Source organism: Haliotis asinina, chromosome 14, assembly GCF_037392515.1.
Source record: "Haliotis asinina isolate JCU_RB_2024 chromosome 14, JCU_Hal_asi_v2, whole genome shotgun sequence".
NCBI lineage: Eukaryota > Metazoa > Mollusca > Gastropoda > Lepetellida > Haliotidae > Haliotis > Haliotis asinina.
In genome coordinates this window covers 822,763-894,851 of record NC_090293.1, presented here as the reverse complement: position 1 = coordinate 894,851, position 72,089 = coordinate 822,763, and the positions used below count along the sequence as shown (strand labels likewise).

The window sequence follows — 72,089 nt, the reverse complement described above, 5'->3', positions numbered from 1 at the left end:
TAATGCATGCCCAGCACGTGCTACACGTGCATACAGAAGTTAACTCCTGTAAATGTACTGGAGAAGTCGCAATCACTAATGCAATAGAGATTGACACTTACTGACAGAAATGCCTCCGAGGCAGTATCTCGGTGAAGCAACAAAATGGAGAATTGTGGGGGGGGTGGGGGTGGGGGGGCGGCATCATTATGTGAAGTTGCCCGGCAGATGGGTAAATCAAAAAGTGTAATTTCACGCCTGTGGGATAAGTACCGTCAAACGGGTGGGGTTGCAACGAAACCTGGGCGTGGTAGACCAAAGTCAACGACACCACGACAGGATCGTCTCATTACGTTAACTGCTCTACGCGATAGGTGTAAATCGGCCCCTGCAATCAATAGAGAATTCTGCACACTCGCTGGAAGACGCATTTCAACCTCAACCGTTAAAAACCGACTCTATCAAGCTCGTCTAAAAGCAAGACGGCCTTTTAAGGGTGTCACCCTTTCAGCTCACCATAAGCGCCAAAGATTGGCATGGGCATGGGCAAGGCAGCATCAGGGACGGGCTATGCGCCACTGGCGTTACACCATGTTCTCTGATGAGTCAAGGTTTTGCCTACGATTCACAGATGGCAGAAAACGTTGTTGGCGTCGGAGCGGGGAGCGATATGCCAGAGCAGCAATTCTTGACCATGATCGATATAGAGGTGGTACTGTCATGGTGTGGGGTGGGATTACACATGACAGACGATCAGATTTGGTCATCATTAACGGAGCCATGACTGGTCAGCGATACGTTGACCAAATATTGCGTCCTGTTGTGGCTCCATTGGCTAGAGTTATTGGCCGAAATTTTGTATTCCAACATGATAATGCCAGACCACATCGGGCTCGAATTGTCCCCGCTTATCTCCGACAAGAAGGTGTCCAGACATTGGACTGGCTCTCTAAGTCCCCAGACCTGTCCCCAATTGAACATCTCCGGGACGTTCTTGGTCGAAGGGTGTACGCCAGGGACCCAGGACCCGCCAACCTGGCCCAGCTTGGTTCAGCTCTCCAAGAGGAATGGCGGGCAATACCACGGGCAACCATCCGGAAATTGATTAACAGCATGCCATCAAGGTGCCGTGAATGTGTTGCCCAACATGGTGGACACACCAGATATTGAACTTGACTAAATTGATTTAGTGGATATTTAAAGCAGTTTCAAATTCGCTATTATTTCATTAGTTCCCTTATTTCTTGTCGGTAGTATATTTTACTTGCATTTACTGTCGTGTTGCTAGTTTCGCACACAGTAGGCATTTGACAAAATGTGCATATTTATGGCGAAAAAACCCTTAGTTTTACCCCTAAGTTAGAGTTACGTTTTAAAGCTTTTTTATAATTTTTATTGTTTTTCATACATTTTACAGTCTTTTAAGAAAAACAAAACATAACAATTTGACATCCAGGTTAACAGACTATTGACACAAGGAAACATTGGCAGAGACAATAAATAACATGTTGTGCACATCAAATAAACAGTCCGTGACATGACGACCAAAACACATAGAGGGTGTTGATATTACACTCCAATAGGGAAGAACACTTACTTACCATGTAGTAGTGCATTAGTTCATTCTGGAAAAACTTGAAAATGTGGCACTTTCTTTTTAAATCTGCTTCCAAAAATGATGTTTTTGAAGATAATGATAATAATGTTTATTTTTATCAGGAAAACCAAGAAGTACATGTCTTTTTTGTTATTTTAATATTGATATGTGCTTTACATTTAAGCCAGATTTCAGGTTTTCGCCAGATATGTGTGATTTTGATACAAGACACTTGTAACTTTCGTGTTGACAAAAGCTGCATTTGGAATTGTCTACATATCCGAATTTAGATAGCAGTGCATTTGTCGGCAAGATGTGGTGTACTATTCTATATTGGCACCACTGTAATTTAGTGTCATTGGTATACCTGAAAGGCATCTTATTATAGTTTTCCCAGTCATGCGACAGCCCTTCATTAGTTAAAATATTTTGCTCCCATTTGGGGCAATGTACAATTTTGTAGTAGCGTCTGTCAAAATTATTCTGTAAAAGCGTTGTGTCCCCTTTACATCTTTAGAGAGGTGTTTAATATTTGCTGGCAGAGTTGGATATGGTACCTTGAACAAGTTTTCACAAGGTATATTAAATGATTTCAAATAGAGCTTCATTGATCTAATCAGACCCATATATGTAACAAAGTCAGTTTTCAGGTTAAAAAGTCTTACAAAGTTTTCGAAAGGGTGTATTTTGTTGTTAGAGTCAAGAAGGTGGTTAATACATCGCACTCCTTTGTCAAACCATTGTCTATACAACACTGGTTTATCTCCAACATAAATGTTGTACCATAGACTTTCTGAAAGTATATCATTTATGTCATTGTTAGAATGGTTTTGAGATATGAAGTACCACTATGCAGGTAAAACATCTCTACAATATCTATTGTCGATAAGTGAGAGGCAGTCCTCTTTGAAATATTGACAATTATAATGAAAAACATTGCATGCACTAAGCTTTGGGAGATTATACATGAAGAGATGATACCAATTTGACTCACGTCTGAGAAATCTTCTAACAATAGATCATTTTTGTGCTCGTATTAATGTTTTTATAGTTAGCATATTAAAACTTCAATCTTGTTTGTCGCAGATAAACTTAATCGTTTACAAGACATTTAATTTTGAAAATAACACCTTCTTATTAGTGAGATTCGTGTCAATATTTTCTCTGTACAGTTGATGACATGCGCAAGAGAGAAGTGAGATTTGTTTAGCACTGCTTTGAACAGTATACCAGTTAATATCACAGCGCGTCAGAGAATCGGAGAGAGACGTGCTGGCGCTAATTGTTGGTTTGATGCTGATAAACTAAGATGCGTAATGAAGGAACAATTTACATTCTAATCTACGATCATAAGGTTCGGACACACCAAAGGGAAGCAACTCTACTTTCCCTCTAGCACGACTTGGTCACCCAAGTCTGTCAGTCTAAGTAAACTTAGTCTCATTGTACTTCGTTACACTCCACCACTGAGTCTAACAAAATCTAGTAGAAGGTCGCGCCAGGTAACCTTTGAGCGACCAATGACCGTCCAATCAAACGCGAGACGGTTAAATAGATTTAACCAATCAGACAACGCCTATTATTTAGGGATCGGAGGGATTTTCAAAATATTCAGTTCACTGACACAGATCTCTTCACAATCACAAATCCGCATATAACACAATTATTTGACCTGCAGTATATACGCTTTGGAGTTTCTGTTGACTTGGTTACCATTAGCTAATATTTCTTGCAAGATGACATCCTTGAATATTGCCCAAAATACCATTTTCAGCGACTGTTTACTCACCGTTGTCATGGTTGTAACGTACGCCGTGTGCATCACACGGAAGCGAGCATACGCTAAATAGCGTTCGGAATCGTTTGGGTACGAACCTTTACGAGATAAAAAGTTCAAAAGGTATGTGCGAATGTCCACATTTTGCGATTTGGTCATCTGTGTTCCGATTGGTCAATCTCAAAGGTTATCTGACGCGACCTCCCATAAGGTTTTGTTAGACTCAGTAGTGGAGTGTTAGTGGAGTAGCAGAGGATAAGTTTACTTAGATTGCCAAGTCTGCTATACAGACCTTGGAACAAATGTGTTCAAGAAAGCCCTTGTAAGTCTAGAAAATGTGACAAATCTAGATTTCCACACCTTCGGGGTCTCTGAAAATGAAGAAAATCACAAGGCTCCTTTCCATTATAGTTATTTTTTTTACGATGAACATTTTTTTTCTGTGAATCATGTTCATTTCAGCAGGGAGCCTATATAGAAGGGGAGAGAAGCTCCTCGGAAAGCCGCTGAACGGTATGTCTCGGGTTGTTACGCAACCAGTGTAGCCAGTATGGTGGCAGCGTAGTATATAAGATTGAGCCCGGTTTATTTTCAACAGCTGATTAAGTTCGCTGAGTGTTGTAACAACTGAAATCCTGCATGTAGAACATAGGTTAACTATTTTGTCACTTCAGTTTAAGTCAAATAATTGGTATTAGTGTGTAATTGAGAACATCTTTCACACACACCTGTAATTCATACCAGGGGAATATACTATCTTGTGAAATGTGTTTGCAAGCAATAGTGATAGTTTCATAATCTAGAAAAGAATGTTAGGTGTGTTTGAGGTGTGTGAAAAATATGACATATCGCCGATCTGCTCTGATCCGCCATTACTTCCTCAACAATATCTTTCACATGTACCTTTAATTCATATGATGGGAATATACCATCAGGCGAAAAGTGTTTGCAAGTAATAGTGATAGTTTCATAATCTAGAAAAGAATGTTAGGTGTATTTGAGGTGTGTGAAAAATGTGACATATCGCCTATCTGTTCTGATCCTCCATTGAAATGCTGCACGCCGTTGTTTGAGTGTTTCTAGTTATTACTTCAAAAACATCTTTCACATACAACTTTAATTCCTATGAGGGGAATATACTATCAGGTGAAATGCGTTTGCAAGTAATAGTGATAGTTTCATTATCTCAAACAAAATGTTAGGATGTATTTGAGGTGTGTGAAAATTATGATATATCGCCAATCTGATCTGATTCGCAATTGATGCTTGATTTCTTTCTTGTTGATCTTATTATTTGACCAAACTGGAAAGGTCTTTTAGAACGCTTTGTGACAGTTTTGCACTTTATTTTTGAGGGCAGTGTGACAGTGTCGGTTACAATTTTGTTAATGTCCATTCCATTCCCCACAAGCCAGAAGATATCTGAATTAATTATTAATGTAAACAAAAATGTCTCAAAGTAGATTTTTTAAAAGGACAGCTGATGTTAACACGTCTAGCACCAACAAAATATCCGGGTCCTGCTAAAGTCATAATATAATTGGTAATTTGTTTCTAGAAAGGTTGTGTCGATTTTAAACACAATTCATTTGAAATACGTACATTGTTCGTATAAGTTTTCCTGTATGCAATTTGCATCAACCAAGATGGCTTCCACGTAGTAGATGTGGTTACATGCAAGCCACTATCACTTAGTGGGGAAAATGACAAGTGCTCTTATAATACAGAAAGAAGAGACACAGGTCATTAGGTAGGAAACGACATGAGACTGGATTAAAACTGATGTCAGTGGTGTGACAGCAATACGTAATCCCACTAGACACAAAAGGGTTCTGTTTTCTTGAGAGGTTTAGTTTTCGTGCGTCATTTATTTGGCCGTCTTTGGTAAACTATCCTGATAATGTTCCTAAAGGAAACTACATAAACAGTCAGTACTTTTGAAGTAGAAACTTTGCAGCAGACAGAGTGGAAACACCTCTGCCCGTATCCCCTCTAAACGTCATTCCTGATAAAAGTCATATATCACCGGAATATATGTTTCTCATCTATACACAAACTCAAACTCAAACTCAAAGAAATACTTCCTCGTCATTTTAATTTAGGGGGCATATACGGGCGGAAGTGTTACCCACTCGGTCACAGTGTCAGACACTGAAACCCAAACTTTTATCAGTCAGGAGGGATGATATCAGATATTTGTAACTTTATCAACTCGTGGTGATCACTGATATATTTGTGGTGCCTTTTGGTATTTACAAGTTTTTGTGATTTATTATTTTCTGGGTGTCCATGGGAATGTTTCAGACATAGTCTGAAAAGTGAGAGGTGTGTTTCGTTTCCGGAGCAGAACTCAAAAACAGTTCAAAATTTTTATGCAAAACATGGTAGATATATCAGTCAGAAGCGGAAGTGGTGCCTTCTGCTATGTACAGGTTTTTGTGATTTTTTATATTTTTGGTTTCCATGGAAATGTTTTAGACACAGTCTCAAAAGTGAGAGGCATGTTTTGTTTCTGGAGCAGAACTCCAAAACCGTTCAGTATTTTTCTGCAAAACTTGGTAGATATATCAGTCAGAAGCGGAAGTGGTGCCTTTTGCTCTCTACAGGTTTTTATGATTTATTATTATTTTGGTTTCCATGGAAATGTTTCAGACATACAGTAATATTCGTTTATAACGAACTCAAAGGGACTGTTGTTTTCAGTTCGTTGTAAGCGAAGTTCATTCTAAGCAATTTGGGAATGTTCGTGAATATTTGGAAATTACCAAGAATCGTCACCAGACAAGATCATGTTCACACAGAAAATCAAATTCCAGATCGCAATTTATGCCTTTACAATGTTAACAAGATTAAATAAATGATAAAAATCCACAGGTAAGTTTATTTTATTATCCCCTTGATCCCATGTGAGGAAGCCTGTTTGTTTTCACAAGCTATTTGGTGACATGTGAGATGACACATGAGTGGATTCGTATCAGCTGTTTGTTGGAAACACGTCAATCAACGCGTGAAATAGCACAGACGAACCTGTCAATTGGTTTGTTGTAACAGATAATTCGTACTATCAGTGTTCGGTGTATACTGTAGTTAATTCATAACAATATATAGGAAAGCAGTGGGGACTTCTGAATTTGTTTGTTGTAACCGGCAATTCATTGTAAGCGTGTACGTTGTAAGTGGAACATTTTGGTGTTAGTCTTATGGCGGGGTGGGCTATGTTTCCGGAGCAGAACTCAAGAAAATTCAGTATTTTTCTGCAAAACTTGATAGAACCTGAAGTGGTGCCTCTTGCTATGTACAGGTTTTTGTAATTTATTATTTTCTCGGTTTCCATGGAAACGTTTCGGACTTAGTCTCAAAATGGAGGGGTGGGCTTTGTTTCCAGAGCAGAACTCAAAAACGTTCAATATTTTTCTGCCAAACTTGGTAGATATATCAATCAGAAGCTGAAGTGGTGCCTTTTGCTATTTACAGGTTTTTGTGATTTATTATTTTCACGTTTTCCATGGAAACGTTTTGGACATAGTCTGAAAAGTGAGACGTGTGTTTCATTTCAGAGCAGAACTCAAAAACTTCTTAATATCTGTCCGTAAAATTTGGCAAATATGTGTGGCAGACTCCAAAGTGGTGCCTTTTGCTCTCTACAGGTTTTTGTGATTTATTATTCTCTCGGTTTCCATGGAAATGTTTCGGGCTTAGTCTCAGAATGGAGGGATGGGCTTCGTTCCCAGAGCACAACTCGAAAACCATTTCATATCTTTCAACAGATTTTGGCAGATATATGAGACAGATCTTGAAATTGTGACTTTGCTGGTTACAGATATATGGCATTTATAATTTCCATGAATTCCATGGAAACAGTTCAAACTTAGTCCCAAAAAACAATGAGTAACTCTCAGATTATTTGTCGTTTCAAACGTGGGGGCTGGGGGGGATATGTCATCTTCTGATGACTCTTGTTTATTATGTTCTTAAATGTTGCAGGCGCCTTCTTCAGAAGTTTGGTTTCTGGGATAATAAGAGAAGATTGAAGCTGCTCTCTGCAGAGTATGTTGCTATCCCCATCACTGTGGATGCTCTCAGTTGGGCGGACTTAGGACTTCAGGACAGATGCCCTCCATGTCAGGTGATAACTTAGAGCAAAAGTATTTACAGGCAGTCGTCACTGAGTAATAGGTTACATGTATGGCTGCATATTATAATTGTATGCATCCAATATTATGAGGTCAACCAAATACAATGTAGGTATTTTTGCAGAGGTTTCAGTAAATGTTAGTCTTTGTTGATGCTCAAGCATGGTGTATCTAACTTGGCTAGAAGAAATTTGACAAGAATCAGACTTGATACAATGGCAGAGTGGTTTTTTTAACTGTTAAATGTGAAAACTAATGTATTAATGACTGTCTCTCTCAAACGTATTACCAGTAAATTACATGACTGTTTGAACAAGGAGAGATCCTCATTTTCAAGTGTTGTGTTTAACAGTTTTTTAATAAGAACAATTATTTCTCCATGTTACTTAAGATAAAACAGGTGGATCTGGCTCCATCAAAGATATCAGGCCTGGAACCGCCAGCTGTCAAACTCAAGAGGCATGTTGGACAATTATTGGCTGACTCAGGCAGAGTTGTCTCCCCTGAACTTCTTGAAGATTTGCCATTGCACTGGGAAAAACATGGGGATCTCATTTTGTTTTCCAGCTCAGCCTTCACCAGTGATGTTTGGTCCCAGCTAGGTAAGCTTGGCAAGACGTAGGATGAAGTTTGCTTTCTGCCATCACTTCCTGGAGAAGAAAAGTAATACAAAGACCTTTAGTGTCCAACCTATAAAATAACTATGTAAGAGTAATGTTAGGACTGTCAAAGTAGCAGATGTTTGAACGTGCATCACTCTGAGTGTGACATACCATGACGTAACTGATGTTGTTGCCGCTTATTCACTATTGATGGTTGTATCATGAATGTGTCAATTGCACAAACACCTGTTAATCAGGTACAGTTTCCATGTTTACTTTTCCAGGCGCTCCATTTTGGAGGGTTGTGTGTCAGTGTCTTGGTGGGTCACGCCTAGCGAGGAAGTCAAGCATCTCAGCAGATGGCTTCCGTAGCCCCCAGGTGGCGCTGTTGTATGGAGATGATAGTTGGGTGAAGCATGTGGACAACGGCATCAGGCAAGGGACACAACCCAGACCTTTATATCTGTAAAACGGCCACTATGATACTGTTAGATGCAGTAATTCTCTCAACTTTAGGCCTATGAATAACATTACTACTGCTTCCTAAATTTGCATACTGCTACCACAAATCGAAGAGTGGATATTGTTGTCATATTAACCCAAAAATTCCATCCGATTCCATAGTACCACCTTTTGTCAGTCACTTCCTTCAATAAACTGATGAGACATGTGAAGGTCCCGGGGTAGAATAGAAATTTAGCAACCCATGCTTACCATAAAAGGCGACTATGCTTGTTGTAAGAGACGACTAACGGGATCGGGTGGTCAGACTTGCTGACTTGGTTGACACATGTCATCGGTTCTCTATTGCGCAGACCGATGCTCATGTTTTTGATCACTGGATTGTCTGGTCCAAACTCGATTATTTACAGACCGCCGCCATATGGCTGGAATATTGCTAAGTGCGGCGTAAAACTAAACTCACTCACTCACTATAAACTGATGACCCATCTTGAAAAATTCCCTCTGCCTCACTTTTACAAGATTTGTGTTTTAGTTATGGCTTATGACATTAAATACATGAAGCTTTATCAGTACTAATTGCAACAAGTATGTTGGTGATGTCTGGGAGTTCTTCCACAGGTACAGTTATGATGTGAAGTGCTGCATGTTTAGCATCGGAAACATCACAGAGAAACTTCGTGTTGCTCAGATGGATTGCAAGGGGGAGACTGTGGTGGATCTGTACGCAGGTCAGACTGGCTGTGGCCTTTCTGTCACCAATAGAACATACTAAAACTTGCTTTATTAACATGGAATTGAATGACATGAAGCTGTATGCAGACATGTCTTTACGGGTCTATACATATTATGTCACTTGGCTACAAAGTTGACAACAGTTGTTAGGAATACTGTGCCCAGATTGATGGAAGGTGGAAGAATAACATTGTGACTCTTTCCATATTTGTGAGTAGACTACCTAAATGTATGTCATGTAGTCAGGTGATCATTCACACATTGTGTTTTCTTTATAGTTCCTTGTTCAGTTCTGTGACTGGTAAGAAAAGTACTGCCATGTTGTTGTGTATTTGCAGGAATAGGCTACTTCACCCTTCCATACCTGGTGCATGCCAGGGCTGACCGAGTCATTGCCTGTGAATGGAACCCTGCATCTGTGGAGGCACTACGTCGTAATCTGCAGCTAAATGGTGTACAGGACAGGTGCACTGTCTACATGGGGGATAACAGAGAGGTGAATGCAGTTGTGTTGTCTACATGGGGGACAACAGACAGGTGCACTATCTACAAGTGGGATAATGGGCAAATGAAACCTGGGGTACTGTCTACATAGGGGATGACATTTTGGTGAGAACTGGGGTGCTGTCTATATTGGGGATAACAAGCAGGGAAGTGCAGGTTCACTGTCTACATGGGGGATAACAGGCAGCTGAGTGCAGGTGCTTTGTCAACATAGGGGATAACATGCAGGTGTGCAGGTGTACTGCCTGCATGAGATAACAGGCAGGTGAGTGCAGGTGCACTGTCTACATGGAGGATAACAGGCAGGTGAGAATGGGGGTATTGTCTATGTGAGGGATAGCAGGCAGGTGAGTGCAGGTGTACTGTTTATATAGGGGATAACAGAGGTGGCTGCAGGTGCACTGTCTGCATAGGGGATAACAGGCAGGTGAGTGCAGGTGTTTTGTCAACATGGGGGATAACATGCAGGTGTACTGTCTACATGGGGATAACAGGCAGTTGAGAACTAGGGTACTGTCTACATAGGGATTACATGCAGGTGAGTGCAGGTGTACTGTCTACATGGGGGATAACAGGAAGGTGAATTTAGGTGTACTGTCTACATAGGGGATAATAAGCATGGATCTCACTGGTTTTGCAGGTGTGTCCTGTTTGATGGATGTTGTTGGTTTTGCAGGTGTGTCCTGTGGATGTGGCAGACAGAGTCAACCTAGGATTGATCCCATCGTCAGATGCAGGCTGGCCCGTGGCCTGTGCAGCTCTGAAGTCTGACAGTGGTGGGATTCTACATATCCATGGAAATGTGACATCAAAGCACCCTGCATGCTTTACAGACACAGATGACCTTGAACATATAGTTGCCGAAGGTTGTGAATCTCAACAGACTCTCTCTGTTCAGCAGAATGCAGCTCTGATGACTGAACTGAACACAACGTGTTCTTGTTATCTGAAGTCTTTTAGAAGATCCTGTGGTAAAGCTGTGGAATCAGAGGGGGTAGTAATCTCACCTGAGACTGATGGCTGTTATTGTGGACTTTCAATATCAAACCCTAAACATGCTGACTCACACTCGGGAGTGATAACAGAAACAGACAGAAGAAACGTTTCCTGCAATAAGAAATTAAGACCTGAGTGGCAGAGCTGGTCCGAAAGAGTGAGACTTAAGATACAGGGCCTCTTTGAGCGTGGCAATAACGCCTGGACCATCACCATTCTTCATATTGAACACGTCAAGTCCTATGCCCCTCATATGGATCATCTAGTCCTCGACCTTGACTGTCGACCTTGTACGTGACGCCACTATACTGCGAGATGGATGTCAGGTTGTTTTTCAGAATATTGTTTTGTGTTTACTATTGGTTTCAACATAAACTGGTATTGATCTATGGAGTACTTGTTTTTTGTTGAAATGTGTCTGTTTTAATTTTTTCATAGTTGATTTAAGAAATTAAAAGAAAACGTATGGCATTGCAGGAATATTCGGTGACCATGGAATCCAAGCATATGCTATCGGATAACTGCTAATAAAACAAGAGTCATCAGAAGATGACATATCCCCTCCCCCCAGCCACCACATATCTGAAAGGACAAATCATTTCACAGTTACTTGATGTTTTCTTATACTAAGTTTGAATCATTTTCATGGAAATCATGAAAAATGTAAGTGCCATATATCTGTAAACAGCTAAAGGCAATGCTTCAAGATCTGTCTCATATATCTGCCAAAAACTGTTGAAAGATATGAAATGGTTGTGCTCCGGAAATGAGCATCCCTCGATTTTGAGAGTAAGTCCGAATTGTTTCCATGGAAACTGGGAAAAATAAAAATTCCAAAACTCTGTAAGTAGCAAAAGGCACCACTTTGTAGTCTCCCTCAAATATGTACCAAGTTTTGCTGTAAGATATTAATTAGTTTTCGAGTTTCGAACTCTGGAAACAAAGCCCATCCCTCCATTTTGAGATTAAGTCAGAATCGTTTCCATGGAAACTGGGAAAATGATAAATCACCAAAATCTGTAAATGGCAAAACGCACCACTTTGGGGTCTGCCTTACATATATGCCAAATTTTACAGAAAGATACTAAGAATTTTTTAAGTTGTGCTGCGGAAACAAAGCCCATCCCTCCATTTTGAGACAAAGTCCTAAACGTTTCCATGGGAATAAAAAAATATATATAAATGCCAAAAATCTGTAAATAGTAAAAGGCACAACAATGTGTTCAGATTGTTATATCTATCAGTTTTGATCTGAAAATATTAAGCGGTTTTTGAGTTATACTCCGGAAAAGAAATGATTATGGGTGGACAGACGGACGGAGAGACAGAGGAGGCATCAACTATATCCCTCTGCATTACATACCGATGGGATAATAAGTGAATCAGTCAATCAATCCTGGTTCTTTAGTGACTACTGTTTTGATATGTGAGTGAAGGCAGCTTGCCAGCAATATTCCAGTGCAGGGTCTGTAACTGATGGCATGCACACCCTGACTACCCCTATCTGACAAGATGACACCCATCCCCTGAATACCCAAATCTGATATGATACTCACACCCTGACAGACCCCATCTGACAAGATGACACCCACACACTGACCGCCCCTATCTGACAGGATGACATCCACACCCTGACCACCCTCATCAGACAAGATGACAGCCCACTGACTGACCTCATCAGACAGGATGGCACCCCACTAACTGACCCCATCAGACAAGAGGATACCCCACTGACTGACCCTATCAGACAAGATGACACCCGACTGACTGACCCCATCAGACAGGATGACACCCCACTGACTGACCTCATCAGACAGGATGACACCCCACTGACTGACCCTATCAGACAAGATGACACCCCACTGACTGACCTCATCAGACAGGATGACACCCCACTGACTGACCCTATCAGACAAGATGACACCCCACTGACTGACCCCATCATACAGGATGACAACCCACTGACTGACCTCATCAGACAAGATGATACCCCACTGACTGACCTCAGCAGACAGGATGACACCCCACTGACTGACCCTATCAGACAAGATGACACCCCACTGACTGACCTCATCAGACAGGATGACACCCCACTGACTGACCCTATCAGACAAGATGACACCCCACTGACTGACCCCATCATACAGGATGACAACCCACTGACTGACCTCATCAGACAAGATGATACCCCACTGACTGACCTCAGCAGACAGGATGACACCCCACTGACTGACCCCAGCAGACAGGATGACACCCCACTGACTGACCTCATCAGACAGGATGACACCCCACTGACTGACCTCATCAGACAGGATGACACCACACTAACTGATCATCTCCATCTAACAGCATGTAACACCAGATTGCCTTGCTTGCAAGAGGACACCACATTACGTATAAAGATAGGCTCTCAAAGATTGTCTCCCTTTGATTACCATGGCACCATTACAGTTCTTTGTCTTAATACATTTTTTCATCCTTCCACTTCGGGGGGTTATCAATAGAAACGATATAGGTGGAGTACTTTTCTGTGATTGTTTAAACAGTACTTAGAAAAGGTAAGTTGAACTAATGTGTTCATGTGGGGTGTTGTATAATAGTCTGTTTTATCGGCAGTTGGACCACTGCTAACGTCAGCTGTTCAAGGGAGTGGATGGGTGGGTGAGTTTTACGCCTCACAGTTGTTCAGCTATATGGCGGCGGTCTGTAAATAATCGAGTCTGGACCAGACAATGCAGTGATCAACAGCACGAGCATCGATCTGCACGATTGTGAATCGATGACGTGTCAACCAAGTCAGCGGAGGAATTCGTCTTGGAATGATTCCTCTAAACGTCAGTACAGCGTGAAATCACACGACGTGTGTGTGTGTGTGTGTTCGCGCGTTTTCATTTCATTTCGATTGAGTCGGGTTTTTCCCAGGGCCGACTGATTACCACACTGCAGATTGAGTGTGTGTGTCAACACCGTGTACCCTCTAACCCTAGTTGTTGGAGGAAAGGTTTGCACATGCCAGTGTGTACACATAACATGGTTGAGCAGACACGCGTGGTAGTTATAATATGCTTTGGGTATTTATCATCACAATAAGTGACGGTGCAAGTGTTTGCAGTGACATGTAAACCGGAGTTAGAACTAAGAGTGTACGGAGATATGTTTGATTACTTAGTCAACTTGATAGTGCTATGAAAAACGATGAACCATGAAGAATATTGGTTCATATTGGTCCTTTGTTGGATGAACCACACACATTGTTTACGGAATACTCTCAAATCCCCCCAAACCGAACTTCTGTGGGAATAGCCTTGTACTGGTCGTCAAGGGCAACGTAATCGATGATCTTTCTCTGCTGATGGCTTGGATCATTGCTCACAGTTACTAGATCGTTTAGTCCAGTCTGTTACTACCGGCCGCCATCAGAATATTGCTGAATGCGTCATTAACCAATCCCCACACGCCTACACAACAAACCGGAAAAACACACCGGGACCTCAGACTTTACATTGGTTAGTGAGGTTTTGGCTAAAGTAGCCTCCTATACCGAAACTAACGTCTCATTAACCTATTCAGACAATTATTTAATTTTTCAGCCGATCCGAATTTTCTCGTGTGAAAGCACACACCACAAACAACTCTGGTTAAACTGAATTCCGCATCCTTGTTTCAAAAGAAAATGATATTTACAAAGGAATTATATTTTAAAACATTAATAACGCCGTCTTTCTATGCTTTATGTCGAGTTTCAGGCAGCATACCAAACTAAGAAATCACAGACGGCCCCTGTTTGATGAGGTCGTAAAACGATGCACAATGCCTTTGGCTCTCATGTTAAACTTGTTATGTGTTGGTGCGCTTATTCAGCGTTGTTCTGTAACGAACAATGAGGTTGAAGTAATATCAGTGGCGCACCAGACCGCGGAGCTTTTCTTGCGGCAGAGCCTCGTTTTGAGATTCCCAGGTTTCCGTTTGTCAGAGGTCGCTGTACGACAGAGCACGCTGTAGGGCGTGTTTCCAAGTATTAGAATGAGCGTAGTGATGCAATGTACAAGTGCTTAGACTTATCAAAATATCCTGATTAATCATTTTATGCATCCAGTTAAATGACAGTCTAAAAATTCTGGACTGATTACTCGCACTACGTTGCGCAATAGGACCGAACCCAGTAAACAGGACACGAGACAGTTCTGTAAAGAGTTACATGCAAAGTAGAGCAAATGGGGTTGCGCAGTATAGAGTATATGTCCAGTTTTCTTATATGCGAGCGAAGCGAGCAAAGGTTGGCAACGAAATTAAATATCGCCATCATCAAAGGTATGCACCCATTTCTTCACTGGGTTGTGCTCTCATATATTCACAGATTAATTTTACATATCCCAAATAGAATTACTGATATCTGAAAATGTTATAGAGATATCAAGAACATATTTCGTGATATCTCTAGATGCTTTAAAGACATCTGTAAAATAATTACGAACATAGTGTACATAACTGTATTAGAAATTGATTCAAGATACCTTTAATTCATTTCAAGATATATTGAATTCAATTAGAGATATCTTCAATTCAAGATATCTTTAAAAGAATTAAGATATCTGTAATTCCTCAATACATGTTCTTAGTTTGAGATATCTTTAATTCATTTCAATTCATTTCTCTAATTCAATTGAAAATATCAGCTAACTGAAAACGTCAACGACACGTCATTGTATTTCCTGCAATTAAACTCATGAAATCATTTTTTTTTTGTTCTTTCACGAACAGATGGTAAGATGGTCAAATTGCTTTTATTTCATTGCTGAGATCTGTGTGATGTACTCAAGACAGTGGCACAATCAGTTCCATTAGGCTACACCGCCGTTCCAAAACATGGGTATACAGAATGTCACAATATGGACGTCGAGAATGGAGATTTACAGTCCGCAACCGATTCGAATGGTTTGTGAAGACAGTCGACCTCAAAGCATCTCAGCCCTGGTTCGTGTAGCCGGCAGAAATCTGTCATGTAGGTGACGTTGGCCGATTTGACGGTGTTTTGCTCGTGACGTCATACATGGACGACCCTACCTTGGGCGGTAGGAAGTTGTGCAAGGTTGTTGTAGACGACCTCGCAAGTCATACACAGTACGACGGCTATGTCCCATTGCTCTTGCGACGTCAATAACTGATCTTCCCACTTGCAACATGCCAGCGGCACGTTCACGTTGCACATTTAACAATCGTGGCAAAATATATTTTTAAAAATTACATTTTGTGAAGTTTCTTTTTTGACTCAGTATATATTCGATTCGTTTAATACCCATATGTGTAGAGATAACTGGTACAGTGACATCGGTATTGGTAAAGGGACAGGTTTGCAGGCATGGTGTCAGTGGAATAGAGATAAAGGTAAAGGAGTATGTACAACTACTGTTTACTGGTTAATTCATTTCTTAATAAGCACGCCTAATATAATATTTCCCAAAACTACACAACACTTTAACACTAATAATGTCAAGTAGTTGAATAAGTTTAAATACTGACAACAGTCTTTAGCTGCGAACATTTATAATATTTTGGCTTAAGATACATTATTCTCTTGTTGTGGTATAATGGATATGCTAATATGAGGTGTAGTTCATCTTCAATATCATCTTTACACATTTGACATTTTCGATTTACAAGATTTATGTTTTCATTCCTGTCAGTGTCTATTGCTAATTACGGGAACTTTGTCAAATTTAGATAGCTACTTCCTATGATGATATGGGATTAATTTACATTAAAAATATTTTTCGATATTGCACATTTCGGTTTCGGTGAGTTGGACAGCTGACTACAGATTAACTAAATAGCCTGATGTTTGTTATTATTTGTTAACTGTTAGATAATCTAGTGGTAATTCCTTCCGTAACCATATTTCACGTAATCCGATATTTAACAAAATACCTTTCACCTGATATGCCCAGTTTTCTCCCCCGAGCCTCCACTTCCTCACACAAATACTCATAACAACCCACTAAACTACTGTTTTTAGACACAAAAACATACTCCAATATTTAATCATGCTATATTGCCTTTTAAATACTATAACAGCGATAAATGTTTCACCTGCAAATTATCAGCCGTTGGTGTGAAGAGTGAAAATAGAACAATGTTACCTGATGTTACTTTTTGAACAACGTTATATGTGATTGATCATAAAACGTCAGATTTCAGATCTTGTTGGGTACAGAGGTTTCAGGATCATGTATGTTATCTATATATGTTTTGCGTACTCATCCCAGTATCACGTTTTTTAATCATTCGTGGTTCATGTAACACAAACGGTCTGTGTGTGGTGTCTCGACTTGGTCACGTGATCATAGCGTGAGGAGTTCCCGCATAGTTTGCGCACGGTACGAGCTCGACGCGCATTGGGCACGCCTACTTCACGCACCGATGACACACCAATCAGCGACGACTGCGCACTCGGCAGTGCATACATAAAAGCGTGCCTGTCGCCAGTCCGCGACTTGCCATACTGCGAAGGCGACCTACATCAACAGTCAATAGAAGAATCTAGTCCCGACATTTGTCAATAGTGACGGATCTACTACTACTACTACTACTACTACTACTACTACTACTACTACTACTACTACTACTACTACTACTACTACTACTACAACAAGATGCCTACCATGAAAAAGAAGACAATGAGAGGACGGGCAAGACAGGCAATGACTAGAACGTATGAAGAACAGCCCAGGCAAGAGGCAGAGATCGAGATACATGAGATAGAGGTTGGAGAGAGAGATATTTCTCACCCCTCCACGTCCTCAAGTGGGGCTGTTCCAGCCCCTCAAGACGAGCCCCAAGCACAACATAAAAAACGGATCCGAGTTAGCAAAAAAGAAATACCCGACTACAAATGGACGGACGAGGGAACATGGAAATTGGCTAGGTATGTTAAGCAGCACCCCCAGTTGTACGACAAGAAGCAGAAGGATTGGCTCAATCTCACTGCAAAGACCCAGTTATGGACAACAGCTGGGGAGCAACTGGTGCCCTCAGCCACGGGTATACATTTTGTTCATTATATTTTTCCTTGGTATATTTTTTCTAGATGAATTTCCGAAAATCTGAAATAATTAATATTATTTAATGTGATGTCTGTTCTCATCATGTCACTGCATTATTAAGACAATTACTTGACTAAAATTATTATAATTCTTTAGAATACTTAACATTTTGTTCTTCTTTCATTGGTGCAGGCGCCCAGTGCAAGAAGCACTACGAAAACATGCGCACAAGGGTGGGGAAGATCCTCAAGAGGGAGTCTAAAAGTGGATCAGGGCCAGCAGACAGGAGCATGAGGGACGAAGAAATAATGACCACATGGTCTTTCCTCACCCAACACATTGTTCGTGGGAACACCCACCCCACTGAGGAGGTCAGTAAAATTATATAACACAATTATCTTCATTAAAAATGTTATAAGCAAAAACTAAAATCTCCATTCACCTGAGTTAAATTCTCTTCAGTATGAAATTGTTTAAGTGTAATATACATTTGTATTCATTTAATGTATACTTGCATGTAATATTTACTATTCTTTTTTCTTCAGTTCACCGTTCCAAGGTCGGGCATGGAAACCTTCCTCGGGTCACGGGGGATCCCCCGTAAAACTGCCCAGGCGGTGAGTACAGAACCCCCCTATAACAACCTGCCAACAACATCACGTACACATCAGAGACCATATCGGTAACTGTGTGACATGCTGTCAGCATATGACGTAAGTGTGTGATATGTCGGCAGATTACGTAACTGTGTGTCATGCTGTCGTCAGATGACGTAACTATGTGATATGTCGTCAGATGACGTAACTGTGTGACATGCTGTCAGCAGGTGACGTAAGTGACTGTCGACAGATGACGTAACTGTGTGACATGCTGTGGGCAGATGACGTAACCTTCTGACATACCTTAAGCATTTGACGTAACTCTGTCGTATTTTAGGCACATGACCGCACTTTTTCACAGGGTGTCCTCATTTGGAAATAGTCTTAATGTTCGCATCCTCGATATCTCGAGGCTGGTAGCTGGTTGGGTATTGGGCGCGGTAGCCAGTGCTTCTTTAAGTGTTTAATCGTTGCGGACTTGTTTGTACAAAAAGCTCTTCTACCACTTGACGGGAATAATATATAGTCTGGTTCATAATTATTGAGAATTTTTCTTCTTACTTTGAGCTATCCTAACACCTCAACTGATTCACTGATACTTAAAACTAAGTAATGATATAAGGGAGGTAACTCATCTTGGCCTACCGACTATAGTACAATTAGAGTTACCTCCCCTGAATTTGTAGCAGACGTCATTTTCCTCAGCACTGTCAACAATGTCTGCTGAAGATAAAAGAAGGTTGATTTTTGAGTTGTGTAATCAAGGAATTGATGATGTAAATACATTGGCAGAGAGAACAGGAACTCCTCTTTCTACTGTGTATAGAATTAGGAAGAATTTTAAAGACGGAAAGGATTTTGGGCACCAGAAAGGAGCAGGGAGACCCAGAAAATTGGACTTCTCCGATCGCGTCCGGCTGGGAATTTTAGCGTCTAAAAAGCAAAGGGCAAGCATCTCCAACATCAGGTATGAAATGATAGAAAGGGGATCAACAGTTGTATCAAAGTCTACAGTTAGAAGAAATTTGATTGATCTTGGATGGGAGAAAAAGACTGGAATTCCTTCTCCTCTCATGAAACAAGAACATAAAGACAGGCGTGCTGAGTGGTGTTTGGCACATGAAAACGTTGACTGGGAAAATGTGATTTTTACTGATGAAAGCTCAATATGGGTATATCTCAATAATGTGAAAATATGGACAAAGTCTGCGTCAGCACCACTGTATCGACGACCTAAATACAGCCCAAAGTTTCATGTATGGGGAGGGATATCCTTATTAGGAACGACCCCGCTGTGTGTGTTTGAGGGAAATCTGACAAGTCAACGCTACACTAACATATTAGATAATTTTCTGCTTCCAAGTGCACATGTGTTTTATGGAAATGACTGGATTTTGCAGCAAGATAATGATCCTAAACACACCGCAAAACATGCCAAGCAGTGGTTTCAGGAGAAAAATGTGACTGCATTACCATTTCCTGCATATAGTCCTGACTTAAATCCCATTGAGAACATTTGGGGGATGATGAAGGAATGTGTGAATCAAAAGGGGTTGACAAAAATTGAAGACAAGAAGAGAGAAGTGGTCCGATACTGGGACAGCATAACTCACGAGACACTAACCTCTCTGATAGGAAGTATGCCTACCCGTCTTAGACTGTGCCGTGAAGCTCAAGGAGACTTGATAAAATATTAAATTGTTACCTACACAACATGAAAAGGTCAGTTCACTTTTACAATACATTCAATTTTATCTGATTTGTTCTCGTTTAATAATATGAAATGCTTTAGCTATTCTCAATAATTTTGAACCATACTGTATAATATTCTATCAGTCCGTGGTGACCGCATGCTAGCTATATTTAGATTTATCTCACTTGGACAATACGTAAGTTATACTCCGTTGAGTCGTGCATCTAGTAAAAGCTGTGATGTTTATAAATTGTTCTCCACTGCAAGCCTCGGGGCAGTTTACAATGCACCATTGTACACCCAGTTCAAAGGACAGACCCATAGGAATTATGGCACTTGAAGGCCACCGTAGATTGCATGCGGTACAAATAACGGGTCATGTGCACGACGGTTGCCTGAACTGCCTACAGTGATTGCGTGAGTCGAATTGGAGATCATGTTTTCTGGTGTTGGGTGTTGATGTCAAGCTCCCCCTCAACCTCACAGATCGGGACACAATGGTGACAAAACGATGTTGCTGGGGCGATTGTCACAGTGATAGTCGGTACAAGCACAGGCCTCACATGCACGGCATTACATTCGCCCCATTTCCAAAACCAACCCGCAACCCCAACAAATGCGGCAGATGGGTGTTTGCATGCGGCCGTCCCGACAGGCTCTGTGTCACCTCGATCAGGACATGGCATTTTGTATGCTCAAAGGTACGTAGTAAATATACAACTCGAGCCAGACCCTGTCCTCTGGAGCCTCGTTACCATAACAACACGTTATCTGGTGGTGTGACAAACTAGATATCTATATTTAGTAACACGACCGGGGTCGCTTCATTTTCATCCTGTCTTTCAAAATGAGAATAAAGCGATGCCAGTGGGGTGATTGTCATAATGACAGTCGATATTACCACAAAAGTCATATGGTGGGTGTGGACTTTGTGCCTTTCCCAAAGCCCAAGACGAATCTCGAGAAATGTCTGCGGTGGATCATATTCTGTGGCCGGCCCAGCGAGCGTTTGAACATCGATAGAGTCAACAGGGATAAGTACGTCTGCACGAAGGTGAGAATGTATTGATGAACGGGATTGTAGGGAAACAGGGGTTGGTGTGCGCCCAGGAAAGCGAGTCTCGTTGGATGCCGAGTCGGGCGCTATAGCGGGGAGTGGGTCATGACACTGTTCCCTCAGTGTGTGTCGGACCGCTAGATCACTGCTTGTTAGTATGTATTTGGTTATTGACATTTGTGATTTAATTAATACTCGTACATGACTCTGACAGAAGTGACTCCAGATACAATCTTTCTAGTTTGTGACAGCTTATCAATATATCTCTTACATCAACACCAATACAGCCGGCTGCAACATTGAAGGGTAGAGAAAGGTGATACGACGCTGAAGGTTCCTTCATTATAACGCGAATATATCGACCTGTTGCTTCCAGCCTTCACGAGTGAAGGTCTCACGCCCAGACGAGAAGGGAAACTGGGTCACGTTGGGGAAAAGCAGCATTTGATCCAGCTCATGACCCTATTATCCCTGCTGGAGGGTTTATTGTGAATGTTTTGCATTTAGCTCGTCGTGAACTGCGGTTCGATCATACCAAGATCGTTGTTGATGACCATGGACTGAAACAAGAAGCACGGTCGAGACATCTACCTGGTTTATCTGTGCTGGTTCACAAATGTGAGAACCTCAGCTACCGGCCACCAATGCCCTGTACACCTCGTTCACGCGCGCGTCGGCAGACAACAGATACTGTTTCAAGGATATGAAAGTCTCTAACATTCTTTTCTTCACGTGTCTACTTTAAAGAAGACATAAACCGCGATCAGAATTTCACTGAAGAGGAATTAAACTGATTACATAAAGTCCCTCGCTCGGTTCGAGGCAGTCCGATGTGTTGTATGCCCGAAGGGGAGATAATCTAAAGACACGACAATATTCCCTTCATACCATTCATTACGCAAAGGAGACAATTTAATGGAAACATATTATCGCCTATGCTTCTTCCTCTAACAATAGTTCCATCAGATTCCGCAACTACCTATTTCCTGAACCCCATACTATTGTTGACCCACTACCATGACGGGGCCCACATGCGACGTGTGTGGGAAGGTGTTCCAGACGACGTCGCGTCTTCGGCGTCACCGAGGCACGCATGGACCGGCACAGTTCCGATGTGAGATCTGTAAGGCGGGCTTTCACCAACACAGTAACCTACAACGTCACAGAGTGCGTCTGCACGGACTGAAGAAAGAGTTACTGGTCGACAGTAAAGGGACACAACCCATGCTAAAACAAAATCAGGTGAGTTGATGATTTGGAACAAGGTTTCCAGTAGTTTCAAACTAGTTAGAGCATTAAATATTTAAATCAGATGTATGGTCAATAACGCTGTATGGACGTTATGCGTTTGCTGACCTCAACATGTGAAGTCCTCAAACGGACCAGAGAAACTCCTAGATGGATAACCCACATGACAGTGAATTATCAGACTTCATCCTACAACCAACTGACGAGGAAACCGACAGGCTATCTAGACTTGGTTGATTTAGGGTTGTGAACATTGTAGGGAGGGTAAGACAGTACGTACATAACGTGGTTGTATGTGAGACAGGTTAATTATTGATATGGAGCCCGAATTATGTGAAGATATGTTAGACATTTCACAATTTCACACCATCTTGGAAGCCAGAATACTTCACTTGCCGTTCTTTCATTTTATTAAATTATTTATTCAATATAAACGTTCTTCATTCTAACCCCATCCGGAGTGATGGGGTAATCTTGTGATGAAGGCTGAAGAACCGGGTGCAATCTCCCCACTTGTGTACAATGAGTGACGTCCATTGTTGGTGCTCCCCAGTAGTGATGTTGGTGGAATATTGCCAAAAGCAGCGTATAAACTAAACCCATCTCTCTCTCTCTCTCTCTCTCTCTCTCTCTCTCTCTCTCTCTCTCTCACACACACACACACACACACACACACACACATTAACTGATAAGGAGACCCAGGGAGACCAGAAATTCGGAACCTGAGGAAATCTAGACTTGCTTCATTTAGGGCTTTAGCGCTGCAGAAAAGGCTTGGCATTATGCAAAATAATGTGGTCCAGGGACTGTGAGACAGACTACACGACCTCATAACTCCAGGGTGTCATTTTGAATACGCGTACATTATTGATGTCGTGGTACAACTTTATCCGGTTTAAAATGAATTCTAAACTAACTCGCTGACTCGGCACGATCACCCCTCCCACGAATGAAGTCTGTCACGATCTGACATTGCCTTCACAGCGAGTACTAAGAAGGCAATCTTTGGACATGCGCTGAGTCTGTCAACATCAACTTGACCCTCATACCTGTACTTCAGGCATTCAGGTCGAGCCTTTTCCCTGTAAAATTGAAACAACGTACACACTAATAGCGTTATAACGAGGGGCGATCTGGCACAGGCCATGCAGATCTGGCACAATGTCAAGGGCGATTCAGCACAGGATGCCTCGCTTTTGTGCTGTCAGTTGAGTAGTGTTATCAGCACAAGAAATTTAAGCAGGCACCCTACTTGGTTAAAAGTAGGGTTTGAGGCAAACCATTTCTTTGGTATAAAATACCGTATTTGGAGAATATGCAGTTTGAGAAAAGCGTAACGACGCGAGGGGCGGACTGTATAACCCACAGCGGCTATAAGTACAGTTATCACTACAAAAGTATTGCGGGAAACATCACGTGGAGATGCACGACCAGGGGCTGTTCCGCCATGGTTATCACCAACAGTGAGTGTGTGTTCGAGACTGACAACAACAAGGGCCACAACCACCACCCCTCCAGCGGGAGACGGAGACGGTCTAGCAAGGCAAGTCTGCATACATCCAGGGTACATAAAGGGGTAGCACACTCGGGTATATAGGTGGTAACTGGGGGGGGGGTAGACATTTGTGACAGGTAATACGACTGGGGAATGAATGCTGCGTTAGGGGTTATGGTGGATGTAGCGGTGCAAATCCACAGGGGGTTGGTATACAGCTGTATGGGATATAGCGGTGCTAATACAACTAGGAAAAGACATGGCCATTGTTCTTGGAAGTGTTTTGTTATCATAACTGATTAACTGATCTAGGGCAATTATTTCTAGTTGAACAATGAAATTGTACTTATTGATAATCTTCACCATGCCAAATACATTACACGCGTATTAAATAAATATGCACTCATGGTGTAAGCTGTTTAATCGCCCTCAGTACGGTAAGTATTTCAATAACTTATACGTGTCCATGGTTTGGTCAAGATAGTTATTGGTTATTATGGTGGATGTAGCGATGGACATCCTTGGGGAGAGGGTGGGGGGCAAGTTTTGGCGATAAGGGGTGGATATAGCATTGCATACCCGTAGTGTTTGAGGCTGTAAGACGAGGAATCAGATACGTTGACCTCAAAATGTGACAGATAATCAGAGCGTTAGTTGAGGAGGCCCGACAGAGCGACATCCAGCATGTTTAACTTGAAAATCGTTATCGCGTGTGTGGAAACGCCTGGTGGAGAGACCCATGAGTCACGTGGTGTTTTTGAACTCCCTTAGAGTAGGGCGGTCTCATGGGGAGTGCACACGACGTTATCGAACTGCCCAAGTGTCTCGAAGGCGTGAATCAAGTCAGAATTGGAGTAGCGAACATATTTCTGACTAGAAAACCTTGGAGACGAACTTTGATCGTGATTGTGTGAAAGATGGGCAAGACGAAGCGATGCGTGTGGGGAGACTGTAACAGCGACACCAGGTATCGACACAAGGATCACATGACGGACGTGACCTTTCATCCCTTTCCCAAACCAAAGAGGAGGCCTCACGACAGTATGAGGTGGATTGTCGCGTGCGGCAGGTCGTTTGAACGTCTCAACATTGACAAAATTAAAAAGTATCACTTTGTCTGCTCTAAGGTAAGTTAAATTGAAAGAGACAGGGAAATAAACATTTTCTGAAAAGAAAAGAATCTATGTGAGTGGGTGCAAATGAGTGCGTGAGGTGTACCTCCAGAGCAGGGATTAGTATGTTTCAGCAACGAGTTACAGTACAATGATGCCGAAAGACAATAGAGCAATGAAATTGGGATTGACCTGAAACAAGCAGACTGTGGTACGTAAAAGGGGCATAACTTGACAACATGTTGAATGATGTGTCACTACATTCACGCATATTGTTGTAGGATCGTGTTTGATCCAATGTGCACAGTTAGTTACTCACATGCAAGACACCGCCCCCTCCAGTTGCGCTATTGGCTTCCACTGTTTTTCAAGTTCGTGAGTTTGTTTTACGCCGCAATCTGCTATAGACCAGTTAAATGGCGGCTCTGTTTCGTAAGTATGTGGCAGATGGAATTCGGTCATACCTGCCGCAACCCGCACCTGATCAACGAGATCAACGTTTCTGTTTGTGTGGGCGTCCCCTGGGTGGGTTTTGTCAGTGTTACAAGAGTGACCAACATGTTTATACAAGCATGTTGCCGAGGTGATTGTGACACCATCCTACATCACTGTGTCAACTTATACCCAAACATTCCGGACACAAGGTGCACGTGCACCCTAGATTGTGTTGCAACATTTATCCCACAGTGCCCACCCCAACAACGTGGATTGTGTCTACGTCTTCCCCACGACGTGGATTATGTCAGCATCGATATGTATTTTGTGTCAAGCCTCTGACGTTCAGTTACTTAGACCCTGCCATGAAATATATAAACATAAACCCCACTGTCACTAGTGTCTTGATGTGTGGCCTTGACAGTTATTTTGTTCCATTAGGATTTACTAACATCGATGCACCTGGACTCCCCATATCTTCAAAGTGACGAGAATCAGTCCTCAGCAGTGTTTTCCTTGTCATAAGGCCTGTGAACTACATCATGTAACGCCCTCCCAGTCACAAGAGCCTCACAGTTTAACCGTGCGCGAGATAGTCACGTGACAAGGTGCTGCTCGCACCTGCTGTTTCCGGATGTTGTGGGGATCATTAACCATGGACCACCCTTTGCACATATGCTAAATCAAATCGCTGTCTTGTGTTTGGTTTACCAAAGCGACTTAAGGCAGGATTGTCTTCAACATGGTGAAAAACAAAGCTTGTGTGTGGGGCGACTGTCACTGCGACTCCCGGTATCTCCACCGGGAACAACATCCAGTCTCTTTCCATCCCTTTCCAAAACCCAAAACCAGACTTCAGGATTGTCTTCGGTGGATTGCCGCTTGTGGTCGTACTGCAGACAGACTAAACGTGTTCAAAATAAAGCCGTACCACTTTGTTTGTTCCAAGGTAAGATTGAACACATCGAACACTTAGTGTAGTTTTGTTGCTAAACGAAAGCCAATTGATACATGTCAAGTGATATTTATTATGCCCACTGCCACGCCTGAACAGTCTTTTCACAAGTCGTCTGCTCTGACGTCTGCTTTGAAGTGACCTGCTACACGGGCAACCCGACGCACCACCACGGGCGTTGACCTAGTTATCCGCACGAAGGCCTGCAGTTCGTATCGAGTGCCTCAGTGGTTGTTAGTGCCGATATCCTTACAGTGATCACCCCCAGACGAACTTGGGATATGCAATGCAAGTGTTTTGTGCATCTGTTTTAATCAATAGACCGGTATTATTGTAGTGACGAGTATCACAGTGTTGGAAGAGTGAACGGGCTCGTCACCGCCAAGTCCGCGATCGCTTGTTGTACACCCAACTGCCTCGTTGTAATGCTGGTTGTGCACCGCCGGCAGGGTAGGTTCACCCAACCGTTGTGAGAGCAAGCGACACATGGGTAGTGGATCACCATGGTGATGACCGCACTGAGGAACAAGTTGCAAGACAAGACGAAATAACGGCGTTCTTCTGACTGACAGTCGGCAGCCAGGAATTAATTGTGGCTGTGTTAGTCTGGTGACCATGGAAGAACCCGACTTCGGAATACAGGCGGAATCCTGATCTGGTCAGCAGAGGATACCGATCAGGTCAGCAGCCTCTCCACTGACCACCCTGACGGTGACGTTAGGTGTGGTTGTTGTTTAACGTGGTCACAGACAGAAACTAGCCATAACGTGGTGACCTGTTAACCTAGACGATGGTGTTCTGCATGGCGTTCGGATGTTCCAATAAAAACGATGCTTATGAGAGAGGAGTCAGTTTCCACCGACTCCCCCTAAACCAAAAGGCATTGTTAGAGCAGTGGTTGTTGTCCATGAGGCTGGAAAACCCGCACGTGACCCAACATGCACGTGTGTGCTCGGATCACTTTAGCCCGGACTGTTACTTGCCGGACAGGAAGCTCGACCTGGGGATGGGGGGCAAGCGGAAACGCATGCTTAAGCCAAATGCTGTACCCACGCTGTTCGACTTTCATAAGGTCTCCAAAATAAACAGCAGAAGTACGAAACGGATTCGGACTGAGGTGAGTTAAAAGTTAACTGATATCACGTGCTCTTCCAAATGTATGGAATGACCTGACTCGTGGAGAAGTTCTGCAAACACGAGTGGTTCACATTTGGTTGTGGGTGGTACAACAGTAGATGTATATGGTATGTGGATACTCCTGATGTCAGTCAACACGTGATTAACGCACATTATCGTGTCACAGTATATGGTATGTCGATGATTCTGATCTCAATTTCTGTGACGTCTCAACCTCATCCAGAATCTAGTGTTTAACCACCAGCATATGACAGGAAGATTGCTTTGTGTGGCGTTAAACAACGCTCCTTTGTGTTACGCCACTTTCCAACGGTTAGCTGGTCACTGAATCTAGGTTTGTTTTGTCCTAATTCTGATTCTCGGTTTGTCTGCACCAAGGCCATCCTCGTAGTTCCAGCCTAGAGCTCGTGCATCTCGGCCATCTGACTCTGTAGGTGTCGGTTTGTCTGCACCAAGCCCATCGTCGTAGTTCCAGCCTAGAGCACAGGCATCTCGGCCATCTGACTCTGTAGGTGTCGGTTTGTCTGCACCAAGCCCATCGTCGTAGTTCCAGCCTAGAGCTCGTGCATCTCGGCCATCTGACTCTGTAGGTGTCGGTTTGTCTGCACCAAGCCTATCCTCGTAGTTGCAGCCTAGAGCTCGTGCATCTCGGCCATCTGACTCTGTAGGTGTCGGTTTGCCTGCACCATGCCCATCGTCGTAGTTCCAGCCTAGAGCACAGGCATCTCGGCCATGTGACTCTATAGGTGTCGGTTTGTCTGCACCAAGCCCATTGTCGTAGTTCTAGCCTAGAGCTCGTGCATCTCGGCCATCTGACTCTGTAGGTGTCGGTTTGTCTGCACCACACCCATCCTCGTAGTTCCAGTCTAGAGCTCGTGCATCTCGGCCATCTGACTCTGTAGGTGTCGGTTTGTCTGCACCAAGCCCATCCTCGTAGTTCCAACCTAGAGCTCGTGCATCTCGGCCATCTGACTCTGTAGGTGTAGGCTTGTCTGCACCAAGCCCATTGTCGTAGTTCCAGCCTAGAGCTCGTGCATCTCGGCCATCTGATTGTAGAAGTTAACACCCGTTGCTACAGGTCCCGGAGACAGTACGTGACACTGGGATTTTACACACTAGCGCCTGTAGTAGCTAGAGGTGGTGTACTGATAACCCAGTGCAGGGTCGTCATGTCAAAGGATCGAGTTCGATTCCATTCAAGCATAATATTGGAAGTACATTCTTTTTTTTCCAGGATGTTTGTAACACTTCATTGCAAGAGCTGTGTTGGTGTAAGCTATGCACGAAAAGCCCATCAATGCGTACATGTATACATGAACATCAAAGTTAATGTGTAAGTTGTACATCCGTCCAGCGCCCTAAAGGGCAGATAGTGTTGTCACGTGGCCGATTACTCCTCGACCTCTACAATGCATAGGGAGAATGTATATATTTACTTCCTTTTGTTATTTATGGGTACACGCCTGGGCTTAGAATACCTGTTGCCGAATGTCGCCGTATGGTTTTGTATAGAAGATCCAGTCAGTGGACACAGATAAGACGAAGCACTTTGTTTGTGGGCACTGTAGTAGTGACACGGGCTACATGTTCAGGGAGGACACGGAAGTGACCTTTCACCTTTTCCCAAAATCAGGATGGAGGATTGCGCATACAGAATGATGGTTTTTGGCCGACCGCAAAACAAACTCAGTTGAGACAAATAAAGGGATAGCATTAAGTTTTGTTCGAAGTTAAGGGCAAGTACCTTTATGGAAGGGAATGGTGGATATTTCCTATTATCAGAGGTTTGTTGAAGATTTACACTAAAATCTCTGCTGCTTTAAGAGCACACAGTACATATATGGGTGTTCAATATTCACCAATCGAGATTGTTCCGGTCATTGAATTGTTTCAGATTCAGTCAAATAATTTAACAAAGCTCAATGCTAACACTGACCTGATTTTTTTAAAACGGTATAGCAAACTCCATGTTGATTCATCAACAATAAAAAAATTCAATCTGGACTCTAACAATAACAGTAGCGCACCCCTGTGGGGCCTCACTGCCCGCTGACTGACACGTCAAGAGCCCGGATGCAAGGCGAGGTCAGACAAGCAGACATTATACGCCTCCTTCTTCAGCAGTTGTTCATAAGTCGAGTTACTCAGCAAGGACGCGATGGTTAAACGATGCATGTGGGGCGCCTGTAAAAGTGACACGCGGTATCACTTCAAGGAGTCGATGGCAGGAGTGACGTTCCATCCTTTCCCCAAACCCAAGACAAGACGTGACGCGTGTCTGAGGTGGTTGGCAGCTTGCGGGAAGCCAATCGAGAAACTCAATGTATTCTCGGTGCGGAAATATCACTTTGTATGCTCCAAGGTAGAGTATAGTACACACACAACATATTCGCCTTTTTTGATACATCGTTGATAGGGCCACCAATGATTAATTTTACACTTCATGTGTCAGATATGTTGTTGGTATACCGGGCCGGTGACGGTATATCGGGAACACAGGGAGTTGTGGGTTAATGTGACTCGCTCAAGACTGCTGCAAGTATTGTGTGTGCTGAACGCCTGGCTTAGACGCCGAAGTAACTCGGTCTACCCACCGTCGCCCTGGTAACAGCCGGGGCTTCCATCTGAACGCGCGGCGCCTTGAAGGCTGTGGGCTGAACGCCAGGCAAGCATTATCAAGTGCTAGGCGTAGTGCCTGCGACTTTTCCAATGGAGGTTAGTTAGCCAGGCAGAGATTCACTACTCAGGACACCATTGCTAAAATATCGATGTGTATGTGCCAGTTTAACTAAGACCACCCTTACTGGTATGATGGAAGCGGGTTTTCTCCTACGCTCGGCTGATGACAGCTCCCAGTGCTCCGTATGTGGCAAGGAGTTCACAACTAGGGCTTCGCTCCTGCGCCACATGCAGACTATACACCAGACACGGCAAATTTTCCCATGTCGCATTTGTCATTTGAGCTTCAAGCGGAAGTATGACCTTGCCCGCCACACCCGGGTTCACGACAAGGTCCGCCAGTTTCTCTGCGACTGCTGCGGGCGCGCGTTCTCTCGAAAAGACAACCTGAATTTGCATCGACGGATGAAACATGACACAGGACCAGCGAAACGAGTTCAAGGTCAAGCTCGTCAAAGTCAGGTCGTGAGGGAAAAAAGTGAAGGTCAAACAGCAAAACGAGGTAGCACTCGAGCATTTCAAGGTCACGTTTTCGGTTATGAAGGGGAAGGTCAAGCGGGACCACTCTCGGCGACACATCAGCGGGTAATACAGACGAGGAAGAGATACATTACAATGTACATTTACTGGCGAAGCACGGACGTGTGCTTGAGGGTTAAATATAGCCTGTAGGCCAAAAGTTTATATTGGTCACCTGACTTAGTAATTGCCAGAAGGGCATCAAAGGTTTTTAGTTATATTTTGTAAAGATTTTCTACGTTTCCAACTGTCTGCCGATTGGAAAATAAAGCCGATCGGTTTGTCTGTTGCAGCAGATCTTACAGTAACGTACTGTCCTGTATTTCAGCATTTCGTCGGTGGCCGTGGCCCCACGCCTGAACACCCCGACCCAGTGCCCTTCAACCCTCACAATGCAGCAAGACCCGACTCCAGTCGATTCCAAGCTAACATAGCAGGCTTCGGACCTTCCGGTAAGACACGCAAGCTGTTTTCACTGGACTGCAGATAATCATGTCAACCTGATATAATGGAATTTTTGGACAGTATTTCCTCAACGTTTTAAGGAAGCACGTTGAAATGCATATATGTTCTATTTGCCATTATCGTGTTGCTATATCACAGGTGTTCAGCATTTGTAAAGTATTCCACTGCTACTAATTTATAGTACACGTCATAAGTTTGGACTCACTACCTTAAATGTAGCCACTTACTTCAGTCAACTATTCTAAACTAGATTTTGCTAAATAATCCCTACTATTTAAAAGTATTATTTATACCTGAACTGATGTATTGTAAAACACATTAATCACGTTGAAAGGTCATTGTCATACCGCCGCCATATAGCTGGAATATTGCGGAGTACGGCGTAAAACTAAACACTTTCACTCACTTAAGTCATGCATACAGTGAATGATAAAAGTCAGTGATAGATGCCGAATTCTTATCAAAACTTTACACGAAAAGGCAGCAGTTCACCAGCACGATATGTGTACATGCTTACCAACGACTTGCATGATGCATGATCATCGTGCTTTTTATCTGCTTATAAGGTTTGCCGTTGTCTCCCCAAGTTAGTGGAGGAATTTATCTTCCCCGTAACCATATATACACAATAACATACAGTGAGTGTTATTAGTAAGTGAACCAAAACTTTTGAGTGGTAATTTGGTAGTATAGTAATTCCTGACATGTGCCGACATATTAGTAATAGCTCGAGTCCTATTATCAATGCGGATGACGGAATGTTATTTCTGGTTGCCCTTCCCTTACATCCTCTCACTCTCTCTCCCCCACCACTCTTTCTCTTTCTCTCTCTCTCTCTCTCTCTCTCTCCCCTCACTCATTGAATGTCGGAGTCAATCATAGACGTGTAACCCATGAGTATGAGTTGATCTGGTTCTGACAAACCATGGCATAAAATCCACGACTCCCACCGCTTTCTGGAATGCTTAAAGCGACGCTACACTACTCAGTAAATTGTGGCGCAAAAAGAATTAGTGTGCAAATCAAACAGTTAATGCAACGTTTATTCGATTCACACCCGAAGGGAACTTGACGCCACCACACTCAGAAAATATGTCCTCAACAGTGCACCGTAAATTAGCGCTTGAGTGACCTACTTTGCAATAGCGAGACGGGAAAGCGCCAGGCTTGGGTTTGGGTGTTACAACGAAGACTTCATGTACATTGACTGCGGCCTGCTTTTCAACTTGTTTGTGTGTAAAATCTCTATTAGGCATTACGTCGCTGGCATTTGGTGATGGGTTATGCTTTGACATGGGCGGGATTGTCGAAAGGCTTCTTCCAGGCGCTGGCATTTCATCGAGTCTTGTGAGTGTTAACCGCCATCTTGGATGTGATTGAAGGAAGTGAACGCCGATTCACGGACCTCAGCAGGATACCTGTTTACACATACATGCCTTTTCACGAACTGATTCATCTTCATCTTCATCTACGATCTTAGCCTCGGAATCTCTCGCAATTCTAATAAACAACGTGTCAAGAATTTTACAATTTGTCATTTTCACTCAGGCCAAGAATTAGAGAACGGCGCTAATTAAAATGCAGAAAGCGCGTCCGGGCACCCTCTCTGCTCCCAACAAACGATGCATTTTAGACGTCAGTCAGAAGAGGGAAATTGTAGAGTTTGCAACAAAAAATCCAAAGGCCTCCCAGTCGCAGATTGCTAGAGCCTTCTCCAACAGGTGGGGGACTCCAATTGTACGGAGAACTGTTGGGGGCATTCTCAGTCAGCGCGAGAAGTGGGAGGATGCGTTCGTGCCGCCTGGTGTGAAGAAGATTAGGAATGCCCGCCACGGTGACATGGAGGCTGCGCTGTTTCAACGATACACGGAAGCCTTAACAACAGGTGCCCCTATGTCCGACGCCATTTTACGTGAAAAAGCTCAAACTTTGGGTCGTGAATTGGGGATATCAGATTTTGCTTATTCCAAGGGTTGGCTGCTTCGGTTCAAAATGAGATATGGAATTGTTCAGTGGCCGTCTGTGAGTGAAGGGCCTCTTCAAATGCCTGTAGGTGGCGCTTCGGAAGCGATGGAATCACAGGAGCAGAATGCAGGGACTTCTAAAGGTTTGTTATTGCATAACAAAGACATCTCTACATGTGTCTTGTATCTCTCGGCGTTGTGCATGTTCTGTTTCAGTGTTCCAATCAGTGTCTTTAATAATCATACTTCACTACACATCACGGATGGTGAGGTGGCTAAGTAGGTTGTTCGCCATGCCGGAACCAGGGTTCAATTCCCCCGTGGGTACACTGTATTAAGCCCCTTCCCGATGCGACCTGTGTTGATATTCCTAGATCCAGGGATACAGTACAACATGAGTCACCCTGCTAGAACTTGGCTGAAATAGGGTGGCGTCCTCGGTCAATGTTCATCACTGGTACAGACACCCATTCACATTTTCAAAGGGAAGAATGCCCTGTATGTATATTGTTAAGTCCTTATTTCCCATGACAGTTAACCGCTTAGACAGAAAATACCTATACAAATGAATCGCGTTTCTACTCTTTCGTATTTCTTCTCAAGTTACTTTTTAAATTGGTTCAAATGCGTTTGGGTTGAAGACAGATCAACTAAAAGATGAAAATCCAGTGTCTTTGTTACTATGCAAGTGCACCTAGTGCATGTATAGAGCGCAGCATTGGAGGTTCCTGGTGGAGTCTTATTAGTAATATTTTGTAGGATAATGTATACTGTATTTAAACACACGCACAATAGTGTAAGTGCAAACGCTTTTATCAAAAAATAATAGCGATTCATGGCTTCCATACATTCTTCTACATATCACGTGACCTATTTAGCTCGCGTAGGCGCGCTACAGTGGATGTAGCTCATACGAAGATGGAGACGAAAGTTCGTTCTCACTTCATCCGGACTTCCAAGAATTGCCGTGGGCTTGTGTTAGGGGGTTACGAGTATAGACGGTACAGAGAGAGGGGAACGCGCGAGTACTGGCGTTGTAAGCGAGTCGGATGCATGGGGAAAGCTATCACTGTGTTGGACACGGTGACCTGTGTGACGGGGCGACACGACCATCAACCAACATTCCCCGCAGTCTTTGGTGAGTTTAGTTTGTTATTCGCAGCAGAATGAGAACGATGGAAGCCATTCCTGTGCCTGTTCTACACGTTTGCAAACTAGACAGTTGCACTATGGCGGTGTAGCATTATCGATCTGTTTTGGCGTGTAGCGAATGACTGGTTGAGCGAGCTACAAATTATAATTGTGGGACCCTGAGGCTCTTGAACGGACAGTAGTATCTGCGTTAAAATATTTTTTAAATATCTATCTTCAAGTTTCTGAAATAATTGAACTATGTCGTTCATATAAAAAAAATAACAGGAAAGGAATACTTTATTTCGTACGTCCGAGTCAAACGGGGGAATGTTGATATTACGAACCTTGAACAAAACAGTGTGTCTCGACTGTAATGTAAGCAGATTTGCTCCTCAACCGATCAAATGACATCCCCATTTTGAGTATTGGATATATAATTACCCCTCCAACAGAAATAACCAATGTGTAACATAAATGTGTCCAGAATGGCAATACATTTGTCACCATACCATACTTTCACGGCAATATAGCGCATTCATGAGTAGAGGTGTTGCATGCATGCGTGTGTACGTTCTGTGACAAAGGAAGAAGGCGACGACCTATATTACTTGCCGTCCACGACACGCCATAATTGGTGTCGTTGCTGAGATACAGGAGTAGATTACCCGCATCTCAAACCGGGATAGTTGGGCGCAGGGCCGGGTGGACAGGCCATGAGACTTGTGCAGTGTATTTATGACAACCGCTGGTTTCTCGTTTCCAAACATGGTTGTTTGAAATCATAGATATTAACATTTTGTTTAACATCCCACTGTAATATTCGGACTTCTGTAAATCACCTATTCTGGACCAGACGATTCAGTGATTAATTCTAAACCAACACTTATGTCTTTAGTGAGAGCCGTGACAAATCTACACAAACAATTGCTCATCGCTAGTGTGAGTTTAAGCTGGTCCCTGGTTCTGTCGAGGAGCACCACTCATTGGGAGCCTCGCTGGTTTCTTGTGTCTGGTCCGGGCTGCTGTCTGGGTCCTGGTCTGTACTGGTTTTGTGAACGTATTCGATTCAACCATGCCTAAACACTGTGTTGCAAATGGGTGTTATAGTCGGTTTGGGAACACAGAGTATGTTAAGATGCATCGCATACCGTGGCAACATCAAGTCCTAGCGTCCAAGTGGGTGGAGAGCCTGATTCAGTCTGGTACCCCCCGTGATAAGGTGACCCGAGACAGTCGAGTTTGCTCAAAGCATTTTATCGGAGGATTAAAACTCCCGGGCACAGTGCCCGTGTTGTTCGGCGCGCAGGTGTACCAAGGTAGGTTATTTCACCCACTGGCTCGTGGTGCGCAGTGTCTGGTCCCGTTGTTTAAGATATTACAACATCAAATGGTTTCTTTCGTGGAACCAGAAATGGGAAACTCATTTGTATCTATTGTCGACATGACAAGGTTCATTTGTGATTTCTTTTCCCACGAGGATAAAACAACAAGATAACAATAATTAGGGAGCGCAGGTTTTTGTTTCGTTTTTCAATTAAATGAAAACGCGCTTGTTGGGTGGGCCTGTATACACCCTCTTGGTTCCCGGGACCGAGGTATCATCGACTGGAATCGTGCATTTCCGGTTGTGAGTTACCGACATTTTGGCGATAAAATGGAAAGTTGTCAGTTCTCCTGTTGTCAGTATTAATGTACGATGCGACGGTGCAATGCGCTGGATATCCTTGCCTAGAATTAAACATTTGATATATCATCCATGAAGGTAAGAACGTGACGGCTGATGGACGGACGACTTCCACAGTTTAGTTATTTGCGCACATGGGATGACAAGCGCTTTGTTGCCGTAAATAATGACAAGTGAATCACGGGAGTTGACCACATCGGATGTGCAGATTGCAAGGATGAAGACGATAATTTTATGTTTAGGGTACTTATGAGATTGTTATGTATTTTACGTTTAATTCTCTATTGATACCTAGTAGCTGTGATTCAACATGTTAAACACTCGCTTGTAATCAGGCGCATTTTAAATTAAATAAGTATGAAGTGTCATTTTTCTATCAGACGCTGTTTATTGTATTAAGGTATGTTAAGTATCATGTGTATTGTAAGCGCTAAAACATTTTAAGGCCTTTTCTTCTTGTAACAACACTTGAGACAACCCAGCATATTTTCTAAGATTGACAGTTTATAACATATTTATCATCATTTATTTGCTGGGAACAGTGTACAAGACAGCTACAAAGTCATATGGTTGAATGCCAGTTTGTAATAGTGTTCATCAGCATCATTTCTCTCAGTTGTATCCTGCAATACTGTATCAATACACATAGTTGCATCTTCAGCCTGTGGAGACAATGTTTATTGTCTTCTGTTTAGTATCATCTGTGTCATTGGCAGTGTATAATTTTGTGAGTAATATGAAAGGAAAAATACTTTATTTATGACAACATTGATATTGATTCCATTGTCATGAACTCTACATCAAATCTATACTAGAATGAAGCGTAAAGAAGTTGTCATCCATGAAATATCTTGCTGTAGTTACCTTTATAGTCTTTGTCCTATTTATTAGAATTTAGGTTATACCTTCTTGCAGGTGACTATGTGCAGTCATAGAAGAGTACTACAGTAGTGTAAAACATATGAAGGTTTATGTGTTGTCACATTGGGATATTTTTGTATTCAAGAACCATTGAAATAATGAAACACAGACATTTATTTCTTGTTAACATAGCGTGCTTGTAGCTGTCAGGGATATTTTATTGGGTCATTATTTCTGTCATTTTATTGTTAAATTTCATTTAATAAAAAGATGGATTGATTGAATAAATAGTAAAATTGTCTGTTTTATGTTTTTCAAGATAAAGGATTTTTGTGTAGTATCTGACCTGTGTGGATCTTCACCTCTCTGTCAGATGGTGTAACCAAAATATTTTACAGGGCTCCCCCGTGAATATATTAAAATCTGGGTCAACCATTTTACAAAAATAATCAATTTTCAACTATTGATTTCTTTTTCTTTAAGGTATATGTCTCTAAGTCTGAATTCTAAAGAATTATTGTGTATAGTGTCTAATCAGTTTGAAATCAGAAATGAATTTAGGTACATTTATTACCTATTGCATTGAAATTGTATAGTTTTGATTGGTGATGCTATTGCATTAGAAGCGACAGAGTGTTTGGTTTTTTTGCATATTTTCACGTTACACTCTGTCATTCGCAGGTTTTCCATGTCGATGGGAACCCTGTAGTCTAGCCAACAGTTTAGAAAACAGCAGAGAGTTAACTGGAGTATAGAAGTGTTAATGCTTATCACTCTTGTGGAGTATCAGCCCTAAACATAACGAGCCTATTTTATTCTGTATGCAAAAATGTCATGTCAGATTGTGAGTGATTTAATGAGCACCTGGGTCGTCCTCTCCACAAATGACACACTGACTTGGTCCACCTGTCAGGTTTTACACTGGTGGTTCCACAAAGGAAAGTTTGAAGGAACCGTTTCATGATAACTTTTACAAGATATCATTTTCTGTAAAATATTTTTTAGAACATCAAGCAAAGTAGTTACTTTAGGATAAACTGAATTTTGGAATGACTGATTTAGAAATTCTCCAACACTTTCCATTCTGAATATCAGATGCATCTTAGGCCAGTTGGAGGTGAGTTAGTTAGACTTGTTCACCTCTCCTGTTACAGGGGAGCCCAGCGGGACGTCCAGTGTGGTGGACCCCTCCGTGTCAATACAGGAAGTGAAGCCCCAGATAATACACAGACCTGACCTTGACCTTGACATAGCAGGTCAGTCCAAATCTGACCCAAGACCAACTCCATCGCCAGTCAATAGGAATCCAGGCTACACCTTTAGACCAAGTTTTGCGCAGCAAAGAATCGCAAGAGGTAAGTTGGGTTGCTACCTCTTGTTCTAACTCTGTTGCTTTGGGTATTTCTGCTCCTGTTTATGTAACTAACATTTATTGTTGATGTGTGTCTGTTACATTGTTCAGCACATAATGCATATTTACCCCCTTTCTCTATCCTCTTCCCTTGAGAATATTTTATGACATGAGAATTTGGTCATGTGACAAAGGGTCAGAGAGAGGTCATCCTCCCTCACCAGCATGCATGGATGTTCTGTTGTTCAGTTGGCCTTCTGCCAACTTATGTCTGGCATGCCAACGATATTTCATTGAGGTCCTTATTTACCAGGCTGACCTTGACCTGCACCGAAATGGACCCGTGTGAAGGCATCCAGTTCATCACGACCCGCAGAGGCAAGACTGCAGTTCAGTTTCGCGGGTATCGTTATTACAATGTACGAGCACTCGGACATAAGATCTACTGGCGTTGTTGCACTCGCACTTGTTCAGCCACTTTGGTAACAGCAGATGGTGTGCTGACAAAGGTCGGGGATGACCACAACCATCTGATGGACCTGACAATGTCGTCGACTTGCCAGGATGACATGGCAACTGTGCAGAGAGTTCTTGAGGAGTCGTCGGTCAAGTCGCTGTTTCACATCAAGAAGGAGATGGATACATCTGACGAATTCAGTTCTAATTGTCCCTCTGTTTCTTGCTCTGAGGAGAAAAGGGACTCCCATCAGCCATCTTGTATGGACAGATTTCTTGGCAGGAAGTTAACAGTTGAATCGTCAATGCAGATCAACAAGGATGGTGCATCGAGATTGAGGCGAGATGTTGCCTCTCGTCTCAGTCTAGTGGAGAAAAGTGGAAACAATTCCAAGGGACTCTCATTGAGCAGTGTGGACAAGCGATCAGTAACTTGTAGTTCAGGAGGGGAAAACCATGCTCAGTCTGTACTGAGGTCCCCCATCCTGGGTGTGGCTGATGTGTGCATAGCTGAGGATGGGACAGTAGGTCAGGCTGCAGTGCCAGATCAAACCCGGGCAACACTCTCTATAGGCCAAAATGCTGCCCTCTCTGATTTCAGGAAGAAAGGTATTGATATGTTTGGAATATGAGGTGTAGAAGCATACTGTCTGAATATGTAAACTATATATGGAGTCTGTTGAGGCCCCCGGCAACCCTCTGAACCTGTGAAGATCCAGGGTGGAATAGGTCTTCAGCAACCCATACTTGACGACTATGCTTGTCGTAGCTGGATTGGGTGGTCAGTCTCGCTGCCTTTGTCGACAAATGTAAATTGTTCCCATTTGCACAGTGTCAGTGCTCATATTGTTGATCACTAGATTATCCTGTCCAGACTCGATTAAATAGACACCACTGCCATATTGCTGGAATTATTGCAGATTTTGGCACAAAACTCAACTTACTCATTCACTACCAGCAGTCATTTGAGAGGACACACTGAGAAAGGTTATGTATGGCCTGACAAATGAACACATTAACCTGTATGCTACCCTACCACCCCTTGAGACAGATCTCAAGGCAGAGACACTTTGATACATATTAGAGAGTTGTTCACACTTGAATTGTAGCCATGTACTTACCAACTCTGTAATGGTGCTGAGTTCATCCTCCGCATGCTCCAGAGTGCAAAGTTGTTTAGTTGGAGAAAAAAAGTTTTTGTTTTTCTTTCTGCTCTGTCATCCATGAAGCATTGTCATCCCTATTACCCCAACCTCTCAAACAAATCATCATTTATTGTCCTGTGAAGCATTTCAAGTTGGGGGGGCATCTAAAAATTTCAGGTTTTTATCCTCCCAGCATGTAATGCGGGGGGATGTAGTTGATGCCACGTCTGTCTGTTCTAAATCATTTTGTTTCCCTAGCATAACTCAAAAACAGTTCAATAATTTTTAAACCAAAATTGACAGATATAATAATCTGAACCGATGGTTGTGCCTTTTGCTATTTACAGATTTTTGGTATTTTTATTTTTTAATGTTTCCAAGAACGTTTTGGTCTTAGTCAAATGGTGGGGAGGGCTTCGTTTACAGAGCATAACTCGAAAACCATTGAATATGTTTCTGCAAAACTTGGTAGATATATCAATCAGAAGCTAAAGTGGTGGTGCCTTTTGCTATTTACAGGTTTTTGTGATTTATTATTTTCTGGGTTTCCATGGCAACGATTCAGACTTTGTCTCAAAATAGTGAGGTGGGCTTCGTTTCCTGTGCAGAACTCAAAAACCTCTAAATATCTTTCAACAAAATTTGGCAGATATGTGAGGCCGACCACAAAGTAGTGTCTTTTGCTGTTAACAAAGTTTTGACATTCTTATTTTTCTTGGTTTCCATGGAAACATTTCGGATTTGGACTCACAATGGAGGGATCGACTTTGTTTCTGGAGCACAACTCGAAAACTGTTTCATATCTTTCAACAGATATATGTGACAGATCTTGAAGTGGTGTTTTCTCGGGCTTTACAGATATATGTCATTTATTGTTTGATTTCCATGGAAACGATTCAAACTTGGTCTAAAAAAACATCAGGTACCTGTGAGATGATTTGTCCTTTAAAAATGTGGGGGCTAGGGGGATATGTCATCTTCTAATGACTGTTGTTGTTTTTTTTTTCTAAATCTTTCATCCTGTCAAAGACATGAGGTCCTGTGCTGTGTACTGGTGATTGTTGGATAGCTATTAGTAAAGCAATTACACTACTACTAGGTTGCATCGAATCCTCAGTGAAACTGCCTGTTGGTCACGTGGGTCCAGGTAGTGGTCTCTCTGTAAACTACATGACCTCCTATGTGAAGGGAGTTGGAAGGCTGTGTTGCAGGCTGCTCATGACAACCCTTCTTGGCCCAGCTGGCTGACTCCAATAGCCCGCTATTTGTGGATCAATACAGGCTATATTTAGCCAGATCTTCAACCCAGGCCAGAATGTAGCACACATTAGCAGACTTGCTGGGCAGGGAGGAGGAGCTTGTCCTGGGCTTGCTGGCTCAGATTGACAGCTGCCTCCAGACATACAAGGGGCTGATGTAGGCTGTAGGCACATAGTTCAACACTGTGACTGGATTATTGTCTAATGATAAAGAATATGTTGCCATCATGTGGAATAAGAGAGTTATCAGAATATTGCACCAGCTACAAAAAGTGTTCGGATGTGGTTTTCTGATTTGAATTTTTGGACGTGACATATCCACATATATTGGCACTGTGGTGCTACTGCACTGATCAGTTGCATGTGGGATATAGACACCAGTGACCTTATAATTAAAGAATGGTGGTAGAAGCTTGTAGGAAGTTAGCGTAACATTATTTTTGACAACTAGTTCGACTTACAAAGGACAAATGCTTCCCAGGTCTACACTATACTGAAAACCTGTTTAAGTATATCCTACAAATATGGAGGATTCAACTCAGAAGCGTGCATACAACTGGTCAGAATCAGAGGTGCTGAAGTTGTTTGAACTGTGGAGCGACCCATCGGTCCAGAAGGAGTTGAAGCACCTGTATCGCAACAAGACAGTGTATGAACATATATCCCATCTTCTCAACACGGCGGGCATCAAGCGGACATGGGTCCAGTGCAAGGAGAAGATCAAGAAGTTAAAGAAAGAGTTCTATCGCGTCCAGAGAGTTTGTGGTGACCTTGACCCTGATGCGGGACCAGTGACAGGGTGTCGATTCTACAAGGAGTTGTACCCACTGTTGACATCCAAATCTGGGAAAACGTGTTTGTGAATTATGTTTTTACTCCTCTAGGTCTCCAGTGCATTATGTTTGTCCTCTTATGTAGATTCCAGAGGAGTAGGTCACTCGTGCACCACATTTATGATGCTTTGGGATCTGGGATGAACAAGTCCTTGGGTCCGATGCAGGACCTAGATATCTTAGAGCTAAGATAGTCACAATGTTAATGTTAATGTAGACACTTATGGCGATCTCAGCTTTAAGAGAGCTCTGAAAATCTAGGCCAAGGTTTTCAGAGCCAACCCATGGAGATCTGGTGATAGCAGTGAGTGGCTCATTGATTGCCACTGTTGCCATAGCATAGATCATTGCTGATACTGTCTGTCACTTGTGGACCTGCACCTCGCTAGAGGAAATGACCAGTTTTGCTAGGGTACAATCTGTATATCTTTCAGGGAGTTAATAGAATATCACCGTCTGCTTAATTGAGGATAGATATACAGGCCCATGAGGTACTCTGTTGTGTATTGATGGGAGTGAGTTAGTGTAGAGGATATAGCTTTTAACAATGTTTCAGCAATATCATGGCAGGGTCACCAGACATGGCACTGATGGAGAGTGGAAAGCACATTACACACACTTTCTCAGAATGTCATCCTGGTTCAGACCGAGTATGAAAGTACCATCATGGTGACTCTGTTCTGTACACGATCCAGGGCCTTGAGGTCAGAACTTCAGCTTGTGTCCCCTGTCAGGATTGCTGAACGATATCTATGGTCTCTCTTTCTGTTGTCTTACTTGAGGTCTGACATGTCATACTTTCTAGTTACAAATAAGACAATTTATTCATCACTGGATGTCACTGATCGGGCCAGAAGTACCATGATTATTATCAAACCCTGGGTGTTGGAGGCAGCCTTAGTGTTGCCTAGCTTTGTTTTGTACACCCACCATTCTCAAGTTGTAATCTTATAGGATATCAAAATGAAAGGAAGCATGTTTCTATTAATTTCATATTTTTGTGTTTCAAGTAGTGTATACTGGGTTTCAGCGCAGCAGATTCACCATGGCAACACCCAGGTGGCCTCTAGACCGGGGATGCAGAGTCGACCCTCGCAGGGGATGCAGAATCGTCCTGCTCAAGGGATGCAACCCCGTGTTAGGATGCCCTCGGCCACGGTTACGTCAGCTGCACCACCTCTCAAGCGACCCAGACTGGAAGCCCAGCGGACAGTGCCTCAGATGAATAGACAGATGGGTCAAGCCCCTGTTCAGAGACGGAACATGTCAACATTTGACCAATCGCATCGAATGCCTGCACCAAGGTCTGTCGTACGACCTCCACAGAGACAAGTTGGTATCCAGCAAATGTCTACTCAGCAGCACCGGTCCTTGCAACATCAGCAAGTATCAAGGTCACCTCAGCGACAGATAACAAGGCCCAAACCCCAGATGAGTTCAAGTAGGAATTCAGAGGTGAAATCTGATGCCTCTGAGAGAGCCTTCCTTAACCCTGACCACAGCTCTCATATCATGACGGAGTTGTCTGCCCTGTGGAAGTCTGGGAAGTTTGTGGATGCAGCCATCATGGTTGGAGGGATGAAGCTGCAGGTAAGTTGTGTAGTTTTGGTGGGCATGTTGATTCCATCCTGATCGTCTGCACTGACACAGAAGCAGACAGGTCTCCGGCCAGCTGGAATCAAATGAAATCACTGTTCCTTGATATGGTGACCCAGCTTTTGACTGAGTGTCATCACCGATGTGTCATGACTGGTGTGTTGTGACTGATGTGTTTAGGTGACTGAGGTTACCAAGCATGGCTGTGTGAGATGTTTTGAGTGCCCTGATAGGATAAATTATGTTCATTCATTCAACCACTTGTTTTCCCAGCCCAGACTGGGTGATCCATGCGGCAGTCATAGGGCTAGAGCTGACAGCCCAGACTGGGTGATCCATGCGGCAGTCATAGGGCTAGAGCTGACAGCACAGACTGGGTGATCTCTAGACCTGACAGCACAGACTGGGGGATCCATATGGCAGTCATGGGGCAAAAGCTTACAGCACAGACTGGATGATCTCTAGACCTGACAGCACAGACTGGGGGATCTCTAGATCTGACAGCACAGACTGGGTGATCCATATGGCAGTCATAGGGCAAAAGCTGACCGCTGAGACTGGGTGATCTCTAGACCTGACAGCACAGACTGGGGGATCCATATGGCAGTCATAGGGCAAAAGCTGACCACTGAGACTGGGTGATCTCTAGACCTGACAGCACAGACTGGGGGATCCATATGGCAGTCATGGGTCAAAAGCTGACAGCACAGACTGGGGGATCCATATGGCAGTCATGGGGCAAACGCTGACAGCACAGACAGGGGGATCTCTAGACCTGACAGCACAGACTGGGGGATCCATATGGCAGTCATGGGGCAAACGCTGACAGCACAGACTGGGTGATCTCTAGATCTGACAGCACAGACTGGGTGATCTCTAGATCTGACAGCACAGACTGGGTGATCCATATGGCAGTCATGGGGCAAAAGCTGACAGCACAGACTGGGTGATCTCTAGATCTGACAGCACAGACTGGGTGATGTCTAGATCTGACAGCACAGACTGGGTGATCCATATGGCAGTCATTGGGCAAAAGCTGACCGCTGAGACTGGGTGATCTCTAGACCTGACAGCACAGACTGGGGGATCCATATGGCAGTCATAGGGCAAAAGCTGACCGCTGAGACTGGGTGATCTCTAGATCTGACAGCACAGACTGGGTGATCCATATGGCAGTCATGGGGCAAAAGCTGACAGCACAGACTGGGTGATGTCTAGATCTGACAGCACAGACTGGGTGATCCATATGGCAGTCATAGGGCAAAAGCTGACCGCTGAGACTGGGTGATCTCTAGACCTGACAGCACAGACTGGGGGATCCATATGGCAGTCATGGGGCAAAAGCTGACAGCACAGACTGGGGGATCCATATGGCAGTCATGGGGCAAATGCTGACAGCACAGACAGGGGGATCTCTAGACCTGACAGCACAGACTGGGGGATCCATATGGCAGTCATGGGGCAAACGCTGACAGCACAGACTGGGTGATCTCTAGACCTGACAGCACAGACTGGGGGATCCATATGGCAGTCATGGGGCAAACGCTGACAGCACAGACTGGGTGATCTCTAGATCTGACAGCACAGACTGGGTGATCTCTAGACCTGACAGCACAGACTGGGGGATCCATATGGCAGTCATGGGGCAAACGCTGACTGTACAGAGTGGGTGATCTCTAGATCTGACAGCACAGACTGGGGGATCCATATGGCAGTCATGGGGCAAACGCTGACAGCACAGACTGGGTGATCTCTAGACCTGACAGCACAGACTGGGGGATCCATATGGCAGTCATGGGGCAAACGCTGACAGCACAGACTGGGGGATCTCTAGATCTGACAGCACAGACTGGGGGATCCATATGGCAGTCATGGGGCAAACGCTGACAGCACAGACTGGGTGATCTCTAGACCTGACAGCACAGACTGGGGGATCCATATGGCAGTCATGGGGCAAACGCTGACAGCACAGACTGGGTGATCTCTAGATCTGACAGCACAGACTGGGTGATCTCTAGACCTGACAGCACAGACTGGGGGATCCATATGGCAGTCATGGGGCAAACGCTGACAGCACAGACTGGGTGATCTCTAGATCTGACAGCACAGACTGGGGGATCCATATGGCAGTCATGGGGCAAACGCTGACAGCACAGGCTGGGGGATCTCTAGATCTGACAGCACAGACTGGGGGATCCATATGGCAGTCATGGGGCAAACGCTGACAGCACAGACTGGGTGATCTCTAGACCTGACAGCACAGACTGGGGGATCCATATGGCAGTCATGGGGCAAACGCTGACAGCACAGACTGGGTGATCTCTAGACCTGACAGCACAGACTGGGGGATCCATATGGCAGTCATGGGGCAAACGCTGACAGCACAGACTGGGTGATCTCTAGATCTGACAGCACAGACTGGGGGATCCATATGGCAGTCATGGGGCAAACGCTGACAGCACAGACTGGGTGATCTCTAGATCTGACAGCACAGACTGGGTGATCCATATGGCAGTCATGGGGCAAACGCTGACAGCACAGACTGGGTGATCTCTAGACCTGACAGCACAGACTGGGGGATCCATATGGCAGTCATGGGGCAAACGCTGACAGCACAGACTGGGTGATCTCTAGATCTGACAGCACAGACTGGGTGATCTCTAGACCTGACAGCACAGACTGGGGGATCCAGATGGCAGTCATGGGGCAAACGCTGACAGCACAGACTGGGTGATCTCTAGATCTGACAGCACAGACTGGGTGATCCATATGGCAGTCATGGGGCAAAAGCTGACCACTGAGACTGGGTGATCTCTAGATCTGACAGCACAGACTAGGTGATGTCTAGATCTGACAGCACAGACTGGGTGATCCATATGGCAGTCATAGGGCAAAAGCTGACCGCTGAGACTGGCTGATCTCTAGACCTGACAGCACAGACTGGGTGATCCATATGGCAGTCATAGGGCAAAAGCTGACCGCTGAGACTGGGTGATCTCTAGATCTGACAGCACAGACTGGGGGATCCATATGGCAGTCATGGGGCAACAGCTGACAGCACAGACTGGGTGATCTCTAGATCTGACAGCACAGACTGGGTGATCTCTAGATCTGACAGCACAGACTGGGTGATCCATATGGCAGTCATAGGGCAAAAGCTGACTGCTGAGACTGGGTGATCTGTAGATCTGACAGCACAGACTGGGTGATCTGTAGATCTGACTGCACAGACTGGGTGATCTGTAGATCTGACAGCACAGACTGGGTGTTCCATACGCCAGTCACAGGGCTAAAGCTGACAGCACAGACTGGGTGATCTCTAGATCTGACATCACAGACTGGGTGATCCATGTGGCAGTCGTAGGGCAAAAGCTGACCGCTGAAACTGGGTGATCTTTAGATCTGACAGCACAGACTGGGTGATCCATACAGCAGTCATAGGGCAAAAGCTGACCGCTGAGACTGGGTGATCTCTAGATTTGACAGCACAGACTGGGTGACCTCTAGATCTGACATCACAGACTGGGTGACCTCTAGATCTGACAGCACAGACTGGGTGATCTGTAGATCTGACAGCACAGACTGGGTGTTCCATACGCCAGTCACAGGGCTAAAGCTGACAGCACAGACTGGGTGATCTCTAGATCTGACATCACAGACTGGGTGATCTGTAGATCTGACAGCACAGACTGGGTGATCCATACGGCAGTCATAGGGCTAGATCTGACAGCCCAGACTGGGTTATCTCTAGACCTGACATCACAGACTGGGTGATCCATACGGCAGTCACAGGGCAAAAGTTGATGGCAGAGACTGGGTGATCTCTAGATCCGACATCACAGACTGGTAGATCTCTAGATCTGACATCACAGACTGGGTGATCTCTAGATCTGACATCACAGACTGGGTGATCTCTAGATCTGACATCACAGACTGGGTGATCCATACGGCAGTCACAGGGCTAGATCTGACATCACAGACTGGGTGATCTCTAGATCTGACATCACAGACTGGTAGATCTCTAGATCTGACATCACAGACTGGGTGATCCATACGGCAGTCATAGGGCTAGATCTGACATCACAGACTGGGTGATCCATACGGCAGTCATAGGGCTAGATCTGACAGCCCAGACTGGGTTATCTCTAGACCTGACATCACAGACTGGGTGATCCATATGGCAGTCACAGGGCAAAAGTTGATGGCACAGACTGGGTGATCTCTAGATCCGACATCACAGACTGGTAGATCTCTAGACCTGATAGCACAGACTGGGTGATCTCTAGATCCGACATCACAGACTGGGTGATCTCTAGATCTGACAGCCCAGACTGGGTTATCTCTAGACCTGACATCACAGACTGGGTGATCCATACAGCAGTCACAGGGCAAAAGTTGATGGCACAGACTGGGTGATCTCTAGATCTGACAGCACAGACTGGGTGATCTCTAGACCTGACAGCACAGACTGGGGGATCCATATGGCAGTCATGGGGCAAACGCTGACTGCACAGAGTGGGTGATCTCTAGATCTGACAGCACAGACTGGGGGATCCATATGGCAGTCATGGGGCAAACGCTGACAGCACAGACTGGGTGATCTCTAGACCTGACAGCACAGACTGGGGGATCCATATGGCAGTCATGGGGCAAACGCTGACAGCACAGACTGGGGGATCTCTAGATCTGACAGCACAGACTGGGGGATCCATATGGCAGTCATGGGGCAAACGCTGACAGCACAGACTGGGTGATCTCTAGACCTGACAGCACAGACTGGGGGATCCATATGGCAGTCATGGGGCAAACGCTGACAGCACAGACTGGGTGATCTCTAGATCTGACAGCACAGACTGGGTGATCTCTAGACCTGACAGCACAGACTGGGGGATCCATATGGCAGTCATGGGGCAAACGCTGACAGCACAGACTGGGTGATCTCTAGATCTGACAGCACAGACTGGGGGATCCATATGGCAGTCATGGGGCAAACGCTGACAGCACAGGCTGGGGGATCTCTAGATCTGACAGCACAGACTGGGGGATCCATATGGCAGTCATGGGGCAAACGCTGACAGCACAGACTGGGTGATCTCTAGACCTGACAGCACAGACTGGGGGATCCATATGGCAGTCATGGGGCAAACGCTGACAGCACAGACTGGGTGATCTCTAGACCTGACAGCACAGACTGGGGGATCCATATGGCAGTCATGGGGCAAACGCTGACAGCACAGACTGGGTGATCTCTAGATCTGACAGCACAGACTGGGGGATCCATATGGCAGTCATGGGGCAAACGCTGACAGCACAGACTGGGTGATCTCTAGATCTGACAGCACAGACTGGGTGATCTCTAGACCTGACAGCACAGACTGGGGGATCCAGATGGCAGTCATGGGGCAAACGCTGACAGCACAGACTGGGTGATCTCTAGATCTGACAGCACAGACTGGGTGATCCATATGGCAGTCATGGGGCAAAAGCTGACCACTGAGACTGGGTGATCTCTAGATCTGACAGCACAGACTAGGTGATGTCTAGATCTGACAGCACAGACTGGGTGATCCATATGGCAGTCATAGGGCAAAAGCTGACCGCTGAGACTGGCTGATCTCTAGACCTGACAGCACAGACTGGGTGATCCATATGGCAGTCATAGGGCAAAAGCTGACCGCTGAGACTGGGTGATCTCTAGATCTGACAGCACAGACTGGGGGATCCATATGGCAGTCATGGGGCAACAGCTGACAGCACAGACTGGGTGATCTCTAGATCTGACAGCACAGACTGGGTGATCTCTAGATCTGACAGCACAGACTGGGTGATCCATATGGCAGTCATAGGGCAAAAGCTGACTGCTGAGACTGGGTGATCTGTAGATCTGACAGCACAGACTGGGTGATCTGTAGATCTGACTGCACAGACTGGGTGATCTGTAGATCTGACAGCACAGACTGGGTGTTCCATACGCCAGTCACAGGGCTAAAGCTGACAGCACAGACTGGGTGATCTCTAGATCTGACATCACAGACTGGGTGATCCATGTGGCAGTCGTAGGGCAAAAGCTGACCGCTGAAACTGGGTGATCTTTAGATCTGACAGCACAGACTGGGTGATCCATACAGCAGTCATAGGGCAAAAGCTGACCGCTGAGACTGGGTGATCTCTAGATTTGACAGCACAGACTGGGTGACCTCTAGATCTGACATCACAGACTGGGTGACCTCTAGATCTGACAGCACAGACTGGGTGATCTGTAGATCTGACAGCACAGACTGGGTGTTCCATACGCCAGTCACAGGGCTAAAGCTGACAGCACAGACTGGGTGATCTCTAGATCTGACATCACAGACTGGGTGATCTGTAGATCTGACAGCACAGACTGGGTGATCCATACGGCAGTCATAGGGCTAGATCTGACAGCCCAGACTGGGTTATCTCTAGACCTGACATCACAGACTGGGTGATCCATACGGCAGTCACAGGGCAAAAGTTGATGGCAGAGACTGGGTGATCTCTAGATCCGACATCACAGACTGGTAGATCTCTAGATCTGACATCACAGACTGGGTGATCTCTAGATCTGACATCACAGACTGGGTGATCTCTAGATCTGACATCACAGACTGGGTGATCCATACGGCAGTCACAGGGCTAGATCTGACATCACAGACTGGGTGATCTCTAGATCTGACATCACAGACTGGTAGATCTCTAGATCTGACATCACAGACTGGGTGATCCATACGGCAGTCATAGGGCTAGATCTGACATCACAGACTGGGTGATCCATACGGCAGTCATAGGGCTAGATCTGACAGCCCAGACTGGGTTATCTCTAGACCTGACATCACAGACTGGGTGATCCATATGGCAGTCACAGGGCAAAAGTTGATGGCACAGACTGGGTGATCTCTAGATCCGACATCACAGACTGGTAGATCTCTAGACCTGATAGCACAGACTGGGTGATCTCTAGATCCGACATCACAGACTGGGTGATCTCTAGATCTGACAGCCCAGACTGGGTTATCTCTAGACCTGACATCACAGACTGGGTGATCCATACAGCAGTCACAGGGCAAAAGTTGATGGCACAGACTGGGTGATCTCTAGATCCGACATCACAGACTGGGTGATCTCTTGATCTGACAGTACAGACTGGTAGATCTAGATCCGACATCAGAGACTGGGTGATCTCTAGATCTGACAGCACAGACTGGGTGATACATACGGCAGTCACAGGGCAAAAGCTGATGGCACAGACTGGGTGATCTCTAGATCCGACATCACAGACTGGGTGATCTCTAGATCTGACAGCACAGACTGGGTGATCTCTAGATCCGACAGCACAGACTGGGTGATCTCTAGATCTGACAGCACAGACTGGGTGATCTCTAGATCTGACATCACAGACTGGGTGATCCATACAGCAGTCATGGGGGTTTTTGACAAAAGTGTGAGTGAGTGAGAGGGCTGTGTGACTTGTGTAAGCACTGACTCAACTGTGGAGGGATTTTGTGTGTATGTAGAGTACTGTATTTTTGTTATATGTCATGCGATGGAATTAGATTGTGTCACTGTGTATGATATGTAGCTTGTGTTTTTTTACATGTGGAAATAACATGCAGCTAAGTCATTTGAGATGAAATATCCAGTCATTATGTTCCCCATGCACCACACAGTATTCATGTCTACCCATCGGTGTTGCAGGCCCACCGTATGGTGCTGTTTGCTGCCAGCCCCTATCTACGGGCATCTTTCGACCACCTCAACCCTGCCACCGAGTTGCGTCTCAAGATGCCACCAGACATCAAGCTGGACATTGTCTACCAGTTCCTTACCTACATATATGATGGTGTCCTCCGCTTGAATCCGAACAATGCGTCCTCCCTTCTCAAGATCTCTCTGATGCTGCGCATGGAACACCTCACAATGTGCTGTCAGGAATACATGGCACATGCTGTCAGCTCCGGCACCATTCCACAAATGTCTGTGAAGGACGTCAAGTCTCCATTGTTGGTGCTGGTTGACCAGAAGGCCCAGGAAACGGGCGAGGGCAAGACAGATATGTGCACTCAGACCACATGTGACTCAGAAACAAGTACCAATCAGTCTCCTCCCAAGGTCGAGTTTGACCGAGTGTTTGGTGAAGAAGACCAGGCAAATTCTAGTTACCATAGCAAACAGTTTGACCACAGTGTGCATTCTGATGTGGACTTGTATGGTGACTGTGGAGATGGAGGGGGAGGAGGCCAGGTAGTACACACTCAGGAAGATGGCGATGCCATGCCCATGATTATTGTAAAGAATGAATGTATTGATCCTGAATATGAACTAAGCATTAATCCCACACACCACGCCAGTCCTCCTCCTGACCTTGAACGCATGAGCCCAATGTCCAATCAGAGTGACACGAGATCAGACTCGGACAGGCAGATGAGTGGCCAGACCGACCCCATTGCTGACACTGACAGTCCTGCAGCTCAGGCTGGGATGGAGGCCATGCAGGTTGTTCCTGGCATAGACCTTGACGTGTCGTCTCCCGACTCGCCCAACCGCAACTTTGAGCAGTCATCCAATGGCAGTCTCCATCAATCACCAGGCACATCAACATTTGACCAATCACATGTCGCATCATCTGCATTCGACCAATCACAAGTCAGCACGTCTACATTTGACCAGTCACAAGACGGCACATCCACGTTTAACCAGTCCACTGCCAGCACCTCCACAGATCAACTCAATTCATTAGAACAATCTTCAGTTTCCCAAACTGAAACCAAGGTGACTCCTTCATATACATATCCCAGTGAAAGTAGTGTTTCAGACGGATACAGTGAGTCGTTCCCAGACAGGACTAGTGATAATTCACATGCTGACCCAGAAAATCAAACATCAGCATTCCCGCAGTCTGCACCTGACCAGTCTTTGCCCCTGGTGGAGTCAGGTGACCATGCAACACCTCAGTTTGGCACAGAGGAATTCCTCAGTTCCGACTTTGATGTTCAGATGTCAAATGTCCCGAAAAGTGAACCTGATGACCCAGTGTAGACATTAATTAAAGTGTGACATTAACCGGGATGGGTGGGGTGGTGGTGGTTGAAACGGATTGTAAAGAACCTGTATGATATGCCAGTCCTTAACTATTTCATCTGTTTGGGATGGTACAGAGTTGTACCTGGTAAGGTACAGTCTGTATCCGGTAATACACAGGCATATGACGCACACACTGGAATATAGGTGCTGTGTTGGGCATCTTGCAATATAAAGGGTATTTACATAAGTCTGTAGTAAATTTGATTACAAAATATTTTGTCCCATATTCAAAGTAGGCAGTCAACAAGAAATATATTCAAGAATTTCATGTAAGGACAAAACTTTATGGATGAGCAACTTCTTTATTCAGATGGAGCGACTTGTCGATACAGCTTCCAATCACCTGCTTGACAACGATACTGTATTGAAACGTTGGTGCACCTAAATAAAGAAGTTGATCATCCATAAAGATTTGTGCTTATCTGATTCACCAACTTCTAAACATGCCTCTCGAAGAAGTCAAGAATTTCATGATCCAAATCACAATGCTGCCAATAACTGACAGCAAACACGATTTTAATGTGACTTGAATCACTAGTGGGACAGCAATCAGCATGTCAGAATTTGGATATGATTGGGGGAAAATGGAAGTGATTATATATTAAAAGAAATACCTTTCTTGTCCTGTTCAGATGTTTTGATTTCGATTGCAAGGGATAACTGTGATTTTGCTTAACTAAGGCAGTATTTTAAAGCAGTTTTTGGTTCAACACTGAATGAATGCATAGTACATTGTTTAGTTGATGCAACTACACATCATTCAGGACTGAAGGTGGTGTGTTTCATTAGGTTATTGACTTCAGTTTGAGTAAATCTGTGTTAGAGGGCCATTCACCAGTGGACAGTGGGGGACAGTCTCATTTGTTGCCTGTACGGCTTACAGGTCCAGTCATCCCTCCACTGTTAGCCTTACAGCTGCACACCATTCTTGTATTGTTATATTCTTTGGTCCATTCAACCCTTATTTCCTGTAATGTGAACTGTCTAGTGCCAAGTAGGACAGTGTTAGAAAGGTGGTAAACAAGCCCCTCACCTATGTACTTGGCATTGTTAGTAATTTGGAACTGTCAGAGTGATAATCAGCAACCGTCGTCATCATCAATATCATCATCATCATTATCTGACAGTGATGCCATGTTATTTATTTTCTCAATAAAAATTTGAAATAAAGTGAATTTTGTTTCGACAGTTGACATTCCTGTAAAAAGGTTGTTTGCCCTGGTTTTACAACAAGCAATTAATTGCTGAAAACTGGAGCATCGACTGCTACGTGATTCGGTGTGCCATTCTTTCGAACAGTGTTAGACCCGTGAAGGTCCCGGGGTAAAATAGGCCTTCACCAACCCATGCTTGCCGTAAAAGGTGACTATGCTTGTAAGAGGCGACTAACGGGATCGGGTGGTCAGACTCGCTGACTTGGTTGACACATGTCATTGGTTCCCAATGGCGCAGATAGATGCTAATGTTGTTGATCACTGGATTGTCTGGTCCAGATTCGATTATTTACAGACCATGTAGCTGGAGTAGCTGAGTGCGGCGTAAAACTAAACTTACTCGAACAGTGTTGGCTGCTGCCTGATTCTTGTTTATGAATGATGCGAACTGTTTTGTCAAGAAGGATGCACAATTGATTTTACGTACGCTTACATCACTTCAGTCACCGCTGCCTCTGGTTCGGGTTTTTTTCTGTTGGGTTGTTGTTTAACATTGCCCTCAGCAATAATGTATCCCTATGACAACTCCCAGTGAATTCACGACCCCGGATCGGCCCAGTGGTTGATGCTATGATGCAATCAACCCAGACCGAGAATTTGGACGACTCTATGATGCTCGTGACGTTAATCAAGGGATGTTCGTTTGTCAGACCACACTGGATTATTGTCAGACCGCCATTGTGTAGCTGGAGTATTTCTGAGAAATGCGTTACACTACAAACTCACGACAGGTTTGTACAATGGCTGTATCACAATCAGTAGTGTATGCAGTCAGTGTTCTTCAGACACTGGTCCACATTATAGGACCAACTATAAACAGGAGCGTACAGTGTAGTGACAACACTACAAGGATCTATGCCGCCGCCGCACTCGTTAAGTAAAGACACTGTGATCCATAAGTGTTGTTCTTGTCATGGTATTCTTGTTGCGTAGTTCGAGGCTTATTATCACTGGGTTGTCTGGTCCAGGCTCGCTTATTTACAGACCGCCCCCGTATGACTAGAATATTGCTGAGTGCGGCGTAAAACTAACATCACTCTCTCACTGCATTGTACTTGCCAACGTCTATCATACCATTCAAAGAAGTTAACTGCCCATACATACAGAGAAACCCTTGTCCTATATCGGACCCAGTATTCGCCGATATTCAAACCCATGAGACAGCGTTCACCATGCTTAAAGAAGTGTGGACGTCAGCTGTGCCTCGCCCTGACAGTAAGAGAGGGAATGGCGAGAACAAGCTACGACTTGATAGTACTTTTGAGGACACATACAAGATTGAACAATGCAACCCTGACCCCATGGCGAGATCTCACAGGCGAGCTGTAGCAGCATTCAGGTGTAGAGTTGGGTTTGGAGACAGGGTGGTACAGTAATCTACCAGTAAACAAAAGCGTGTGTTTTTATTGTCGAGGATGACTACCACGTTATTTCACATTGCCAGCTGTGTGAGAAGTATGCGTCCAGTTTTATTTGTAAAGTGCAGTTCTTCATGGCAAGACTTTCATAATGCAACAAATAGACAGTGATAAGTTAACTGTTATCCTTTCAATCTCCTTTTTGTGCTGTAGTTACGGCCAAAGCCTGCAAACATGTTTTAGATAAACGTAAAAGGATTTTGTTATGAAAATTGATCTTAATTGTATTTATGTATATTTTAATTATCAAGATTGTTTTTATGTAAGTCTCTCCTAACCCCAAAAGGAGTGGCTCCAGGTATGTTATGTGTATACATAGATTTTGATTAAGTGTAATTAGTGTACCACAGTTGAAGTGAGACTATAATACAATACTTTTCTGTCTGACTTGTCTAGGTTTGGTCTCATGTGGTCTGAGCGGAGTGACAAAGCTGATATTTCACTACCGACCATGATCATACTGTTCAGGGACTACAACTAGAATTTGAATGTGTGCGGGAACTTGGGACCATGATACCTACACGAGTGCATGTTTTTCACAGAACAAACACACTGATTACTATCAATTTATTTTTTGTAAGCACGATATGATTGAAATATTGCCAGTGTGCCCTAAGCTTTAATTCACGTACTGCTTTCGAAACGTGTTCAATGTATCTGTAAATAACGATTACACAATCTAACGGGATGCTGAAAGTAAACACCTACGTCTCCTGGGTTTGCTGCAAACAGCTGGAACAGTTAATGAGCTGAGACCAATTTGTGTCAGAACACGGTTGCTGTACGTACTTTTAGAACACGTTTGTTGTACGTACTCTTAGAACACGGTTGCTGTACGTAGTCATACGTACTGTTCTGAGTACGTAAGTAACAGTACACATAGCAACCGACCAGCGACAATTTTGCTTCCACGTCCTGAGAGGCACGTTCAGTGTTGGCAGCATCTGCATTGCCGGAATGGCGTTGACATAACTCATCAGAGAAAACAAATCGTCATTACCAATGGCTATTATCAGTTATGACTTCTTAACAAGCCTTTGTACTGCTACAGTCGGCTGTTTCTCCAGACCCTACATCAGAGGATATATCTGGCGTGAGGAGGAGCGGCAATGACAGGACATACTACTACCATTTCCAACATCGACAGGTGCTTGATGTCAGGTGCTTGGTGTCAGGTGCTTGATGTCAGGTGCTGGGTGTCAGGTGCTTGATGTCAGGTGCTTGATGTCAGGTGCTTGATGTCAGGTGTTTGGAGTCAGGTGCTTGGTGTCAGGTGCTTGATGTCAGGTGCTTGGTGTCAGGTGCTTGATGTCAGGTGCTTGGTGTCAGGTGCTTGATGTCAGGTGCTTGGTGTCAGGTGCTTGATGTCAGGTGCTTGATGTCAGGTGCTTGATGTCAGGTGCTTGGTGTCAGGTGCATGATGTCAGGTGCATGATGTCAAGTGCTTGGTGTCAGGTGCTTGCCCATCACCCTATCACCCCACCCCCTCCCACGAACACGTTTACTACGACCCTTCCACACTCTGTTAGTGCATACAGAATCAAAAGTAATTGAATATTTATTTAATCATTTGTATGAAGGAAACAAGCAAGATTAATATACGCTCCACAAAATTCAGATCTATGTCCTTTTCCTAACGTCCCGTTGAACAGCTGTTGACCCCAAGGTCTGTATTGGTTTACGAAATAATTTGTAATCCAAACCTTCCCCTTAACGGAAGGTAACAGAATATACAGAACTATGGAAATCTGTTCAGCCCCATCTGAATCCAGCCATGTAGATGCTGCTGGTGGCGTCTATCGCCTCCTTCTGGTACTCCCAGCAGCAGGTCTGATGGTCAGCTTGTAGGAGAGGTCGAGGTACTGTTCCGGACAGCAATCGTAGACCATGACGTTGCGCTTAGCAGTGACGTTAACGATGTCGAAGTCGTAGCTTGGGACATATTCACTCAGGTCAACCGTATGCTCCCCCTGGAAATCCAGATCGAGTTCGTTTCCGTTGTGAACCCATGACCCGAACTTAAGGGTGCATGTGCTCGGCTCATTTCCCGGGAGGACGACACATTGCGATCTGATAGTGGCTGGCCGGATAAGAAACACAGTTCCGTCACTATAGACCAACGCCTGGACTGTGGCAGCACGGATACCAGACGCTCTGTGGAGAGATAACTCCAGTTTAGTGGTAGGTTGGGACAGAGGTACTATGTTGGAACCTGTTTTGAGTTTACCAACTATTGTGCTGGGATATTGCTGAAGTCGCGCCCACGCCATACTCACGTAAGAGACCATGACTTCAGTTATCAGTTCCCATGAGTGAGTGAGTGAGTGAGTTTTGACGCGCTGGTCGCAAATCTATCCACCTTACATCGTAAACAGTGTTTGCCCATAACCCTGAACTGCAGGCCCCAGAACCCTACGAAGTCCTGATCAGAATGGGTAGGGCCCATATTTTAATACTACAGTTATTGTTGGTGAAAAAGCTGCCGGCCACAAGGACCTGCACAAAACAAAAGCTGTGGGTCCGAGTGGTTCGCAGTCGGCTTGGAGCCTAAGGTCCAGCGTTATTTCGGACGCCGATTGTAAGTCACACATCTATGCGGTGGAAAGAGCAATTTCTGACAACGTGTTGGGTGTTTGGATGAAATCTTTCTTAAATTAGGGCACACGTGGACCATAAAAGAAGCCATTCTGATCTGACCCTCCGTGTACTTCTGGAGTCGCGTTAAAAATCGCACACGTTCACCACATGGGGGAATAAATAAGTCAAGATGGCGACTTAGCTTCACTATAACGCTACTACTAAACGTACCCGTTAAACAGCATTATGTCAGGGATCCACACCTTGCCTGATGGGACGGCTATTTTCTGAATGTTGTCGTGTGTGGCGGGGTCCCAGGACAGTCGCCTGTCTTGCCACGACAGCGTTAACCACACCTCCGTCTTAAGCATCTGTAGGGAGACGCTCTGGAAGCAACATACAATGTGTTTAGAGCATGACAACATAAACTGTAAACCAGTAAGACCTTTCTACGGCGAAGACTGAAAGGGGCATGGTGTGTTTCTTGAAACTGAACCAGTGGGGACGCCATACTTCCTGTAAGAGTTCATATAAGTAGTTTCAATCACCATTAGTATAACTAATGATAACTCATAACAGGCATAATTAAATTTTAAGGGTTATCTTCGAGAGTTCTTTCCACGCGCTGCTAAATACCAAAGACGAAATTTGCCGTGCTCGGTACAAGTGTTACATGCTATGTGGTGGTTGTGTGAGGACATCGAGTGAGTGAGTGAGAGTTTGGTTTTACGCCGCTTTTAGCAATATTCCAGCGATATCACGGAGGGGACACCAGAAAATGGGCCTCACACATTGTACCCATATGGGGAATCGAACCCGGGTCTTCGGCGTGATGAGCGAACGCTTTAACCATTAGACTACCCCACCGCCCCGTGAGGACATCGACGTTCATTATCACATGTTTAGATTCAACTGTTGCCGTGTCTCTGTCAGGTGTAGGTATTACACGATGACTTCCATGAAGTCAATTTAGGACAACCTTGTTGGTGCTTAACTGGTACCGGTACTACCATGCGTTAACGCGTTCACATATAACCACACTCACCAGGTCGTGAATCTGTATGAGGTTCAAGCCGAACTTGACGTTGACGGTGGAGTTGAGAGAGGTGGCTGGCATGACGTCCCTGGCATATCCCCTCATCATCTTTCGGAACAGACCGTCGTACAACTGGGCATATGCTGAAGTGGACAACGGCGGAAACGTTGACGGGTAGGTTGCACGATATGTGACGTGTGAACGATCAGCAGGTTGGTACACCTATTCTATAGAGGCAGCTGTAGCAGGTGAGCTCTCTTTGATGTTAAGACTCAAGGACACAAAGTCCAGGGTTTGCCCTCGGTAAGCGTTGTAGAACGCCTTAGCAACATCGCACGGGCCGCAAGTATCTTCTTGGCAAGATAAAACATTACACTTAAACATCTATAATGATTTGTCAAATCCTGGCGTACAGAAACCTCAGCCGTTCCGTCGACCCAACTGACAGTAACTGTTAAAATACAACGATAATGTTGCTTCTGATGAATGGTAAGTTATCTCTACCTATACACATATAGACAACTATTCCCTGGCGTAAGCAAGCAGTCACTACCTATAAACAGTTAGACAAGTAATCAGTGCCATTCAACATATATACAGGTAATCACAGCCTCTCACCGTATGTACAAGTAACTACTGCCTCTCAACATATATACAAGTAACTACTGCCTCTCGCCGTGTAGTCAAGTGACCACCGGTAAGTAGAAGACAGGATGTGCAACGTTTCATGAGGTTTAAGAATACACCGTTAACATATAAATTGTGAGTGAGTGAGTGAGTGAATATGTAACGTCACATCGGCATTGTTTCAATCATATCGTGAGGGGGTTTATATGGTATTTGTCATTGCCCGATGCACGTATAGAGATGAACCCAGGTCTTATGTCTGCAGGACGAACATATATATCATCAACGAGTGTACACAGCCTCCCAACTGTGGCTTGACAGGTGCAGGAGCGGGTGCGCGAGTGGCTGCAGTTCTATAGCAGTTTGTTATCACCAGTCTCATCTGGGATAGGCATAGCAGAAATGGCTTCAAGAGCTGGGAATCGAAAACACAAATTAGCGTGACGAGCTAAAGCTTTAGCAACGTGGCTACCCAACCGCCCCTGAGAAATACGAAAAACAAGAGGAAAGCCTGCGTTTTAACTAAGACAGCGGTATGGAACATGGACTCACCCCCAAAGAAGCAGACCGCCAGACAGAGGTGAAGACACGCCACCTTCATATTGCAGATTGTAGATCCTGTGTGGAAGACTTGTCGCTCACCGTGGGCTCTGGGATCTATATAGCGCCGCGGTCTGTGGGACTCCGTGCGCACCCGGGGGTGAGGAAGTGACCAATCTGTCGTTAAGTGGGTCAAGAAGGCTACTTTCAACTGCTACCATTGTCTTGCAGCAGAAGGTGTCAGATGACTGGTTTATACCGGAGTTCGGTATGGTAGCTGATAAGGACCATCACTTTCTCGCCTTAAAATTCGAGAAAGCGATAACACGAAACGAGGAAGCGATGCCTATAAAGCGATATTTGCCACGACCTCGCCCTCTCTTGCCCACTTTTGACTTTTAATCCCAAAAGGAGCCTCTCACGCCATTTGTTTTTGTTTTAGTCGAATAGAAAAAAAATACACAAGCTTTCAAAATTCTATGGCACGTTTAACTTAAGTCAGTATAATGTGTCTAAGTGGGGTATACATATTTCACTGCGGCATGGTATGTCAGTGGACTAGCACTATTAACCAATTCAAGTCGGGGCTAGTACAAGCACCCACGTATGCACGCCACCATATGAGCGTAATGAGCGTAATGTATTAGTTTCCGTTCCCCATTTGTAATTCTCCCACCTATACCCAGACAGCGAGAACTGATAATTAAATAGAGAATTGTCTACATACGGGTCTTTCATGGTATTTTAGTTGACAGACAAGGGATAACTTGGGATGTGCACAATCTGTTACTGTTATCCATAAAGTTGTAAGCTTCATTACTGACTCACCAACTTCTAGAATGGCTACAGACCATTCTTAGTCAATATGCATGACCTCGAGATCAAATCGAAAGCGAGGCTAAAATAGGTTGACCCAATGTTGAAAATGGCGACCTCGACAAAAGAAATATTACTGCTGTGAGCCTTTGTGTCGGACTGACGCCCGTAAGATTTTACGGTATCTTTTCACCATATTTCCAAGATCATATGAAAGCAGTGGTTGACGAAAATACAGAAAGATCCTAGAAAATTATACATAGTAAGTACATAAGAATTAAGGCATAGTCCAGATCTGTCGTGACATGTACAAACTGTTCACTGTATAAAGTTTTAATTATGGGCACATGTACAATGTGAATCTCCCTCCCTCCCCCTCTCTTTGTGCTGTTTCATCAATAACTGATGAACAAGAAATTATTTCACCCGGTTTGAAAAGAGAACTGGTTAGGAATCTGAAAAATTCAGAGTTTATGATAATGTTTGAGGGGAGGAAACCTGTGAGAAATAATGAACTGATCCAGCCATTGTTGCCATTCATGTTATCATGTCAGATTTATGCATTTAAATTTATCAATATAAATACTACCCAAATATTTGCGGTTTGCAATTTGCATCCTGTGAAAATTGCATTGTTAATTCATAAGAATTACAGTTTGAAGGTATTGTGACTGTGTCTATTCGTTGGTTTCACATTGATTTCAGACTCGCTGTGCGCATGGGCAGAACGTGTAAAAATATCTCCTGGCTAAGTTCCGCTTTGGTCGTAGGTTTACCGATAGTGTAAATACACTCAAAACGTAATGATTAAATAATAATTATATAGTGACAACTGTTCATAGCTGACTAAATATATCGATTTGCATATGCTTTTCAGTTATTGTGTGTTTTGTTAGTTGTGAGAAGGGGATGTGCGGGAAGAACGCATCTGAACGGTGGTGTTGAGATGTGTTTATACAAGAACTTATTGACATAAATTAGGCTATTTATTTCACTACTCCTGGTCTTTGGTGCATACAAGTATAAGAATAAGCTGTGATAGACATAAAACTATGTATTTGGTTTGATTTTTCGTTTTCTTTAGAGTGAGATAACACTATCGGTAAAAGTACGACCAATGCGGAAGTTAGCCAGTAGATATTTTTACACGCTCTGCGCATGCGCACAGCGAATCTTAGATTAATGTGAAACCAACGAATTGTTGTTAAACTTTCAAGACACCATTCCAAAATAAATTTGAATTAACTGACCCCAGGTGTTCGTTATTTATTTGTGTTACTTGTTTGCTGTAGTATGAATCCTGATATGTTAATCCAGTGATACTCTTCATACTCTATATAGGCTCCCTGGTTAACCTGATAATATGTTCTCCTGAAAACGGTTTTCAGTTACAGTGGTACAGAATAATTACACCAGATCTACAATAAATTAAGTTCATTCGGGTGAAATAATTATTCACCTCCAATTCTGTCAAGAAAGAACTTGAAAAAATCATCTTCTTTTGTCTTGCACTCATGTTGATTGAAATAAATATTTTCTCAATGATGATGTGGCGATTTGTTTCCCCAGCTACTGTAACATGTATGAAGTAATATGAGTTATGACATGCGCATATCGCTATCACTAGATGGTACAGCTGATAATAAACACGTGAATAAATACCGTGTATCTATAGAACAGATTCGATAGGACAAAACAATTTAAGTAGAAAAAATACCAAACAAATAATTTTATCGCATGAATAAATGGTTTGGTCCAGATCCTTTCAAGGACAGCTATCTTGATCTACATAATATTAATTCTATTCTCGATTACCCAGCTCTAGAAATAACAATACCACTCCCATGCGGAAGTGGATTATTTGAATCAAGGTCACGAAATACGTTGAGTCTTTACTCAGTCTAAGTAAACTTATCCTCAGTACTTTTCGTTACACTCCACTACTGAGTCTAACAAACCCTTATGGGAGGTCGCATCAGGTAACCTTTGAGACTGACCAATCAGAACACAGCTTACCAAATCGCGAAAGTGGACATTCGCTCGTACATTTTGAACATTTTATCTCGAAAAGGTTCGTACCCGAAGGATTCCGAATGCTATTTACCGTACGCTTGCTCCCGGCGTACGTACAACCATGACAACGGTGAGTAAACAGTCGACGAAAGTAGTGTTTTTGACAATATTGAAGGATGTCATCTTGCAAAAATATTAGCTAATGGTAACCATGTGAACAGAAACTCCAAAGTGTATAGACTGCAGGTCAAATAACTGTGTTATATGCGGATTTGTGATTGTGAAGAGATCTGTGCCAGTGAACTGAATAATTTGGAAGTCCCTCCGATCCCTAAATAGTAGCCGTTGTCTGATTGGTTAAACTTATTTAACCGTCTCGCGTTTGATTGGACGGTCATTGGTCGCTCAAATGTTACCTGACGCGACCCTCTACTAGGTTTTGTTAGACTCAGTGGTGGAGTGTAACGAAATACACTGAGACTAAGTTTAATTACACTGAGTCATTAGTTTGCTCAAATGTTGATAGAGTAAACGAAAATGAGTTCCTATGGTAATATTCCCACTATCGTGACTTTAGAGTAGTTTACATTAACGTAAACATTAACCTAGATATCTAGGTCATATGACTCATCGTCATGTGTTGTGAAGCAGATTCTGATACTTTTCGGTATGCACTTACCGAAACAAATCATCAAAAATGCCAATTTAGCCTATAAAGTTGAAAAGACGCGATGAAAAAAGAGCCCGCGAAATCGGAGTTCAAACGATTCACTAAATTTCCCCCAGCGCTGGGGAAAAAAGTGGTTTCAACAGTTATGCTGCGCTGCGCCCATACGCATGAGGAGTGAATAGGTTCACGGAGCTTGAAACAGTATGCCTGCCCGGAGTATGAAGTCGTGAGCAGTAGTGTAATCTTGGTTGTGTACATAAACAAGTAAATAATCTATTCGTTACATAAAAAAACTTGTTGATTGTGGTAAGCAGCCTCTGTCACAGAGAAAGCTCATTGTGTAGTTTATTGACATCTATATGTCTGCCTGCCTGTCTGCTAAAGACAATACACATCTTCAATTACTGACCACATGCAATTTGAAATTAACAGAGGCTATACACCATAAACAAAATAAACACTACATTCATTTTTTCTCTGATGACTGAATCTGACGGAAACTGGTGCAAACTCTTGTCAGTTTCAAGTCCTGCTTTGTACTTGGACGAATGACAGTTTCCAGCCGCGCAGTAGTTCACCATCTCTACAGAGATGATTTTTGATTGGATCGACTGCAAATTCAGAGAACAATGTATTTACAAAACCCAACAGCTCTATGTACATACTTTATGGATAACAACTTTTTCTCTAGTGTAGATGATTTTGTTTGACAGCGGTATATGAATCCATACTGAAACGACGCATCAAGTACAATAAAAGAAGTTGTTATCCATAAAGAATCTTACTTTCTTGTGACGCGCCATACTTCTAAAATGGCCATCAAACAGATAATCTGTTTGTACATACAATGAGCCCTCAGGGTATCAGCAAGGTTGCACATCCACCCGCTCCGACTGGGGTCAGTCTCCCGAGGACTTCGTTTCGAGGGAAGTGAGGCCAAAATACTGCACTTTTGAATCGCGATTGTACGATTATAGTTTAGTTTATTTGTTTTTTTTACATGCAGCAATGTATATTATATGTCACGAATAAATGATAATTGTGTTTTAATTATGTGTGAGTTTTTGGTTGCATGTGACCTTTAAGAATGGTCTGTCAAAGAACTAGAATGCTGATCCAACCACTTTGTTGCAGCTGGACACGGGCACATATAAGTTCCAATCAAATGTTAAATAACCAACAAGAGCGATGAGTGGCTTGTCAAGGAGATTTTCTTACACTGGCGTCAAGCTTGTTAATGACTATATATATTTGTGAAATACGCGCTATGTCGGAAAGCGAGCGTTATATCTCCAAACTCCTCTCCCTCATCATGTAATCTAATTCACCACTCATTAAGGACAGGAAGAAAGCAGGGTTCAAGCTGGAGTGTTGCCAGATCTAATACCTCAATAATAATGTATTCTGGTGATTGTACAATGTGAATAGTTCACAAAATGTCACCGATAAATTGTTGTCGGTCGAGTCCGTTGTTTTCAAGTTCTTTACCACTCGTATGTTACAATATTCACAAGTGTTTAATAGATCGCGCCCACACGCTGGAACCATCCTTTCTCGGTTGTGCTGCTATTGTTGCCCCATCCTTTCTCGGTTGTGCTGCTATTGTTGCCCCATCCTTTCTCGGTTGTGCTGCTATTGTTGCCCCATCCTTTCTCGGTTGTGCTGCTATTGTTGCCCCATCCTTACTCGGTTGTGCTGCTATTGTTGCCCCATCCTTACTCGGTTGTGCTGCTATTGTTGCCCCATCCTTACTCGGTTGTGCTGCTATTATTGCCCCCTCCTTTCTCGGTTGTGCTGCTATTATTGCCCCCTCCTTTCTCGGTTGTGCTGCTATTATTGCCCCCTCCTTTCTCGGTTGTGCTGCTATTATTGCCCCCTCCTTTCTCGGTTGTGCTGCTATTATTGCCCCATCCTTTCTCGGTTGTGCTGCTATTGTTGCCCCCTCCTTTCTCGGTTGTGCTGCTATTATTGCCCCATCCTTCCTCGGTTGTGCTGCTATTATTGCCCCATCCTTTCAAAGTACCATGGACGGTTTCGCCGCCTTAGCTGTGATTCAGATGTTGATTTCAATCTCTCATTATCTACCTTGGCACCCAGAGGTGCTGGTGAATGTGGTTTTCACAACAGAATAGTGTTGGTGTATGACTTTTTCACAACAGGACAGTGTTGGTGTATGACTTTTTCACAACAGGACAGTGTTGGCGTACGGCTTTTTCACAACAGGACAGTGTTGGTGTACGGCTTTTTCACAACAGAAAAATGTTGGTGAATGTGGTTTACTTGACCTTCCGCATTCATCATTTTTTATCATGTTCCATTAGTTACTGTGTGAACCATCAGCGTCTTCACGTATTCGAGTGTAAGTCATGTTGGGGCAAGTCTGCCTGTTGGATTTTCCACCATGGAACAGCCGAAGATCTAATGGGACCAACTTGAATTTCAGTATATACTGGGAAGTGATCACCATCTAGAGGATCGTCTTATATATACACCCCGGTTACATTTAGGAGCTAAAGAGGGGGATATAACGTAGAATGTCCAAGGCAGTAAATACATTCGGGTCCCTCCAAGTACATTGGGGTCATTTTACCATGATTTTATACTGACCTGGCAGGTCCGTGACTGTACCATCAGATATGGTCTATTACATTACTTCAACACGACTATCAATGTTAAACATTAACCACAGTGAAAATTGTGCATAGGATTCGAAAACATGTGTAGGCAACTTATGCTCTTTGAAGATCTAATAATTATGATTTTACAAACATTGCCCAGCCTCCCCTAAGTGGATTGCGACATATGGATCGCTTGTGATTCTATCCTGGCGGAAACTGACATAACCATTTATGTTGTACTTGCTCCTTAACTATAGCCATGTCTCTTGTACATATGTGACGCCTGAGAGGTTAGAATTGTTTACTATGTTTAAGATTATCGCCATATTAAGGCAAGAGTTGTTTATCCATTATTCCTTTTCAACATGTGAACTGTTCAAACTATGTGTTGAGACATCAAGTAGATGGGTTTAGACAGCTAGGGCTGAATCTTTGTTGGTAGCACTGAAGCAGCCAGCTGTACATGTCTGAGAAGTACCTGGTACACGGGTCTGAGCCGGGGAAGAGTGGCCTTTGACACCAGGATGTACGACTGAGTGCTCATGGTGTGACCCATACACTTGACCAATACATGGACATAAGGTCGACCAGAAGGTGGCACGTTGGGTGGTTTGTAGGTACCTGTAGTCCGTACCTCAGCTGGAGTCTTACTGGGTGAAGGAGAATCAAAACTACTATCTGCAAAGTCCGACACGTAAGAGGTTGCAGGACTCAACAGGAGGGAGTGTCTGTACTCTCGGCCTTCCCATGCGTCATGAGATGCACTGATACTTTGAACCATTACATCACTCTCCTGTACACTCCGTGAACACCATGCAGAGATTACTGAAAGTCTTAAAATCACGCACAGACCAGCAGATCACACACATATATTTTATCAAACATACACACATAATGTGATATTAAGGAAAATATTGAATGGATCGGTAAACATGCATTACTCCTATACTGATACCTCTCCGATACAAAAGTAATACACAATACACAGTAATACATAATACACAGTAATACATAAAACACAGTAATACACAATACACAGTAATACACAATACACAGTAATACACAATACACAGTAATACATAATACACAGTAATACATAATACACAGTAATACACAACACACAGTAATACATAATACACAGTAATACATAATACACAGTAATACACAATACACAGTAATACATAATACACAGTTCATTTATTAACACTAGAAAACACACTTTAAATACGTGATAGCATAATAGCAAAATAACAATACACGATATAGAAGGAAATTAGCTAGAGAAACTTTTTGTCCGGGTGAAACACAGGTAGCTCTGTGCCGTGTCACCACTATTTGGATTAATTTAATTAAAAAGGAATAATTTGCATATAAAACTGATTGTAGATCAAAATTAATCGATCGAACAAAATTTGGGCATATGAAAAGATAATGAATGTCATCCTCAAAGTGAAAACCACAATTACAAGTGTAAGTATTTTGAAGGAAACAGTCAAATTGATGGCATAATAATTTGATTGCCTGGTGTACCGGCGTTTTTAATGATATCATGCACAGTGCAAGGTAAAGTTCGATCTATAAGTTTCTTAAACAAGGTTATAGAATCAATATTTCTTGAATTGTCATCCACCATATTCCACTCCCGCACGCCTGGAGGGAGAAATGATTTTTATATGTCTCTGTGCGACAAGGTGAATTTGGAAGAATGTTGGATGGCCTAGATTCATATATGGATATAGAGGATATATTTGATGGAGCTAAATCTGGTAGGCATTTCGGCGGTCTTTTCATAAAACATCTTGTGAATAATACACATCATATGAAGTTTGCGCAGATCGCATAATGATGAAAAACCAGCTTCATAATAACGTTTGGAATGACTTACTTCTCTAACAGATCCACACATGGTTCTGATAAGGTGTCCACATGAAACTTTTCTAACAAGAAATGTCTTTGTACAAATATTCCAAACAAACCTTTAACCTCAAGAGCAGCTTTTCTGGTCAAAGCATATTGCTAATATTCTATTTGAAAATGCAAGGCAAAACAAGCCTGAAACTCAGCTGATCCTCTCTTAACAAATGGCACAAGTTTTGACAACTAATTGCAAAACTCTGAGTTCCCGTGAAAGTTTGAAGCTAAAGCGATGATGTCACAGACTGATTTTTCACACCCATCTTTAAAACAATTTCATTGCCAATCAGTTCTGTTACAGTTGTGGACCCGTGAAGGTCCCGGGGTAGAATAGGCCTTCACCAACCCATGCTTGCCATAAAAGGCGACTAAGCTTGTCGTAAGAGGCGACTAACGGGATCGGGTGGTCAGGCTCGCTGACTTGGTTGACAGATCGATGCTCATGTTGTTGATTACTGGATTGTCTGGTCCAGACTCGATTATTTACAGACCGCCGCCATATAGCTGGAATATTGCTGAGTGCGGCGTAAAACTACACTCACTCACTCACTCACTCACTGTTACAGTTGTGAGTCTGACAACCTTGGCTGCAGCAATACCCCGCCTTGTTTACAAGTTCCTAACTTTAACAAAACACAAACATCAACGAACTAGGATCGGGGACATCGTTGTGGAAACTGACATGAATGGTGGTTGTGTTCCGTGTGGGTTTATTTTCATATAGTAACATGGCATAGTTCAGCTCTTCTCATTGGATGGTTAAAAAACATTTGTATACACTATTGGTAAACATATATAAGATGATCCACGACCTGACAAATGACCCCAATTTGCATACTTGGGAACGCCTCACAGAACGATCCACTTGAAACAAGAGGGAGACAGGTTGTCTGATAAATATCGAGAAGTTCATTTTCCACGTGCGTTTCACGCATGAATGTTATAGCACACTCGATTTGGGAACAGGTACAATCCCAACGAATTGAATCAACACAATATACTGAGCAAATATGTTTAGGACCACCGATCCATTTCACGAAGCAAATGACATTTTCCTGCTTTTTTAAACAAAATTGTTGAATATCTAAATGCTTGTCAATGCTCCAATCATCTATTTGTCTTCGTCTTAACTAAAGGTTAGCGTGGAATATCAGTATCTTATGCCTGAAATTGCAGTCTTATCATTCGAAGGAATATGCGGTGTTGATTTCATGTCACGGTTAGCATGTATTGCACGTGCATAATCGTCAAGCTACCTGTAGCAGCCAAGTGTACTTGCCCAATTCGTTGTACCGCCTCTCTTGTCACAAATGCGTTTAGTGCGCAGGATCATGTAATATGTGTCTAGCAGTACCTCTCGAAACTTCAGTCGACATCCTTGATACTGCTGAATTTGACAAACGGTAATTGTACATAGGGATGTTGAAGCGTCAGTGTACGACCAGGCATATTTTACAAGCGCTTTCGTCTGTCTTTGTTCATAGTTGTGTGCTCGGAGGTGAAGTTGCACAAGTGAAAAAGTGTACTCAGAATTTCATGAGGGACACTTCAGTTACCACGCCCTAACCACCAATCTACTACGCCCTAACAACCAGTCTACCACGCCCTAACCACTAGACGACCACGCCCTCAACACCAGACTAGCACGTCCTAAACCACCAGGCTAGCACGCCCTAATCATAAGAGTGCCACGTCCTAACATCCAGCAACCAGACTCTTAACCACCAGATGACCATGTCCTGACAAGCAGGCCACCACACGTTAAACACCAGGCTATCACACCCTAAACACCAAGCTACCACGCCCTAAACCCAGCACTACCCGACCGCTACACGTAACTAGCGAAACCCTCACGCAGACATGAACACTACTTGGACGTTGTCCAACCACTTCGTTTACAAAGTATCAAACTGAATCCGGATAGCGTGTCAACAGAGAACTAAACGGCGATGTCGTACGTTAATTTACACCCTGTGGGGTTGTTCATCACAAGGAGGATGTTGTGTATATCAGTTGTAAGAGGGAGACACAAAGTACATGGTCTACACTACCAGTTTTCCTACTCCCACATTTGTGGACGCTGCGGTGGCGGAGCGGTCAAGATGTCACTCTGTGACGGCGTGTCCCACAGGGACTAAACCCAAACAGTGCTAGAAATTGAACTGTATTTAGAAAGCGTAATCTGAAATGTTTGGGAATAAATAAATAAATAAGTAAATAAATAAATAAGTAGATAAATAAATAAATAAATAAATAAATAAACAAATAACCTTCCGCATATGTTGTATTCCTGCAGTTATGTTGTGATAACTGTGTATGTCTAATGTCCACTGTCTCCACATTCTACCTAGACGGAATCCGATACATGTAAAGATCACATTTCTAGTTAAGTGTTACTGTTGAGGTGAGCTTAAATAACACCTGAGACCGTCTGACAATTTGAGGACAATGTGTAGAGAATGTTACTCGAGACATCCACAACCGGACTTTGAACACGTCGCTATGGTCAACACCGCCCATTCCACGTGAAATGTTATCGGCTCCACCCACCTGTGCACAGGGGCGACAGTGTGTTCATGTACGACTTCATCATCTGACGACTGAACGGCGTGAAACTACAGCATCAGTACCTTCCTTCCCCAGTGCATACAGCGGCCCTGTTCAGCATGGATGTGAAGAAGTTAGATGGTGTCCCCGTAGTTGGTGGCCTCGTCAGGAGGTTTTCGCTTGGTTTCCGTGAAGTTGTCCTCATAGGTATAGTGATTGTGACGGTACTGATGTTTGTGATATTCGCGGGGATGTATGGAAGTACAAAGAAGAGCGAGGAGAGAGCCCAGGTGCAGGCCCTCAAAGGTGATCTGATGGACAAGACTTGTTATACCAAATTGTGTCTGGAGAGCACAGGCTACACGCTGTCAAGCATGAACCTCAGCGCCAAACCTTGTGACAACTTCTACAACTACGCATGCGGCAACTACAAACAATTCCACAAGTTGGACGCCGACCACTCATCACACACCTTCTTGACGGACATGTTAGATTCTAATGAAGAGAAACTGAAGACATTACTGGAAAGACCGGTGAAGCGGAACACGGACTGGGCGTCGGAGAGGAAGCTGAAGCACCTGTTCCAGTCATGCATGGATGACTTCAGCCGCGAGAGGCTAAAGGGAACGCCGTTCATCCAGCAGGTGCTTCAACCACTAGGAGGATGGTACGTGCTGGGCACGTGGGGGGCGTCCAATTGGAACCTGAACGAAGCTCTCAAGAAGGTGCAGACTGACTTCTGGGTGGACGCCATGTATGCCCCAAGGGTCGGCATTGACGACTACGACCCAACCAAGACAGTCATTGAGGTGAGTGAGTGAGTGACTGACTGAGAGTTTAAGTTATATAGCTACAGTCTGCAAATAATCAGGCCTGGAGCCAACAACACAATGATCACCATGAGCATCGATCTATACAATCGATCAGAGCTTAATCAGAGTGAGTGAGTGAATGCACTGCTAACTGATGTTCAGCCCAGCATATGCCATACATGTCCCTCCTACAACCAGTGTCTTGAGCAGTTCTGGTCTCATCCCACATATATAATGGGCTCTTCTAGTAAGATACTACCCCATGGAAGGGAATAATCTATTTTACTTTTGTCTTTCCTCTTTGACCTATTTACTGTTACCAAATTTAAAAATAGGTACGTGAAACGCCACCGACAGCCACGCCGACTTCCTCAATGACACCCGCACTGACATCTTCTTACACTGGTACAGATCTCCACTGTCAAACTGACATCCACACCGACAACAACATGAACAGCAACAGCCAAACTCCCGCTCATACAGATACCCACACAGACACGCCGACTTCCTCAATGACACCCGCACTGACATCTTCTTACACTGGTACAGATCTCCACTGTCAAACTGACATCCACACCGACACCAACATGAACAGCAACAGCCAAACTCCCGCTCATACAGATACCCACACAGACATCAACACGGACACCACCACCCACTCTGACATCACTTGCAATATCCAC

At 43.9% G+C, this 72,089-nt stretch overlaps 5 protein-coding genes across 13 annotated transcripts in view; 3 read left to right on the top strand and 2 right to left on the bottom strand.

The window, feature by feature from the left end:
• The first annotated feature begins 4,962 nt into the window (after nt 1–4,962).
• On the top strand, nt 4,963–11,172 carry LOC137261675 (tRNA wybutosine-synthesizing protein 2 homolog). The gene is made up of 7 exons (XM_067799453.1): nt 4,963–5,103; nt 7,338–7,479; nt 7,878–8,088; nt 8,373–8,523; nt 9,172–9,281; nt 9,624–9,781; nt 10,466–11,172. Exons 1-7 carry the CDS (start codon nt 5,018–5,020, stop codon nt 11,081–11,083), a joined length of 1,476 nt encoding a protein of 491 aa, XP_067655554.1. The 5' UTR covers nt 4,963–5,017; the 3' UTR covers nt 11,084–11,172.
• A 6,094-nt stretch (nt 11,173–17,266) lies between these two features.
• LOC137261247 (uncharacterized) lies at nt 17,267–53,774 on the top strand. 9 transcript variants are annotated; one of them, XM_067798963.1, is made up of 7 exons: nt 17,267–17,823; nt 18,018–18,196; nt 18,371–18,442; nt 31,083–31,206; nt 38,017–38,217; nt 42,937–43,496; nt 51,219–53,774. In XM_067798963.1, the coding sequence occupies exons 1-7, from the start codon at nt 17,436–17,438 to the stop codon at nt 52,557–52,559; spliced, it is 2,865 nt and encodes a 954-aa protein (XP_067655064.1). In that variant the 5' UTR covers nt 17,267–17,435; the 3' UTR covers nt 52,560–53,774. The 9 variants fall into 9 exon arrangements, with proteins under 9 accessions (XP_067655064.1, XP_067655071.1, XP_067655072.1 ...); XM_067798970.1 differs by lacking the exons at nt 17,267–17,823; nt 18,018–18,196; nt 18,371–18,442 and adding an exon at nt 20,502–20,818; XM_067798971.1 differs by lacking the exons at nt 17,267–17,823; nt 18,018–18,196; nt 18,371–18,442 and adding an exon at nt 20,911–21,171.
• Nucleotides 53,775–56,778: 3,004 nt separating this feature from the next.
• Nucleotides 56,779–60,243, bottom strand: LOC137261359 (neuronal acetylcholine receptor subunit alpha-2-like). Its single transcript, XM_067799100.1, has 4 exons — nt 60,029–60,243; nt 58,859–58,992; nt 58,045–58,199; nt 56,779–57,390 (listed from the first exon to the last, which is right to left on the bottom strand). The coding sequence occupies exons 1-4, from the start codon at nt 60,075–60,077 to the stop codon at nt 57,033–57,035; spliced, it is 696 nt and encodes a 231-aa protein (XP_067655201.1). The 5' UTR covers nt 60,078–60,243; the 3' UTR covers nt 56,779–57,032.
• Nucleotides 60,244–65,022: 4,779 nt separating this feature from the next.
• Nucleotides 65,023–66,914, bottom strand: LOC137261988 (microtubule-associated protein 6-like). The gene is made up of 2 exons (XM_067799792.1): nt 66,612–66,914; nt 65,023–65,526 (listed from the first exon to the last, which is right to left on the bottom strand). The coding sequence occupies exons 1-2, from the start codon at nt 66,912–66,914 to the stop codon at nt 65,023–65,025; spliced, it is 807 nt and encodes a 268-aa protein (XP_067655893.1).
• A 3,559-nt stretch (nt 66,915–70,473) lies between these two features.
• Nucleotides 70,474–72,089, top strand: part of LOC137261789 (endothelin-converting enzyme-like 1) — an 18,871-nt gene continuing 17,255 nt past the window's right edge. Inside the window, exon 1 of the mRNA XM_067799572.1 lies at nt 70,474–71,403. Coding sequence (XP_067655673.1) covers nt 70,714–71,403 — 690 coding nt within the window. The 5' untranslated portion in view covers nt 70,474–70,713. The remainder of the gene's footprint in view (nt 71,404–72,089) is intronic.

What these genes read in the sequence shown, in the direction of transcription:
- LOC137261988 (XM_067799792.1), bottom strand. Translation starts at nt 66,914, where the DNA reads ATGGTTCAAAGTATCAGTGCATCTCATGACGCATGGGAAGGCCGAGAG. An exon ending in GGCTCAGACCCGTGTACCAG is followed by an intron (nt 65,527 to 66,611) that starts GTACTTCTCAGA and finishes GTACTTTGAAAG; the next exon opens with GATGGGGCAATAATAGCAGC.
- LOC137261675 (XM_067799453.1), top strand. Translation starts at nt 5,018, where the DNA reads ATGTGGTTACATGCAAGCCACTATCACTTAGTGGGGAAAATGACAAGT. An exon ending in TGATGTTTGGTCCCAGCTAG is followed by an intron (nt 8,089 to 8,372) that starts GTAAGCTTGGCA and finishes TTACTTTTCCAG; the next exon opens with GCGCTCCATTTTGGAGGGTT. An exon ending in CATGTGGACAACGGCATCAG is followed by an intron (nt 8,524 to 9,171) that starts GCAAGGGACACA and finishes GTTCTTCCACAG; the next exon opens with GTACAGTTATGATGTGAAGT.
- LOC137261359 (XM_067799100.1), bottom strand. Translation starts at nt 60,077, where the DNA reads ATGAAGGTGGCGTGTCTTCACCTCTGTCTGGCGGTCTGCTTCTTTGGG. An exon ending in TCATACAGATTCACGACCTG is followed by an intron (nt 58,200 to 58,858) that starts GTGAGTGTGGTT and finishes TGTTGCTTCCAG; the next exon opens with AGCGTCTCCCTACAGATGCT. An exon ending in GACATAATGCTGTTTAACGG is followed by an intron (nt 57,391 to 58,044) that starts GTACGTTTAGTA and finishes ATCTCTCCACAG; the next exon opens with AGCGTCTGGTATCCGTGCTG.
- LOC137261247 (XM_067798963.1), top strand. Translation starts at nt 17,436, where the DNA reads ATGCCTACCATGAAAAAGAAGACAATGAGAGGACGGGCAAGACAGGCA. An exon ending in CCCGTAAAACTGCCCAGGCG is followed by an intron (nt 18,443 to 31,082) that starts GTGAGTACAGAA and finishes CCTGTATTTCAG; the next exon opens with CATTTCGTCGGTGGCCGTGG. An exon ending in AGCAGGCTTCGGACCTTCCG is followed by an intron (nt 31,207 to 38,016) that starts GTAAGACACGCA and finishes CTCCTGTTACAG; the next exon opens with GGGAGCCCAGCGGGACGTCC.